The 72089-nt window shown below is 46.9% G+C and overlaps 1 protein-coding gene across 1 annotated transcript; it reads left to right on the forward strand.

The window, feature by feature from the left end:
- The first annotated feature begins 13370 nt into the window (after positions 1–13370).
- Positions 13371–41303, forward strand: LOC142817352 (uncharacterized). Its single transcript, XM_075894380.1, has 4 exons — positions 13371–13514; positions 16860–17037; positions 38087–38228; positions 41120–41303. The coding sequence occupies exons 1-4, from the start codon at positions 13427–13429 to the stop codon at positions 41213–41215; spliced, it is 504 nt and encodes a 167-aa protein (XP_075750495.1). The 5' UTR covers positions 13371–13426; the 3' UTR covers positions 41216–41303.
- Positions 41304–72089: the final 30786 nt, after the last annotated feature.

The following is a 72089-nucleotide window of genomic DNA, read 5'->3' on the forward strand; positions in this document are numbered from 1 at the left end:
AACTCAGTCATTAACAAAAAGGAAGTACCTCTTCATGGCATTCTTAAAGTAACCTATAGATACGCAGTTTTGCGCAATGTACTGGAATGTACATTTATAGAGGATAAGATTAAGTATGTAAGCTGTTTAGCACCCTATATTGTTCTACAAAAGGGAACTCTTGTCTTCGGAAGAGGTGGAGGAGGCAGCTGTTGCACTTTCCGCTACGATTCCTCATTCTTCTGTCATAGTGAACTCTAAACTGATCATGCCCAAAATTGTTATGAGTGTTAGTTGAAAGGCAGCTTTGAAAAAAAAAAAACGGTTGCATTTTCTTCGAGTTCACCTCGTATGTATATTGCGAGCCTAAGATAATATAGGTCAGTAATTTTTAAAAAAGCCACGTTTTAAGAATAGATTGGCCGCATGATCACAATATCCAAGGTTTTCTACTGAGTGATTTGCTCGCTTCTGAAGATTTATGAGCATATTCAGGTTTGACTGGCATATGATTCCCCATATCAGGTAGTAACTATAGGTGAGATTGAATCGATGCGTGATACAAATGACGTATTAACCAAACGGGAACAAAGTTCCCGTTTAATCCTAAAGGAACCACAAGCCTGATCCTAAACAATCCACCAGTTGACTTCCAGATGCTGGAAGGAACCTTCATGACACGTTGCGTGAAACTAAGATTTTCATAAAAGAGAACTCCTAAAAGCTTAAAAACTGAAATTAGTTCTATTACAGCGTTATTAAACTTTATACAAATAGAACTGTCATCCGGTTTATTTACAGGCCTAAAAACACCATATTTGGTTTTGCCGACATACAGCGGTAATTGGTTCGCAGGAAACCAAATATAAAATTGATTCAGCCAATTATTAGGTGCGGATTAGAGCTTACCTACACTCTTACTGAAAAAAAAAAAACTTAACTTTTGTTGTCCACGTACAAAACCGTATTTAGAGTAAGGTGTATAGTACCAATGCCGTTTATATAAATTATAAAAAAAAGCGGACCTAATAATATTCCTTGTGGGACCCCAACAGTTAGTTCTTTCATCTGTGAACAGAACCCGTTATAACTTGTGTATTGTAATGTCGAGGTAACGTAATTTTGAATTATGCTGAGAGCAACCCCGAATTCCATAGTACGTTATTTTTTAATATTATGACATAATTAATTGAATTAAAAGCTTTTTTGAGATGTTAAACCATAGATATCGATTATCAGAAACAGAAATCTCATGGTGATAAATTTAGAATATTGAGGCTTTCACATCGGTGGCAATGGCGCTCTAAACAAAAACGGCTTCATCCGGTGTTCATTAGGATGTCGATAGTCTCGTAAAAGCTTGCACTGCATGCTTGTAAATGCAATGACGAAAGCGACAAAAAATGACGTCAGGAAGCGCGGGCATTTTGTTGCTTTCGCGGTTTTCTGTCGGTGCAGATTATTGAAAAGATATTCGGTGTTTTGATTATAAATTGGGCGATTCGAGTACCGGATTTCATGCGACGTGATTGAAACCATTGGGCAAAATTTTCGAATATTCGCAAAACCACGTTTCAGAAAAATCAGGAATATTATGATCCCAGGACGAAAAAGCACTTTTGCTTGAGGAATTGTGCTGCATATATACGGGTACACTGTTTATAAAAGATCACGTAATTTACACCTGTGACACAAAAGTACACTATTACAAACATCACCTATATTCCGTCACCCTTTCTCTCTCCTGTTCATATGTCCATCTGTATGTATGTCGGTCCGTCCGTCCATCGTTACATCTAGTGAACACTCCGAGTACCACCATCTCGCATCTTCTCATTATATATTCATCATATAGAAGTACCGTCATCCAGCGGAAAATCCAAGGACTAAACGATAGGTGGCTACCTACTACTACTACATACATCTAGGACGCACGACCCAAAGCTTAAGGTACCTAACCCCTAAAACAGTATTGTAATTACCCGACAATTAATAAAGATCCTGCACAATTTCTTGAGAGTACAGACGCTCTATTTATTTTTATTAGTTTATTTACTATAGCCTTAAAGGTTCTGTGTAAGAATGTTGTAAGAGGAGAGAGAGAGATAGACTTTATTAGTTTCAGGCAGATTGCTGAGCCGGGCTGCCACCCAGGAGCTAACAGAGAGACTGTCTCCCGGCAGCTTCCTTGGTCTGCTGGATTACCCAAAGTTGTTTGTCCAGGCCCAGTCCGCCAACAGCAGCAGCGCAGTCCACCAACACACCTGAAGGTCTTCATTGGAGGCCGCGACCCAGAATTTCTGATTAAAGCTGGACATTCCCATAGGATATGGCCAGCAGTGGCTCTGGTGGTAGAGTACTGGCAAAGACTAGAACTATAGACGTCGGGATATATGTGATGCATGATGATGGGATTCGTGTATGTGCGTGTTTGTAGCTGCCGCCACTGAACGGACTGGGCCCGATTTAGCTTGGGGTGAAGCGGAGGGTACTCCCGCTTTTGCAGTCGATAGTGTTGAATTATGTCGTTAAATTTAGCGAGCCGATTGTCCCATTTCCACACCGACGCAGAAAAGTCCGTTTGGGTGGCCGCTTCGTCTCACGCGATTGGGAACGTAAGACCTCGATCCACGTTGTGCGCCACTCCATTCGGACTGTTTTCTGGGTTACCTAGTGGTGTGTGGTCAGGGAACCAAAGAATGTGCACGTATTTGTCCGCCTCGTGATTTAGCCTATACTAAAAATCCGCAATGCCTCGGGGGAGATTCTGCCAGTGGCGCAGTTTCGAACGGCTGTCTACGAGTCACTGATTACACATAATGCGTCAGTGTGGGCTATGGCCATCGCGATAGCCAATTCCTCTGCCGTTTCTACATTCCTTGTGACGACTGACGCGTTGCTTTTGCGTTGTTGTGTGAGGTCTACGACACCAACCACGAAGCCGTGACGTTCCTGGTAGCGTGCTGCGTCGACAAATAGTAAGAAGGGACTATAAAATAGTTTTAGCAAGAGCACAAAAGAACAATTAGAAAAAAAAGTTATGTCCATAAATTTTTTAGTGACTTGGCCTACATGCGATAATAGGACAGCGCTTGATATCAATAAGAAACCTCACAATTGCTGTTGAAATTTGTGCGCGTTGGTACATATTGATGAGGAGAAAAAATACCGCTGAATGAACGGGAACATCAGAGCAGCACAAAAAATACAAGTGCTGACTTCCAACCTAACCTTGATTACCACACTCTATTACTTGTATCGCCGAAGAAAAAGCAACGCATGACATTTGTTGCACACACAATTATTTTCATAGCACTTGATCGCTTGTCCTGAGGGAAATAAAACTGTAGTTTCAAAATTAGTGCGTTATGTCTAATTTTGTTGTAACCAAGTTCATTCAGCGTTACCTTTTTTTCGACATATGTCTGCAATAACTCGTGAGGGGTTAATTTCAGGCTTATTCTACAGAATGAGTTCATGGCACTTGTGATACTTGCAGCAGATAAGATATGCAGATATTCTTCTGCGATAACAGGTAAATCACAGCACATGCGTCTTACTCATGACAGCGTACACAACTCACTGACTCAATGCTACATTGTTTTTTTAGTGTAACGTCAGGTGTGCGCAATAGCTCAAAACAACCACGTCATGTCGCGACAAGTCTGGTTCCAACGATAATATTGGCTCTTACCTCAGCTTTCTAGTCGAAAGTACGCTGGTATGACATAAACAAAGACGCTGGAAACGAAAGAACAGTATACAGTACTTAGCTGTTATTTGTGACGTTAAAATCCACGTTTGCTGTGCACCACTGAATACCAGACATAAAGCATTGATTGATGACTGACGATATGTGGGGTTTAACTTCACAGCACCAACATATGATAATGAGAGACGCCGTAGTGGAGGGCTCCGGAAATTTCGACCACCTGGGGTTCTCTAACGTGCACCCAAATCTAAGCACACAGGCATACAGCATTTTCGCCTGCATCGAAAATACAACCGCCACAGCCGGGATTCAATCCCCCGACCTGCGAGTCAGCAGCCGAGTATAACTTAGCCACTAGACCACCGCGGTGGAGCCTGACATGAAAAATAGACAACGATGAATATAGTGTGCACATACCTGAGCTTTTCGAGACTTAATTTGCATTTACACGAAACCAAATGACAAGATACCCACTAACTGTGAATGGAACAGAAATTCGTGCTGTTGCGCAACACAAATTTCTGGGTGTTTTCCTTGACCGGACCCTATCGTGGACAAAACACGTCACAGCCTTGAAGTCAAAGCTCAAGAGTTTTGTCCACGTTCTTCGGGTCATGACCAGAGCAAGATGGGGCCCTTCGGAGGCAGCTCTCCTGCAACTGTACCGATCTTTATTCGTAGGGTACTTAAGATACAGCATGCCCATGCTTTCACGCATGAAGCCCAGTTGTGCGAGTAGGCTAGAAAGCATCCAAGCTTAAGGGTTGTGCACATGTTTGGGCTTACCTCAATGCACATCAACCAAGGGAACTCTCGCCGAAGCTCGGGCTTGTCCAATCAAAGTATATGTGCTCTGCTAGCCTCTTCGAGTCCACCTTCGCCTGTTGACTCGACACAGGCAACATCCCCTATCAGCGCTCCCTGCCATCCACCGAGACTGCAGTTATTCTAGAGCTATATCGCGGCTCAAGAACCTCATACGGCCAAGATTTTCTCCCCCACGTGTTTCTGAGACACCTCCGTGGCTACTGCCTAGACCACTTGTCATACTTCAAACTCCTGGGATTATGAAGAAGTCCCTTGTACCATCGATTGGCCTAAAGCAACTTACACTGCTGTACATTTATACTATGTACGACGGTGTGGCGCACGTATATACTGATGGATCTACCACGTCCCGTACCTCCGCCGCAGCCTTTGTCATCCCGCAGATGAAGATAGCTCGACGTTTCAAAATAGATCACAAGACCACATCAACAGCCGCGGAACTTGTTGCCATTCGGGAGGTAATACGTTTCATGTCGACAGAACCCGCTCGTAAATGTACAATACTGTGCGATGCCAAAGCTGCTCTTCAAACCATCGATGGCTTCATGGGACAAGGTTCATATCATACTTTATCGATTGAAATTGCAGAGCTTCTTGGCATTGCTACAAAAAATGGACATCATGTAACACTTCAATGAATACCTGCTCATTGTGGCCTAATGGGCAATGAATAGGCGGACGCTGAAGCTAAGAGAGCTTTAAATAGTGCCCCGGAAATTTGCATCGCATTTTCTCGACAAGATACTGACATCCTACTTCGACGCGTAATGCGCAATTTCATCTTGGAGCACTGGCAGAAACAAGAACACCAGCACAAGCAGCTGCACAAATGGGACCCGGAAATGAAGTTTAGTATGCCTCACAAGTTAAAGCGAAGCATCTCATGCATTATCCACCGCATTCGCCTCGGTGTGGCTTACACGAGATGTTACACTCACTTCATTGGCTATAATGACACAGGTCCAAATTGTGGCCACTGTCAGTTGCCAGAAACGCTCGAACATATATTTTGCGACTGTCCAGCATATGCAAGCGAACGTCAGCAACTGATCTCTTCGCTTGGCCGATATATTAGTCGATCATTACCCAATGAGGTTGTGTTAGGTCCTTGGCCTGACGCCAGCAGCACACATGTGGTTATACGAGCCGCCATCGCTTTCTGAGAAGCCACTGGACTGGATTCACGTCTGTAGAGTCACCCTGCCTAATAAGAACATATCATCTCTCTCCCTTACCACCGTCATTCATCATTCTTTCACTCCCCAGTCACCCTTCCCCAGTGTAGAGTAGCAGGCCAGAGCTAACTATAACTCAGGCCGACCTCTCTACCTTTCTGTAAATAAATTCTCTCACTCTCTCTCTCTCTCTCTCTCTCTCTCTAATTTAGATATGCGTCACGAAGCTTGCATGCAAAAACCGGCGGCGATCTGGCTTTTATTGACAGTATTAGTCTAGAGATTGGTAACTATTGAGATACATACATAACTAATATACAGAGGGCCATAAGTACTGACGCTGAAAAGTTGATGACGTGCCTTATCTGGAAATATTTGTGTGACGAAACAACAAACTATAGCAGCCAATGGGGTTACAAACTTAGTTGTCTGTAGGAATGAGAACTCAATGCAATGTATATTTGAAGTTAGCACAAGGACAAGTTTCTCATTGCTCGCACAGAATCCTTTTTAATTATCTTATAGCATGTGTGGTTTTTTCCGGTATTTTGCCTCTCCGCCGCTTTGGAGAGGTGGCTAAGGTGCTCGGCTGCTAACCGAAGGTCACTGCTTTGATCCCGCTCGCGACGGTCGCATTTCGATCGAAGCAAAATGGTATAGGACCGTATTACGGGCGATGTCAGTGCGCGTTAGAGAACACTAGAGAGTCGAAACTTCCGGAGCCTCCCAGTACGACGTGTCTCATATTGATATCTTAATCTTGGGACGTATAACCTTCGATACTATTACTTCTGCATTATGCTGTTCATTATTACTGTTCTTGTGGTATTTATGATGTTTTGTACAAGGTTACAAATTTGGCTTCCATCACAGCAATGATACTATTCAACCAAGCTGCTTAAGTGTTTAGTAGTAATTCACAGCAAAGCAATCAAGAAGGTGACGCATTCAGGCCATAAAACTTATCAATTGTGACCCCAAGCCCGGAAGAAACTCTGCCGTAGTTGAAAAGATGTTCATCCCAGAATTGTATATAGATAACAATGTGAAATGCTGAAGGATCGCGTCAGTTATTTTATTATGTTATGCCTTAGTATTGAGGTAGCACTGGCAGATCATGTAGAAAAACTGATGATTTAGCTTTACACACACACACACACACACACACACACACACACACACACACACACACACACACACACACACACACACACACACACACACACACACACACACACACACACACACACACACACGCACACACACACACACACACGCACGCACACACATGTATATATATATATATATATATATATATATATATATATATATATATATATATATATATATATATATAATAAAATAGAGGTGTTGTACGTCGAGAAAGGTTCAGACGCAGCTTGGCAAAATGTGCTTTATCAGGCAGGTCTGGCTAATGGCGAGCGGCGTGTGCGAGCTACTACTACAGCCACCGATCATCATCGTCTTCTTCATTACCAGCAGAGCGTCCGTTATTCAGATTCATTACAATTACTCCCCGCGAAATAAGGAGCCATCCTGGCGACCTATGGGCAAGTAAACACGGGAGGGTCGTGGCAGGGCTTAAGTCTCCAGACGTGGACAATTTCCTGGCCACGACGACGTTGGTCAGAAGATGGTTCCAGTGGCTCAATGAGGTAATTCACTGGTGACGTTTTTTATAGCACCCGATATGGGCCGTGATACTTGGGGACCAACTTGGTAGAAAGGCCAGGTGTAGCAGAGGGAACATGCAGCCAGACGAGTGAATCTGGATCGTAGGAAGTAGTGTTATCTGATGCGTCATGGTGGTGCTTTTGGCATCCTTGCTTTTGGGTTGTGAATGATCTTGCCAGTTGGCGGCATTCTTCAGCGTATGTAGCGTGTATATATATTGTTACGGGAGAATAACTTTACTTTATAAAACGAGGAATAAACTCGGTGGTGGACAAGATGGCGCCCAGTTGGCTCACAGATCTGACAACATCGTCCTCCTCTTTGTCTTCTTCGTCGTTTTCATCCTACCGTTACATGATTTCCCCGGCGGCTGGAGCACCGACCCGGTGCTAATCAGGAGGCACTGGAGTAATACGGTTTGAGTCGCGTAACATGCACTACGTCAGTGTGAGGGTGAAGGATGGCGGGGTCCGTAGGGGTGATTTCGTATGTGACGTCAGTTACTTGGCGTAAGATACGGTAGGGACCTGAATAGCGTGGGAGTAACTTCTCCGAAAGTCCAACGCGGCGCGAGGGGAACCATAACAGAACGAGATCTCCGGGTGTGAAGTGGACGTCACGATGGCGGGCGTCGTATACGCTCTTCTGATTGTCCTGGGAGTCCAGTAAGCGTCGTCGAGCAACTTGGCGTGCCGCTTGGGCCTTCATTATTGCATCACGAGCGTACTGAGACTTGTCATTTAGTCCGGCCGGCAGGAGGGTGTCGAAAGGTAGCGCAGGGTCACGGCCGAACAACAGAAAAAAAGGAGAGAACCCAGCGGTGTCGTGTCTGGAAGAATTGTACGCGAATGTTACAAACGGTAACGTAGTGTCCCAGTCGCGGTGATCGGCGGAGACATACATGGAGAGCATGTCGGTGAGAGTGCGATTGAGGCGCTCCGTTAGACCATTTGTTTGTGGATGGTAAGCAGTCGAGAGCTTGTGTTTAGTGGCGCAGGAGCGGAGGAGGTCATCAACCACTTTGGAAAGGAAGTAGCTGCCTCGGTCGGTAAGGAGTTGTCGAGGGGCGCCATGATGTAAGATGACGTCCTCCAAAAGGAAATCGGCCACGTCAGTTGCACAGCTGGTTGGAAGGGCCCGTGTGATCGCGTATCGGGTAGCATAATCGGTTGCTACTGCAATCCACCGATTACCCGCAGCTGACGTAGGAAAAGGGCCAAGCAGGTCCACGCCAACACGGTAGAATGGGTCTTGTGGGATGTGCAGTGGCTGAAGACGTCCGGCCGGAGGGGCATTTGGTTTTTTCCGTCGTTGACAAGGGTCGCAGGCTGCAATATAACGGCAGACGTCGCGGTACATGCCAGGCCAGAAGAAGCGCCGGCGAACTCTGTCGTAGGTCCGTGACACGCCGAGGTGACCCGCTGTAGGTGCATCATGAAGCTGGGCGAGAACAGTGTGACGCAATTGAATGGGAACGACGAGTAGTCTTTCGGGGCCGTCAGGACGCATATTGCAACGGTACAATACACCATCATGTATTTCAAACATTCGAAGGGAAGGGTCGGGCCTCTCCGATGTGAGCCTTCGGATAATACCGTCCAAGAAAGTATCTCGTCGCTGCTCGATTCCAATGTCATGAAACGCGGATAGAGAGAAAACGTCGATAGGAAGGGTGGTTTTAGAGGAGTCGCCGTCTGGAGGGTCGACAGGATACCGGGACAAGCAGTCCGCATCTTGATGCAGGCGGCCGGTTTTATACAGGACTGAGTAATCAAATTCTTGAAGGCGCAGCGCCCAACGGCCAAGACGGCCTGAAGGGTCTTTGAGGGACGAAAGCCAGCACAAGGCGTGGTGATCTGTGATTACTGTGAATGGCCGGCCGTACAAATAGGGACGAAATTTACCGACTGCCCAAACAAGTGCCAAACATTCCCGTTCGGTTATTGAATATTTTCTTTCAGCAGGCGAAAGAAGGCGGCTGGCATAAGCAACAACACGGTCTCGTCCTTGTTGTTTCTGGGCGAGGACTGCACCGATGCCATAGCCACTTGCGTCTGTACGAACTTCTGTTGGAGATGAAATATCAAAGTGGGCGAGGATAGGCGGAGACGTAAGCAGACACACTAGATTTTGAAACGCATCTGCTTGCTCAGGGCCCCAAATGAAGCCAGCGTCTTTTTTGAGAAGTTGAGTGAGAGGGCGTGCTACGTCGGCGAAGTTTTTAACAAAGCGGCGGAAGTAAGAACAGAGGCCAACGAAACTGCGAACGTCTTTGGTACAGGTTGGTACAGGGAAATCTCTTACTGCGCGTATTTTATCTTGATCAGGGCGAACCCCCACGGAATCAACGAGGTGTCCGAGGACAGAAATTTCACGACGGCCGAAGTGGCACTTTGCCGAATTGAGTTGCAGGCCCGCCTTACGAAAGACAGATAAGATTTTCGATAGCCTTTCAAGGTGCGTCGCAAAAGAAGGCGAAAAAACGATAACGTCGTCCAGGTAGCACAGGCAGATGGACCACTTGAAGCCGTGCAACAGAGCGTCCATCATACGTTCGAATGTGGCGGGCGCATTACATAAACCGAATGGCATCACTTTAAACTCGTAAAGGCCGTCGGGAGTGATAAACGCCGTTTTCTCACGGTCCATGTCATCAACGGCAATCTGCCAGTACCCAGAGCGGAGGTCAATGGAGGAAAAATATTTTGCGCCGTGAAGGCAATCCAGGGCATCGTCTATGCGTGGTAAAGGGTAGACGTCCTTCTTCGTTATTTTGTTTAAATGGCGATAATCGACGCAAAATCTCCAGCTGTTGTCCTTCTTCTTTACAAGTACAACAGGGGACGCCCAGGGACTGCATGAAGGCTCGATGATATTCCGAGAAAGCATTTTGTCGACCTCCTGTTGGATGATGCGCCGCTCTGCATGGGAAACACGGTAGGGTCTCCGATGGATTGGACTCGTATCGCCTGTATCAATCCGGTGCTTAACAACGGACGTCTGGCCGAGTGGGCGGTCGCCAAGGTCGAAGATGTCCCAAAAAGATGCAAGCAGGGAACGCAGGTCGTTAGCTTGTTCTTTCGGCAAGTCGGGGGCAATCATCTTGGTTAACACACTTTGGTCTGATGGAGGAGTAGACGAAGTTTTTTCGGCACTCGGGATGCTGTCATAACTTAGAGTGCAAATATGGCACTCTGCCGCCGGCACGATCTCGGCTAGAGATATACCACGAGGGAGGACTTGTGTACATAGTGAAAAATTCACTAAGGGTAGGCAGGATGCATTGGCCGTAATAGTGATGACGGTGTGAGGAAACGCAACGTTGTGCGAAAGCAGGACGTCAACATTGGGGGACACAATATAAACACCGTCTGGGACAGGTGGAACAGGGGAGACGCCTATGTAAGCTACTGTTCGTTGAGGGAGACGCAGGTGTTCTGTAGAACAAAGCCGACTTGGAGGGCAACTTGGAGGATCAACAACATTAGGTAGAGCGAGTTGCACTATACCGGCAGAGCAGTCTATCAAGGCCGAATGTTCAGACAAAAAGTCTTGGCCCAAAATTATGTCATTAGGGCAGTGTTCTAAAACATAAAACAGAACTGATGTGTGGTGTCCGGCGACGCTGACGCGAGCTGAGCACACACCAATTACGGCGACTTTTCCACCATCGGCCGTTCGGACCACAGGAGTTGGGCCAGGAGTAAGGACTTTCTTCAGCCGTGCTCTAAGGTCAGCGTTCATGATAGACACGTGTGCGCCAGTGTCAATGAGGGCTGTAGTAGGTACACCGTCGACGTCAACATTGATAAGGTTCTGATGTGCGGGCAAGGTCAGTAGAGGATTTTGGGATCGGGTCGGTATTGCAGCATCACCTCCAAGAGCTGCTCCCGTCAGTTTTCCGGAGGTGAACGCCGGAACGAGCTTGGGGACGGCGATCGGCGAGATGGGGGCGAGCGGGAGAAACGGCGTTGTGGCGAAGGGGAGCGGCTGGATCGGGGGCGCGAGGAATTCTCAGGCGTTAGCGGCTCTGTTTTCGGTGATGAGCGTGAATTCCAGACAGGTGGGCGATGGGGCGGAGGGTGAGGCCACGGAGCAGAGCTGGACCAAGCACGGCAGTGACGCGAAATGTGGCCTATACGACCGCAATTGAAGCATATCGGCCGGTCGTCTGGGGTGCGCCATACCGCCGGGTCGCGATAATGTGGGCTGGCAGAAAAACGTCGGTTGGGCGGGACAGTCACGGGTGGATTTGGTGTGGCGTAGTCTGGACGATGAATGGAGCAGACGTTTAAGCCGGCGTTGGCCAGTTCTTGCCTCACGACGGTCTGTATGAGAGAGACGGTGGCGTGATAGCTTTCGGAGTTGGGGGAAGCTGACACGAGTGGAGCTGCGGCTTCTATTTCCCGACGGACAATACGGACAACGTCACCGGGACTTTCCGTAGAAGGCAGGCGAGGGTCTTCGCATGTGGACGTTGCAGCCGTGTTTGGAAGCCGGGCAAACTGGTGGAGAACACGGCGGCTCTTCGCTTCTTCAAAGCGCCGGCATTCAGAAATAATGTCGTGGACCGTAGATGAATTCTTGAACACAAGAAGGTGAAAGGCGTCATCTGCTATGCCCTTAATAATATGGCCAACCTTATCGGCTTCGGACATCTGCGAGTCTACCTTGCGGCACAAAGCGAGCACGTCCTGAATGTACGTGAGGTATGATTCGGTGCACGTCTGAACTCGACGTGCGAGCTCGTTTTGGGCGGCGCGTTGACTTCCCACAGGCCTGCCAAATAGCTCCCGGAGCTTTTGCTTGCATAACTCCCAGCTAGTCAGTTCTTCCTCGTGCGTCTCGTACCAGACCTTTGCGGTACCTCTGAGATAAAAAATCACGTTGGCCAGCATGAGCGTTGGATCCCATCGCATACGTACACCCACTCGTTCGTATGACTTCAGCCAGGCTTCTACGTCAATGCCATCAGTGCCAGAAAAGGTACCTGGATCTCTCGGGGGCTCCAAGATGAGGGTTGACGGTCCAGTTGGAGAAAGCACGGACGTAGTTGGAGAAGGCACGGTAGACGGGGAAGGGTCGGCATTGTTGACTGCAGTCGCCATGGGGGAGACCACTAGGCGCCCGCTACGAAGCTCCGTTTTGCGTGAAGTGAGTACCCCGCACCTCCCACCAATGATGTTACGGGAGAATAACTTTACTTTATAAAACGAGGAATAAACTCGGTGGTGGACAAGATGGCGCCCAGTTGGCTCACAGATCTGACAACATCGTCCTCCTCTTTGTCTTCTTCGTCGTTTTCATCCTACCGTTACAATATATATATATATATATATATATATATATATATATATATATATATATATATATATATATATATATATATATATATATATATATATATATATATATATATATATACAATATTAATTAGATCTAACAGACAGTAATGCCAAGGAATGTACAGGAAAATAACCTGCTCACGGCTGGTTATTTTTTCATCCACTTTTCTTTCTTCTTATTTACATTCCATTATATATATATATATATATATATATATATATATATATATATATATATATATATATATATATATATATATTGGACACATTTTGTCACAGGAACAGTGACAAGACTTGACTAACAGGTAGACACAAACACTATTCCATTGTAAGTGAATAATAAAGTTCTTTCTAGAGTCTATCGAATTTTCAACGGCGACAGCACACACGAGGCCGGATGCATTTTCAAGCCATTTTGTCGAGACACGTCACTGCAGATTGTAAACTTCGTGTTCTATTTGGTGATAGTTAAGTGAAAAATTATTCTCATGTGCCGGGAAAGTGCAAGAGACCGGAAAATGAACGAGTCAATACTCGCCGCTGCTCTTGCACGTGTAGCTTTTGTTGCCCATTAATATTCTACAGCACAGGTATAAATTAACCACTCAATACCAACTTTACTGAGAACTGAAAGTGTTTGCCTGTTTTCTCTGCTTTTAAGCAAAACAGTGCTTGCTGATAGAAAGCCGAATATGTTGTTCTTTGTGTTATCCATCGCGCTAGCGTGCTCGAACTTGGTCGCAGCTTCAGTACAGTCGCCTACGCTAACATCATGTTCCAGTGAGTATACTAGTATTGTAAGGTGTGTACATGCACCCCTCATCGTGATTTTCAGCTTTTAATTTTGTATAAATTGTTGTGACACTAGTAGGAGTGAGTGTTAGGTAACATGCCGTTCTACGTATATCTAAATTGCAGTATTAGATCAGTATCTATAAGTATAGGCTAAATTTAACTGAAAGTTAAACTTGCAAACAACCTCCAAGAGCAAGCTAGAGGACATAACTGACAACGACTAGAAGCGTCTTAATAAAATAACATTTATCACTGCGGTTAAAACTCGATAATTCGAAATAAGGTTGCACAAAGCTCATAAGCTGACAAATATTGCTATTTGTGCCTGAACGGCCAGAAAAATTGCTGGTCTCATTCATGCAGGATGGAAGTCTTCAGATAATGTGTGAGGGCTGTGGCCAGCATGTATAGAGTTTATGGCCTACGTAGTACCAGCCGAAAAAAAAGATTGTTCTACACTCGGCGTTATGGCTATGAGTGGCGGGGAAGGTTTGTAAGCACAGGTATTGAAATTGAACGAGTTGATTATTGCCACTGCAGCTAAGTTGGTAGATTACCAGACGTGTTAACTAGAGTGTGCAGGTAAGGTATCTGCCAGCCGCATGTTATTTTTTTCCCTTTTTTCTGTATATCTATATACCAATTAAATACAGCCAGAAAAATACAAATAGCCTCCACCCTATCAACCTTAACCTAACTGTTTGTTGATTTTCATTAAAGTTGTAACTAAAGAAAAACGAGACGTTAAACTTTAGCCTTTTCCGATTTTATGTAGGCGTGTTTCATCACGGCTGTTTAGATGTTAAAAGGATTTTAGAGAATTAAGAGCTTTATCTGTTCATTGGAAACGTGATGTTTTGTCGCAAGTGCAGTCAGTGAACAATACTTAAACTTTAAGTTTGTAATGACTGATGCACCGAGTTTACGAAGTGCGCCGGGCTCAGAAATATTTCACGAGATGAACATTAATCAGCAAAAAAATACTCGTACAAGATCTACAGTTTACTGACTGGTTGATTCTAAGCGCATTTCACGTGGGGAATCTGAGACGGTTTTTAACAAAACAGAAATCACGTCATAAAAAGCAACGTGCCATATCTGCTTATTGTACCCTTATGAGTTGTTGATGGAGAGGAAGACAGAGAGAGAGAGAAAGAATCTTGATTAAAAATAATCGGTCAATCACGTAATGCATATCCAGTCGCCCCCAACCTTTGGCTGTAATTTCTTGAGACATAGCAGCAGCAAGGATGTGACTGTTTGTGTTTTGCCAAACGCTCGGGTATAAGCTGCTGAGCAGGGCCTCTTAGAGTTCAAGAGTGTGTGAACCGTCGTTCTTACTCGGACGTGTCTCCATTATGCGAACCCGAAAACTCACAGCATATCTACGTAGTGACTGATGATGAATGGGGTGAAGCTCAGTCCGATCGTCTGTCTGTCTGTCTGTCTGTCTGTCTGTCTGTCTGTCTGTCTGTCTGTCTGTCTGTCTGTCTGTCTGTCTGTCTGTCTGTCTGTCTGTCTGTCTGTCTGTCTCCACGCCGTTTAGTTATCACTCACGTACTGCAACGGCGCAGTGCCATCAAGTGAACATCATGAAAAGTAAGGGGTGGCTACGGAGGAGTTACTGAGCTCCAACGTAAGGAGCTTCGCCCCGAAAACAAAGTTAGTTTCGCAGTGCCTAATATTCACAGGGTAGGATCGTTGGGGCCTACAGTTACTAGTTTCCTTTAGGCAATGTACGTGTAGATGAGCCATACTTGGCAGTCTACAAACGCTTTGTGAGCAGTGTGGCCCTACACTGGGACGTAGAAATAGTGACTAATTGTTGAGTACGTCTGCCTCGGTGATACAGTTGTTATGGTGCATGGCCTTGAAAGTCACGTGTTCAATCTTAGTGGTGGTGGTCGCATTTCGATGTCAGCGCACGTTAAGAAACACAAAACACTCCAAATATCTGGAGCACTCCACTAAGGCATCTCTCTTCATCAAACAGTGGTTTCTGGATGCAATACCCAGCATACCATTCCTAATTGACGGAGCAGTTTTACATTACCCTTGTGTATACAGGAAGCTTCTCAAGGAATGCTAGTTACGTAGGTGATTGTTCTGAACTATTATGTTTTTTATTCTACTTCAAGATTTTCGGTCAGACGTACTCTCATCATTGAAAGAAAAAGGTGATCAGTGGCAAGCATTTCAAATAAAATAGCGTTCATCGTGCAGCCATCACCATGGACAGGCATGGATATGCACACTGCTACCAAAATGGATATGAGCGCATGTTACTAGAACAAATAGAGTATGCTCATTATACCACTGCTAAGGCTTGTTGCCGTTCGCGCTTTATAAGACCCCAATTGGAGAAGAATACTTCATTGTTTCCCGAGTTTTCTTCATAACAGTAATGCAATGAATATTGTTCAAGGTGTATCAAACAGCGTTTGTATGTTTTGTAACGTGATCGTGATGTTGACGAAGGCAGTAGACTGTATGTCCAAGAAGAAATTGTTTAAGAGTCCGAACTTGTGGTCGGTAGATGGAAAGTTAGATTACAGTGATACGCGCTGGCACTAATACGCTAATATAGTGAACAGATCATCGTTCGGCGATCCACTGATCTGCGTTGAGGCGCGGCCGCCTTTACACGTGTCCATGTGGCAGTCAAAATTTGAGTATTACCAATATGCTCGAAAATGAACTCCGCTGTTCTAGTTTTCGTACTCAAGCCTACCAAATGTCAGACACTCTAGCATGCTTTGCGTTAGACATTATGAAGACGCGATGCTCTATATTGATATTGCTGTTTTTTCCTGCTTGAATGTCCGTTCAGGTGCTTAGTTACCGTCTGGGAAAACACATACATCTTTTGTCCTTGTCTCCAAGACACCTTTGTGTGAAATGAAGGGGTGAAAAGCATATGAATGACTAACTATTTGGTAGGAAGTAAGAAACAAACCTATCCGCCTTGCCCCGCCGCAGTGATCTAGTGGCTAAGGTACTCGGTTGCTGACCCGCAGGTCGCGGGATCGAATCACGGCTGCGGCGGCTGCATTTCCGATGGAGGCGGAAGTGTTGTAGGTCCTTGTGCTCAAATTTGGGCGCACGTTAAAGAACCCCAGGTGGTAGAAATTTCCGGAGCCCTCCACTACGGCGTCTCTCATAATCATAGCGTGGTTTTGGGACGTTAAACTCCACAAATCAAAATCATCAAACTTATCCGCCTTGAATAAAACTGTATTTTTTTATCGTAGAGGCGCATGAAACTTCATGTAGAAATGAACAGCTATATGTACCCTGATATGCACCACAATGTTCTCCCCTCCCATTCAGGTGCCCAGAGCGTCAAGCTTAGCGGCGTAAGCATAACGGACGCTCAGATTGGGAAAACTATGAAAGTGAATTTTTCTATGATCATCACCACGCAACTAGCATCGAGCCCAACCCTGAAGATAACGATTAAAACAAGCAGTGGTTCCACAGTTCCATGCATCAACAACGTTGGTTCATGGTAAATACCCTTTGATTGTTAATTATACAATATTATTATTATTCATATTATTGTTCACCTAGAGAATGCTCAGTTTTGAAATACTGTTAAAAAGACGACATTAGTGGATGCAATTTTCGCGCTGAACGCCGGCATTTTCAATGTGGTTGGACATGAATTCCACAAGATATGTTACAATACCTACTAAATATACAGGTAAAAAATATTTCATCTTAACTGAGTGCGCGAAAAAAATAAAGTACAAAAGTAAGACACCCGGGCAGTGTGCTGTGTCCTTGTGTCTTCCTTTTGTGCTTCAAATCTTTTCGCGCGCACAATTAAGAGGAACTATGACCTCGCCCAGCAGTTCGTGGTTCTTAAAAATATTATTCTCTCTCTTGTTGCCCCTTAGCTTACAGCATTGATAGAGGAGTGTGTAATCAGGATCTTAAAGATACAAGTTAGTCATTACTACCCCAATGACACACTGAAAGAGTACTCCCCATGAAGCGGCGTCAAGCTAGCAATGACTATTGTACTTGCACCAATGCGTTTAGGTAATTTCCTCTGTGCTTATGCAGATAATTCACTGATCCACGCTGAAGATATTTACAGCAAGTCTTCTACCAAAGTTACATCTTACGTACACATTTATTTACGTTCTGCCAAGAGCCATTCCTCACATATAGTGCGACTTTTAAAGACGATAGTCTAAAAATTTTGGTCTGTTTGTCTGTACATTTGGCTGTTTGTCCACCCTAACAATATCTCAAACGGCAGCAAAAAGCCAATCCCATTCGCAGCGCCCACCAATTTTACTCAAGGTTTAGCGTTCATAGTTGTGCGATTGTAAAATTAAAAAAAAGCAATTATTGCGCATATCTGAGGCGCCATAATAACTCCTCGAAGTTTTGTATGACTGCCTAAATAATAGAAGAGGCACACTCAAGTAACTCTAAGGAATGTAGAGGTTATCGCGCTGCGCTGACAGTGCAACGCGATGCTCAAAAAGGTGTTTCTAGCGCTTTGCTACGACGTCATGGTGGTGGCACCTGCCCGTCGTTTTGCGTTTTTCACCCTGTCACCTCCGAGACTGGTGCGCATCTTTCCCCGCGGGCTGCACGCCTTCGTTTTCGAAGATAACTGCCAGATGGCGGTTTTTTCTGACGTGCCTCGATGCGCTCGTTCACCTCCGCTACACGCTAGAGGCACTCTAACGCAGCACCTCCAGAATACCCTTTACCGAATTTCTTGAGCAGAACATCAAATAAACGTTTTGTTCACTCTCTCCAGACGCAAGACTATCGTCTTTCGACTTCATTTGCGGTTTAACATGCAGATTTGGAACCAATTTTTTAGGGGCGAAGCTCCTTATAGCGGCGCCTGTTCATCCCTCGTAGTCTGTAACAAGTATAACATTTTGACCTCCAAGGTGGTGCCGGTGAGAGACTTCTTCTGTGCGGTTCCGCGCTGGCAACCGTGGAGTGCGGACGCTCGTCTCTCGGCTCCTTCGACTACGGTGCGTTCCGCCGTGCCCGCTCCCCAGCTGTGAATCTACGACGTTGCCGCATTCCTCGTCGCAAGCAGCCAACGACTTCGCTGCTGTGCGTTTGCTTTTTGCCGCTGCCCACGTTTCTGCAGCTCTGAACCGGTTCCCAGGCAGCCGCCCCTGTTGGGGCCATAGCTGTCCAGGCGTGTTTTCCTACCATGAGCCAGGAACGCCTATCCACCAGCCCGTCCAAGGTACATTTTCTCAACCTGAGCGCCAAGGGCGTTCGGCCTATTACCCGCTCTGTTTCGATGGAGTATTTCACTGCCTCCACGACAGTTTCCAACGAACATGAAACGCCGTGGTCGATGACGAACGCCGACGCGCGTCCCTCGGTAGCAGCGCAGACACCCGAGGCGAATACTGCGAGGCCGGCAACTGATCCTGCTGTCTCAAATTATTTCTCCCAACAACCTGAAGCCGACACTCCATCCGGAGAAAGGATGGAGGAGGACACTAGTCTTTGCGACAACATAGACAACGACGCGGGAGGTTGTTGGAAGACGGTCCAACACAGGCGACGCGCCCGCCATATGCACGCCGAGGCGCAACCCGCCGAAGATACATCGGACATTTCTTATGCCCCTCAGCAAACCACACGCAAGCGGAGCCAGAATCAGAATCCGCCTCCACTTCCTTTACACGATGAAAAGATAATTCTGCGACCCCACGGCGGACTTTGCCTCGATAGTTGGACGCGCCCAGAACTCGCCAACGCTTTATGGAGCGCGGCAGGCTTGAGCACCGAAGATCGTCAGAACATCATATTCCGCCTGCGGCCCCAGCAGAACTTGGCAGTCATAAGGACACCCAAGTCACATGTTGGCGACGCATTATACAAGGTGCGGGAACTGAGGCTTGGTCAGCGAGTGTATCCTATCACAACGTATTTTGCTGCCCCAGACAACTCATGCAAGGGCATCGTTCCCGGTCTTGTACCCGGCACGCCGTCGCCCACGCTAGTGGACGAGCTTTTGACACCTGGAACCCAGATTCTTCAAGCACGTATGATGGGACAGAACAAAGTTGCGTTAGTCACCTTTGAAGAATTGAAAGTGCCTCGCTATGTGCGATTCTACGGCGCCGAACTCCGCTGCTACCCTCATCGCCCTCGCCAACTGGTTTGCAAGATATGTCACCGACTCGGTCATTGGGCTGACCACTGTCCCACGCCACACGTGCTTATTTGTGCAACATGCGGGACTGACAACCCAGCCCCGTCGCATCCGTGCACACCTCAATGCAGGTCCTGCGACGGAAGCCATCCTACATCCGACCCAAACTGCCCATGGCGCGCTCGCTAGACACCGAACAAGGTGTGGGTGCGTAAAGCTCTGAAGAAAGAGCAGCGTGAACTGCAGCCCCCCAGCACATCAACTGCTTCCAAAGATATGGCAACGACTGGACACTCACAAGTCTCGACTCGGGGGACACTGCGAGCGCGTTCGAAGTCTCGCTCGGGATCCCGTCGCAAATCCCAGACCCGTTCCAAGTCTCGGTCCAGATCCCGCGGAGCATAGATGCAGCCGCCCGAGAAACGCCCTCCTGACCAAACTGCACCACCCTCACAACAACCCTACAAGAAGGCCCTGCTTACCAACGCCTCTGCCAAGGTGGCCCAGGCCCCCACGGAGACGCAGAGAATCTCGGCGCAAAAAACATCCACACAGGCACCTCGGGAGGTAAGTCGAGCGGCGGATCTCCCACAGCTCGTTATAGCCCATACTTCACTTTCTACTCCGTCCCCGCTCACTACCTCATCCTCTGCTCTCGATCCCCTGGTAGAAATCGCCCGTTTACGCCGCGACATGGAGGCACGCTGTGAGCACTTGCAAAAACAAATGGACGCGCTGGTGGCAGACGTGGGTACAAGTATGCAGGCGGCCCTCGACCGAATCGAAGGGCAGATGGAAGAACTTCGTATAGGAGTTACGGAGCAAGTGAAATTATGTATAGAACGTACTCTCGCGCGAGATAATAACATACAAACTCCTGAGCGTAGCAGTTACAGCGCCAGCCTGCCACCCGACCACATCTCTCGGCCGCAACATTCAAACGTGGGTAACTCTAACGGGGGTAACCGACGCGCGCATCCCTATACATGCCCCTCTGCTTCCTCTCGTGATGATGATGGCACCGCGTAACCCGCCACAGCTAGTGGTGTGGCAGTGGAATTGTAGGAGATTCCGTCAAAAACGAGGTTCCTTGCAACAGTAAGTTGCCACACCCACAAACCCTCCGGATGTCATCCTCTTGCAGGAACTCAATTGCACCCCTTCATTATCCGGTTACAGCCCACTCTCGGGTGTCTCACCTCTTGTGGGAGCCCTAGTCTCGAAACGCGTTACATGTCGCATGCATACGACGAGTAGCGACATTCCTCATCAAATATTGGAAGTTATTACGCAAGAAAAACGCGGCGACAGTTTGTTTATCCTCAATGTATACAGTTCCCCTCGTTCGCGTACACACTGTTTTTACCGTCTGTTAAAAAATTTTGGCAGCCTTGGACGGGTTTGTGTGGTATGTGGTGACTTCAACGCTCCACATGTCGCATGGTGTTACGTTAAATCGCAAGCCAAGGGAACCCGCTTATGGAATTCCATCTGTAACATGCGATACACACTTCGCACCAACCCAGAGCACGCCACTCGTATAGGCAATAGTGTTTCTCGCGACACCTGTCCTGACTTTACCTTTGTCCGCAATACTGGCCCAGTCGTAGCGCACGGGCCTTTAGAAGAGCACCTTGGCAGTGACCACTATATTGTCGCAACCATCCTGTCGTTACGCAGGCCAGAGCGAAATGTGCGCATTACAGATTGGACAAAATTCAGGGAACGCCGCCAAGACCCGCCTGAGGGCCAGCGCTACGAACGATGGCTTGAGTCTCTCGCTGACGATCTTGAGGCCACCACGCGTACAGTGCGTACCGCATTTACTTCATCTTTGGAACGCCCGGAGAGGGTTGACGCGGCGATGGAAGCGACAACGCCTCAACAGAAAACTTCGGAAACGTATAGAAGAAATTACACGGGAATCCGAGGAGTACGCAGCGTCCCTCAACAGTAATAACTGGCGACAGTTTTGCAACCGCCTCTCAGGCACATTAAGCACAGCTAAAACGTGGTCGATTCTACGTTCGCTCACAGACCCCAACACATCAAAGAGAAAAACATTTCAGCAGCTGCACATCTTGATGCACGAGTACCGGGATGATCCTGACTTGCTCCTCACGGAACTAGAACATCAATTCAATCCCATAGGCCCGCCACCACAATACCCTGATTACCCGTATGTGGATGAGGAGAATGAATTGCTGGATGCCGGCATAACCCCGGACGAGGTGCGGGTGGTCCTACAAAACCTACGACGAAACACGGCTCCAGGAGCGGACCAAATCCGAATTTCCACCCTTCGTAACTTGAGCGACGCGGATATCAACCACATTACCCATATCTTTAATGAATACTGGCGCGAAGGCACACTTCCCCAAGTGTGGCGACATGCTGACATTACGCTTATCCCCAAACCGGGTAAACCTATAAAAGTTGAAAATCTACGGCCCGTCTCTCTAACATCATGCTTTGGTAAGCTAATGGAGCACGTACTCTTGCGGCGCCTGCAACCTTTCCTGGAAGAACACTCTCTCTTTGCTAACACTCAATTCGGATATCGAGCTCATCTGTCGGCCCAAGATGTTTTTTTTACAATTACGGGAGGAAGTCTTAGGAGCACCGTCGCGCGCCCAAACGAGAGCACTTGTCGCCTTAGATCTCAAAGGGGCGTTCGATAATGTTGCACATGAACTTATCCTTCGCAATGTTGCAGAGTCGCATTGTGGGGCTCATATGTACAACTATATCCGCGCATTTCTTCGAGATCGCGCAGCTACCATCGGAATCGGGCCGCATCGATCAGGTACAATCCGCCTTGTAGGGCGTGGGACACCACTGTGCTCCGTTGTTTCCCCCACCCTATTCAATATCGCGCTTGCAGGGCTCCCCCGGCTTCTCGATCAGATCCCCGATGACGCTCACGCTATTTATGCGGATGGAACGGGGTTTATTGGCACAAGTAGTGCTTGCACAGCGGGAACCGGGCGGCACCGGGCGATGCGGGAACCGGGCGGCAGGAACCGACGCAGGATACACAACGCTCGGGGCAACAGCTCGCGCTCGGCTCCTCTTCCTAAAGGCGTGACCCACTGCAGCACATATTCTTCTTCCTCTCTACAATACCCCGGCGACGAAGACGAGCCATCCTGGCAAGTCAAGGTGATGATATTAGGAGTGGGTCGTGATATGGCTTGAGACGACTCACGTGGACAGTCTCACGACCAAGGCGTCGCCTGTCTGTAGATGGCGTAACCGGCTCGATCACGTATGTGACAGGAGATCGACGTTCGACGACGCGATAAGGACCGTGAAACTTGGGGGCAAACTTAGCGGACAGACCTGGGGAGTGGAAGGGCAGTCGAAGCCAGACAAGCGAGCCCACGGCAAAAGTCTCGACTTGCTGGTCGTGGTCGTGGCGGTCTTTTTCGAATGCTTGCTTGTCTGAGGTGAATGATCGGGCCAACTGACGACACTCTTCAGCGTGGTGCAAAATTTCAGAAAGAGGGCTGAACTCTGAGACGTCGGGACGATACGGCAAAATGGTGTCAAGGGTGGAGCATGGCTCACGCCCATATAGAAGAAAGAAAGGCGAGAAGCCTGTGGTTGACTGCGTCGCGGTGTTGTACGCATAGGTCACAAATGGAGAATGACATCCCAGTTTGATTGGTCGGAATTGACATACATGGCGAGCATGTCTCCTAGCGTTCGGTTGAAGCGCTCAGTTAGACCGTTGGTCTGCGGGTGGTAGGCTGTAGAGGTGCGGTGCCCTACACGGGCACCGCACCTTTTTTGACGGAAATGGCAGCGATGGAGAAGTTGGTGTCCGAATGCAGGTCTGCGGTGGATCTCACTGGTAATCGTGAGAGGGCGTCCGCATCAGAGTGTTTTCGTCCTGAGCGGTAGACGACACGAATGTCGAATTCTTGTAGTCGAAGAGCCCAACGTCCAAGGCGACCTGAAGGATCTTTTAGCGACGCCAACCAACAAAGTGCATGGTGATCGGTCACAACGTCGAAACTCTGTCCGTACAAATAAGGACGAAACTTGCTTAACGCCCAAACGATTGCGAGTCATTCTTTTTCAGTTACGGAGTAGTTCATCTCCGCTTTCGTGAGTGCGCGGCTTGCGTATGCGACGACGTACTCTGGAATACCTGGCTTTCGTTGCGCGAGTACTGCTCCCAGACCAACGCCACTGGCATCTGTGTGCACTTCAGTAGGGGCACTTGGGTCGTAGTGGCGTAAAATCGGTGGGGACGTAAGTAGATGGCGCAGTGTAAGGAAAGCTTCGTCACGTGCCGGGGTCCAGTTAAAAAGATTAGCTGGACCGTTCAGTAGTTGTTTAAGTGGGGCTATTATTGTTGCAAAGTTGTGGACGAAACGACGAAAATACGAGCACAAGCCGATGAAGCTCCTCAGTTCTTTGAGTGAAGTCGGCTTCGGAAAGTCTGCTACGGCTCGAAGTTTGTCTGGGTCGGGGGAAATTCCATCCTTTGTCACAACGTGACCAAGTATCGTAAGTTGGCGAGCCCCAAAGCGGCACTTCTTTAGGTTAAGCTGGAGGTTTGCCTTGGTAAGACACTGAAGAATGGTGCGCAGACGGTCGACATGGGTAGGGAAATCAGGAGAAAATACAATAACATCATCGAGGTAACATAAGCATATCTGCCATTTTAGGCCGCGTAAAATGCTGTCCATCATTCGCTCAAACGTTGCAGGTGCATTGTACAGACCGAATGGCATAACCATGAATTCGTATAGGCCATCCGGCGTAACGAATGCTGTTTTGGGACGGTCACACTCTGCCATCGGAACCTGCCAGTAACCTGAACGTAAGTCCAGCGAAGAAAAGAATTCGGCACCTTGTAGGCAATCGATAGCGTCGTCGATGCGGGGAAGAGGGTATACATCTTTCCGGGTAATTTTGTTCAGTCGCCGGTAGTCGACACAAAATCTAATCGAACCGTCTTTTTTCTTCACTAGCCCCACAGGTGAACACCAGGGGCTAGAAGATGGTTTGATGACGCCGCGCTGAAGCATATCATCCACCTGTTCTGCAATAACACATCGTTCCTTGGGTGATACGCGGTAGGGGCGTTGCCGCAAAGGAGGGTGCGTTCCAGTGTAGATTGTGTGAGCGACGGTGTTAGTTTGACTCAGTGCCTTTTGAGGAAGGTCAAATGAATCTCGGAATTCATGGAGAAGGGTCATTAGCTGGTCCCGTTGAGCCGGAGGAAGCTTGCTGTCGATGGAACGATTGAAGATATCCGAGGAGTAGTCATCCGGCGTGAAAAGAGGAGTAACGGCGTTCAGTTGAAGTTGCTGGCCAGGGTCGTGGGATTCAATAGGCACAATAACGTTGTCATCAACAGAATGAACATAGCCCAGTGTTTCGTGAGCTCTTAAGGTGAGAGGGCATGAGCTAGGATTGCAAACGACAATTCCGGAGTATCCTGGTGAGGTGGCAGAACGGCGTATGGCAGAGACGTACCGTGGCGGCAACTTAAAACGTCAGATGGCGAGAACACAACGGTAGAGCCGGATAATTCAGTGCGATTGATGGGGACAACGATGGCACTAAGAGGAGGAACATCAACGTCGGAAGCAACAAGAAGCTTGCCCAGGTGAGTGCACTCATTGTCGGTAGATGGCGCATCTGAAAACACAGATAATTCCACCTGCGCGCGAGCGCAGTCAATTATGGCGTGGTGGCGTGACAAAAAATCCCTTCCAAGTATTATGTCGTGGGCACAAGTGGGCAACACGAGAAACTCGATGTGGTACAGGACGTCTTGAATGTTTACTCTCGCCGTACATGCTCCGACTGGTCGAAGTGGTTGCGCACTCGCGGTATTCAGCAAAACGTCGGAAGGCGGCGTCGTTACTTTTCGTATCGAACGGCAGAGTTTCTGACTCATCACAGATACGGCGGCACCCGTATCAACAAGCGCAAGAGTTCGTATACCTTCAACAAACACTTCCAGAACGTTTGTGGGGGACGGGCGAGGACTTGTACAATGCGCCGATTTCGCAGCTCGTGCCTCCGGAGCTGCGGCAGTCAGTTTTCCGTCTCTACAGGGTTCGGTCGGCGACGCAGAGGGGACGGAGAACGGTAGCGGCGTGGTGAGGATGAGCGACGGGGACCGAATGATCGGTAGTCGGCAGCAGGGTGGTGGTCTAGTTCGGTTGGTGACGGGTCGCGTTCCACTGATTGTCGGTCGCATTGACGTGGCAGTTCTCGTTGCGCGTTGTACGGGGCCGGTAAAGAGTAGTCAGGGTACCTCGGAGGTGCAGCCGGACCCGTTGCGAAGCGCCGGAAACAGAAGCGCGCCACGTGACCTGGATATCCGCATAACAGATAGGGCGATTGTCAACTATGCGCCAAGGGTTTCCGTTATAGCGCTGCTGTGTTGCTGTAAATGGCGTCGTTGATACTCGTACAGGCTGGGGAGTCGGCCCAAGCGGAGGTCGTGGTGGAGTAGCAGCAACAGCAGCATAAGTCAATGGCGCGGTAACGGGTGCTGTCTGAGAGACGGACGGCAATGCCTCAGAGACCTGCGCCTGTATTACCTGCCTGATGGCGGGCGCGAGACGCTCAGAAGAGGGTTCCGTTGCCGGTACATACGACAGGCACGAAAGTTGTCGGGCCACCTCCTCGCGCACATATCGTTTGATTTCGGACATTATTGCGCTGTGGTCTCCACCCAGGCTCAATGCCGCGAGAGTTTCATCGGTAGCCGCTGGACGCCGTGTCATGACTCGTTGTTTGCGCAACTCCTCGAAGCTCTGGAAAAGAGTGGCGAGTTCGGACACGGTACGTGGGCCCTTGGCCAGCAGCATCTGGAAGGCGTCGTCGTCTATCCCCTTCAAAATATGTTTGATCTTGTCTGCCTCAATCATTGAAGGGTCAAGACGCTTGCACAAGTCGAGCACATCCTCGATGTAGCTTGTGAAGCCTTCTCCTTGAAGCTGTGCGCGTCCCCGTAGGCGCTGTTCGGCACGGAGCTTGCGTACCTCGGGGCGACCGAACACATCGACAATGCGTAGCTTAAAGGCACCCCAAGTGGCAAATTCCGACTGGTGGTTCTTAAACCAGAGACTAGCCACCTCTTTCAGGTAGAAGGGTACATATTGCAGCTTCGAAGGGTCGTCCCACTTGTTGCTTGCGCCTACCTTTTCAAATGTCGACAGCCAATCTTCGACGTCTTGCTCATCAGTACCGTCGAAAAAAGGTGGATCGCGAACGCGTAGCGCAGTGGGAACGATGACCATCGGAGGCTGGGTCGTACCTTGCTGGATGGTTTCTTCAGCCATGTCTGGGATGGCAGGTAGTTTCCGGTTGCGGAGTTCCAGGTTGAGTTACCCAGCACCTCCACTACTCTGGAACGGGGTTTATTGGCACAAGTAGTGCTTGCACAGCAGGTCTATTGATTCGGGAACCGGGCGGCAGGAACCGACGCAGGATACACAACGCTCGGGGCGACAGCTCGCGCTCGGCTCCTCTTCCTAAAGGCGTGACCCACTGCGGCACATATTCTTCTTCCTCTCTACACGGACGACATCACTATCTGGTGTACACGCGGTTGCGACGATGCTATCCAAGAGGGACTGCAGCAAGCAGTCGACACTGTCTCTGAGTATGCGAGAAAAGGGGGCTTAAATTGTGCTCCGAAATAGTCGGGGCTCATAATCATTCGTTCCCGCAGCCCCTCACCTATGCCGCCCATCACTGTACACGTGGATGGTATACCCATACCACAGGTCAGCCGTGCTCGCATCCTAGGCCTACACGTCCAGGCGGATGGCAGGTCTAACTATACTGTTTCCCTTCTATCCCGACAAACTGAGCAAATTCTGGCCATGATCAGCCGGGTCTCTAACAGGCGCTCGGGTCTTCGAGAAGAGGCCCTGCAGCACTTGGTGGAGGCATGCATCATCAGCCGTCTTATATACCATCTTCCCTTTCAGCGGTTGACCCAAGCGCAACAACTTCACGTTGATGCCCTCATTCGTAAAGCGACAAAGCTAGCCCAAGGCCTACCGCACTATACTTCCACATACCGTCTCCTTAATTTAGGAACGCATAACACACGCAAAGAGTAAGGTAAAAACACAGTATATTATAGTGATGGGCGACTTTAATGCAAAGGTAGGGAAGAAGTGGGCTGGAGACCAGGCAGTAGGAGATTATGGCATCGGCACTAGAAACGCCAGAGGAGAGCTACTAGTAGAATTCGCAGAACGCAATAATTTACGGATTTTGAATACCTTCTACCGAAAACGAGAAAACCGCAAGTGGACATGGAGAAGCCCTAATGGTGAAAATAAGAACGAAATAGACTTTATAATGAATGCACACCCAGGAATCGTGCAGGATGTGGAAGTGGTTGGCAAGGTACGATGCAGTGACCATAGAATGCTACGGTCTCGAATTCGCCTAGACTTGAAGAAGGAACGACAGAAACTGATACGCAAGAAGCCAATCAATAAGCTAGCACTGAGAGGGAAAGTACAGGAATTCAGAGTATCGCTGCAGAACAGGTACTCGGCCCTTAGTGAAGAAACCAACCTTAGCATAGATACAATGAATGATAATCTGACGAGTATCATTACGGAGTGTGCAGTGGAAGTTGGAGGCAGGGTAGTTAGACAGGACACTGGCAAGCTTTCCCAGGAAACGGAGAACCTAATTAAGAAGCGTCAAATCATGAAAGTGTCATGTAAAACAGACGAAATAGAACTGGCAGAGCTTTCGAAGTTGATTAATAGACGTAAAGTATGCGATGTAAGAAGGTATAACATGGAGAGAATTGAACACGCTCTGCAAAACGGAGGAAGCTTCAAAGCAGTGAAGAGGAAACTTGGGATAGGCAAAAATCGGATGTATGCACTAAGGGACAAAGAAGGCAAAATAACTACCAATATAGATAGGATAGTCAAAATAGCGGAGGAGGTTTACAGAAATCTGTACAGTAGCCGACACAACCACGACCTTAATACGATAAGAACTAGCAGTAAGCCGGATGACACCCACCACCAGTAATGATAGAAGAAGTCAGAAAAGCTTTGGAGAGCATGCAAAGAGGCAAAGCTGCTGGTGAGGATCAGGTAACATCAGATCTGCTGAAAGATGGAGGACAGATTGTGTTAGAAAAACTAGCCACCCTGTTTACGAGGTGTCTCCTGACGAGAAGGGTACCAGAGTCTTGGAAGAACGCTAACATCATCTTAATACATAAGAAAGGAGATGACAAGGACTTGAAGAATTACAGGCCGATCAGCTTGCTCTCTGTAGTGCACAAGCTATTTACAAAGGTAATTGCTAACAGAGTAAAGAAAACATTAGAATTCAATCAACCAAAGGAACAAGCAGGATTTCGAACAGGCTACTCAACAATTGACCACATTCATACTATCAATCAGGTAATAGAGAAATGCTCAGAGTATAACCTACCACTATACATAGCCTTCATAGATTACGAGAAGGCGTTTGATTCAGTAGAAATATCAGCCGTCATGCAGACACTGCGGAATCAGGGCGTAGATGAAGTATATATAAACATTCTGGAAGAAATCTACAGGGGATCAACTGCTACCATAGTGCTTCATAAAGAAAGCAACAGAATACCAATCAAGAAGCGTGTAAGGCCGGGGGACACAATCTCCCCAATGCTATTTAGCGCGTGCTTACAGGAGGTTTTCAGAAGCCTAGAATGGGAACAGTTAGGGATAAGAGTTAATTGAGAATACCTTAGTAACCCGCGCTTCGCCGATGACATTGCATTGCTGAGTAACTCAGGGGACAAATTGCAACTCAAGATTACGGAGTTACACAAGGAGAGCAGAAAGGTGGGTCTTAAAATTAATCTGCAGAAAACGAAAGTAATGTACAACAACCTCGGAAAGAAACAGCGCTTCGAGATAGGTAATAGTGCACTTGAAGTTGTAAAAGACTATGTCTACTTAGGGCAGGTAATAACCGCAGAGCCTAACCACGAGATTGAAGTAACTAGAAGAATAAGAATGGGGTGGAGCACATTCGGCAAGCACTCTCAAATTATGACAGGTTGATTGCCATTATCCCTTAAGAGGAAGGTATATAACAGCTGTATCTTGCCGGTACTTAGCTACGGAGCAGAAACCTGGAGACTCACAAAGAGGGTTCAGCTTAAATTGAGGACGGCGCAGCGAGCAATGGAAAGAAAAATGGTAGGTGTAACCTTGAGAGACAAGAAGAGAGCGGAGTGGATTAGGGGACAAACGGGGGTTAAGGATATCATAGTTGAAATAAAGAAGAGGAAATGGACATGGGCCGGGCATGTAGCGCATAGACAGGATAACCGCTGGTCATTAAGAGTAACTAACTGGATTCCTAGAGAAGGAAAGCGGGTTAGGGGGAGACAGAAGGTTGGGTGGGCAGATGAAATTAAGAAGTTTGCGGGTATAAATTCGCAGCAGCAAGCACAGGACCGGGTTAACTGGCGGAGCATGGGAGAGGCCTTTGTGCTGCAGTGGACGTAGCCAGGCTGATGATGATGATGATGATGATGAACACACTAGGAGAACTACTAGAGGCGCATTGGGTCAGTCACCGCCAGCGTCTCTTGCTCACACGTACTGGCCGCTATCTCCTTGTACGGTTAGGGCACTCTGTCCCACCACTTGAACCTGAAGCCCGCCCAACGACCTTATCACCCGCCCTACGTAAGGTACTGAATATTCATCCCTTGCCGCGTAATATGCACCCAGTGCATGACAAAGGACGGCGTAAAGCTCCTGTGCGATACCTTAACCGCATGCTCGAAAACATCCCAGAATCCCAGGCTCTATACACAGACACGGCGCGCACTCAAGAGGGCTATACATCCGTAGTGTTGGATGGCACTGAATCACTGAAGGACTCTGCTGCAATGCACGGCACTAATGTCACGTACGGAGCAATTCTCGGCGTTGCTCTCTTCATTCGATGGGAACACGGGGTACCCCACAGGGAGCAGTGTTATCACCGCTCCTTTTCAACATTGCTATGATGCGCCTTCCAAGCGAATTGGCCAGGGTGGAAGGCACACAATACGCAGTATATGCCGACGATATTACAATCTGGACCACTGAAGGGAGCCTTGGTGAAATGCAGGAACGCCTTCAGCAGGCCGCATCCATAGTCGAGGCGTATGCCAACGATTGTGGACTCCAATGTGCTCCAAACAAATCAGAGCTTCTGCACGTTAGAGCGAAGCCAAGAGATAAGTCAGCCATACACATCTCCCTGTCTGGGGTTCCCATCAGAGAGGTGGAGGAGCTCCGGATTCTGGGCCTGTTCATTCACCACAGACTCAGACCGGACTCCACTAGAGCGAAACTCAAGAGAATAGGCGAACAGGTAGGGCGTATGATCCACCGCGTTTCCGACAAGCGGGGTCGTCTGCGGGGCAGGGACGCGCTTCGGCTCGCGCATGCCTTCGTGACTAGCGGGATCCTCTACGCCGTCCCATACCTTTGCACTAACAAGCAAGAAGACGAAAGAATAGATGCCATCTTTCGTAAGGCTACTAAACGAGCTCTGGATCTCCCGGTGGCCACTTCCAACGGCAAACTGAGGGCGTTAGGTGTGCTCAACTCCTACCAGGAGTTGCGGGAGGCCCACCTTATGAATCAATATACGTGGCTCGTGCAGACGGCTCCCGGGCGCCGCCTGCTAAACCGCTTACATATACAGCACACTTGCACTGCAGAGGAGGCGGAGCGTATTCCGGAACTGTGGCGGCATATGCTCTCGGTCGCTCCACTCCCCAGTAACATGGATAAGCACACGCACGAAAGCAGAAGACAGGCGCGGGCTCGGTCGCTTGAGAGGCAACGCGGCTCCCGACCTGGTGTATTCTACGTAGATATAGCAGGGCCTTCGCCCACGAGATTTTACACGGCCTCTGTAGTTCACCGGGAAAAGCATGTCAATGGGCTCTTGTTCCGAGCACAAAATCCAGAGCACGCTGAGGAAGTCGCGATAGCGCTTGCTGCTGCGGACCCCAACTCGAAAGTTATCATCACGGACTCCCGGAAAGCATGCACTCATTACTTGGTAGGAGAGATATCCCCCCTAGCCAGCCAAATTCTAAAACGGGCTCTCGCTGATCCAGCCCCGAAACGCATCGTATGGTCTCCTGGCCATCAGGGCTTACGAGGTAATGAGGCCGCTGACGCGGCCGCCCGAGCGCTTACCCACCGGGCTCCTCACCTTGGCTCTTATGACTCGGAGGCCAATACACCGCTGCTGCGGTTCAAAGAAATTCTTACCTATTATCGCGACACTCACCGCCTTTACCCGGCTCCTGCAAAGGGGCTGAGTAAGGCGGAAGAGCGAACTCTAAGGCGCCTACAGACAGGTACTCCACTCTGTCCTGCAATCCTAAAACATTTCGATGCGAACACAGATGGGCGGTGCCCACACTGTTGGGAGACGTGTGATATCTTCCACATGGTATGGACATGTTCGAAAAATCCCCACCTACCCCCTTCCTCTACCCCTTCCCGAGAGGTATGGGAGACTGCACTCCTCAACTGCTCATCACTAGCGTCTCAACGGGCTCTGGTGAGACGGGCGCGAGTAGGGGCCTCGTCATGCGGTGTCCCGGACTAAGGACGCCGACCATGTAGCGGGGTCATGCTTTGGCCCCGTACCTCTCTCTTTTATAATAAATGTTTTTCATCATCATCGCCATTCGACACGCCGTTCATGTCCCAGGGGAAGTGTATATACTGACGGACTCGCAACAGGCATGCCGGGCGTTCCTATCAGGACATGGCATTCCGAGAGTGGCACAACAAATTCTCAAACAGATCCTGAAAAATGATTCAGTCACACCTTCCCGCATCCACTTAATGTGGACCCCTGGTCATGCCTCGCTGCCGGGCAATGAACGCGCACATGCAGTAGCCCGCGATATTTCCCTCCGGGCGGCCCGGCGTGGTGAAATGACCAGTTCAGGGTGGGGGGATCCCTTGCTGAATTACGGAGAGATTCTCCGTCATTGTAGAAGCGTTCGCTGCACTCACCGTGCGCCACCACCATCCTTCTCGAGGGAGAAAGCAGTGGCACTACGCCAGTTGCAAACCGACACTTTTCCTAATCCTGTCTCCGTGAACAAATTCTGGCCACACTGTTATGCTGACAATTGTCCGGGCTGCGGCAGGTCACCCTCCATCTTCCACGTCACTATCGAGTGCACGGCAAACCTTTTCCCTTCATTACCACCCCTCCTCTGCCCGCTGCACAAAAAAGAGCTGTGGGATGACGCCCTCCGCGACGGACCTCCCGAGGTTCTGCGAGCCATCATACAACGGGCTCGACACGTCGCCGGAGTCGTCCTAGGGACCCCGGACTAGGGGTCCCTCCCATGCTTTTTGTTCTACCTACATAATAAAGATGTTTTGTCTCTTCTTCTGTGCGTTGTTGAACAATAAAAAATAGTGCTCAATGTACATGTCAATGGCTGATAAGGGGGAATGAGAGACAGGAGCATTCGGCTTTTAGTTAACGCGCAGGCTGCGATCACCATTAGTAGCCATTGGCATGTACATTAAGCACTATCTGACTAAAAAGTTGGCTACGTCATACTCGTTGGTCGTAACCTCCTTGATTTTCGAAAGGTTTAGCGAGCGTTCGGCCGCAGTGCCATGAATACAGTGAACTAGTATATACCATAAACTCGAGGTGGTTAAAGGTGGGAAGTGGACCCGAAGCGCAAGCCGTAAGAAAGTGTGCGTGTGCCACCTCTCGTTTAGTCCTTGGAATGTCCGCTGGATGGCGGTGCTTCTATATGGGGAATATATGATGAAAATATGCGAGATGGTGGTGATTGGAGTGTTGAATAGATGGACGAACGGACGCACAGACGGATGCATGGATGGACGCATGAACGGACGCAGGGGCGGCTGCATGGACGAACGCAGGGAAGGACGCACGAACAGACGCACGCACGGACGGGCTGATGGACGCATGGACGGTCACACTGACGGACGCATGGACGGACGGAAGCAATAACGAATGGACGGACGAATTCTTCGCCCCACTCTCCATCATTCACTCCGTGGATATGCTGCCATTTTTTTGCTCTTGCTTTGTCCGTTCTGACCACATGACATGCGCATACAATTCGATGACATTCGCACACTCGTCTTTTTAACCTACAAATGCTGTTAACTGGTGTAGTCTGGAAATATGCTTCTAGAGCTCTAATTTCTGCGTTGAAAAATTTTTCCGTCTACATATACACTGTACGGGATTACAGTATAGTGTCAGTAATTTAGACCACTGCATGCAATGACGGGTTTTAGTGTTTACAGGCTCATGTCCTGGAAGGCTTCCGGTTTGCCCACCGACGTAGAATACTTGCACTACCAGGAAATCATAGCCTTGAGGAGTAGCCCACATAGACCAACTTCTCTGTGTCTTTTGACAAATAGCTCCAATAAATACTCTTTTACCCTACGCATAAGCTTATAACAGGTACACTGGAAACCTATGCGCCTTTAGTATATTCAAAAACGCAAAAAGAGAGTTTCTTTACAACGAAGTAACGTAAAAAATACGGTTCATGCTTCAGTTGTTAGAGAAGGATAAATGAAGTGACCGGGCGTTTGTTGTTGTAGACCACTTGCTGTCTCGGCAATACGCACTTTCATAAGACGCCCCATGCCGTGGCGCAGCCAGATAAGGGTGAGAGGGTGCTGATGGGGCTACCGCCTCCCCCCTTCCCCTTTCTTGATTGTTTTCCATACTTTCGCGCAACGCCGACCAATGCAGCCACTTGCACAGGAAATTAAACGGGCTTCTCCAGATTTTTTTGCCCAGCCAAAAAGACACTTCGGTACGGACATTGTTAATATGGGCTAGCTGCCTTCACCACGCATCGTGGCACAGTGCATGACCGTCATAAATATCCTGCAAAGGGAGGCGTAGAGCCACGAATTGCCATTATACGAACCAGCAGTGCGCAGAATAACGGCCTGCACTCTGCTACGCTAAGCCGTGATACCATGAATGCTTAATCATTGTTGACAAGCCAGACGCTCGGGGTTACGTTATAGAGAGCATAGTGTGAATACACCGTTGTGACAAAGACATATTGAACATCAAAATATCATTTTCCATCTTCCAGCAAACTGCGCAGCAGACGGGACACAAGGATGAACGAAACTAGAAAGACGAGTGCACAGTTGCGTTCCTTCCTTGTGTCCCGCCTGCAGCGCACAACGCGCCTGTATGACGTTAGCGGGGGATTCACGTGCTTTCGAGGCACGGCGCCGTACAGAAACTACCATCATGGTAAAACTCGACAGAGAAGCAGTTCAGTTGGTTATCTTGTATGTAGTGGCTACCGACGCTGTTCTGACAAGCATGGGGTACCGCTTTTAAGGCTCATTTGAAAATCACAACGCTTTGTTTCTTAGAACTGTGGCTGCTTTCCTCCGGGGCAGTGCCACGCAATGGTGAGGTACTGGTCTGTGCCTCTATGTGAGCACTCACCCGTGAAAAGGGTGTTAGCTTTCAAAACTATCCTAACGATCCCAAGCTGGGGAAGCAGTGGATAGTCAAACTCGAAAAGGGAAAGCACCCGACGCCTTCATCGACTGTGTGAAGCAAGCACTTCGCTGACAATGAGTTCTGCTATATCCGCCGTACGCGCCATTCTTCTGTAAAGCTTGTGACCATGTTTGAGTGCCTCGCCAGTGTTTCAGTCATTTATTGCAAGGAGGCTACAAGCATAGGCGAATTATACCAGGTGCAGTGCCGTCACGAAACCTACCGCTAGGCCTCTGGACAGAGAGCCGAAGACGTGGCCCCCAAAGGGCGCAGGATATCTGAAACTATGTCTCTACATATACGTAGTTCACTGATCACGACAGGCGTGTTCATAGCACACTGCTTGACATAAACTCATAATGGAAACCTGCTGTTGCTGTGGAGTGCACATGCTCAAAGGGCGTTTCGCAAGCTGTATCTACGTACTTGTAGATGCTGAAGAAAGGTATGCTTATTGAAACGTTGAAAGAAACATTCGAACAGTTTGTATACCATGATGAGAATTGCAGATGACGAGCAAAAACACTCGTCGGCCATCTGCGAAATTTCTTGGCCTTGTCGATTGGGCCGCAACAAAAACAAGCTCATAACTGCACTGAAAAGCATTCGTTGGTATTTACCCTCACGAGGCTGTTCGTTCGACTAAGTCCCCGCCAGAACCAGCGAATCCGCGCATAGGAGCAGCGGCTGCTGTAGCACTGTTGAAAGCGGGGACCCCGCGCTGACGTCACGCGTGAGACGGTGCCACTCCAAGATATCGAGGATAAAATTGGTTCCAAATCTGCATGTACACCGCAAGTGTAGCCTAAAGATGATAGTATTGCGCCGTGAGAGTGAACAAAACGTTTATTTGATGTTCTGCACAAGAAAATCGGTGAAGAGTATTCTGGAGATGCTGCGTCAGAGTGCCGCGAGCTTCTAGCGGAGGTGAATGAGCACATTGAGGCACGTTAGAGTTACTGTATATGCTACCTTAAGGTAGCAGAGTTGCGCCACTGTTTTCCGGACGCCGTTCGCTCCGCCTACAGAAATTCAGTGCCCCTATTTGCCGAGCGCTACCACGTGGTCATAAGTGGTTAATAGGCACTGTGGAGAAGCCAACGCTAGGATGATTCCGGGCAGATCAAGCGTTGTTGACATCGGCTGTTGTTTCACATCAGCTGTCGTGAGCCGCGGTTGTAATAGGAGCGCAGTAGGAAGCCGTGCGTAATATGGGCGTCGCATGGGCACTCTCGATCGCTGTTCAGCTCGATTCAGTTGAAGGCGATACAACTACACCTGGCTCCCTCACGCAGTTTCCGAATGAGTCTGACATGATGACAAAATTTCTTCCCTAACTGGTTTGACTGCATTCAAAAGTGCAAAATTAATTTTATTGTTGCGAATGGGGAAACAGCGGAAAAAGCGAAGCTAGTGTAACCAACCATAAATATGTATCTCACTGGTTCAACGAGCTACGCACTTTGCTTTATTATTACATACCAAGAATGTAAGCATCAAATCAAGGCTTCTAGGTGTGACCAGAGCAACCGAGTTTCTCTCATACTTTAGAAAAATTAAAGAAAGCGAAAAAATAAATAAAGCAACGCTTGTACCAGAATCCTTGAATATTGAGGCACTATGTATTACTCTGAAGCGCGAGCGTTGCTTCTACGTGGGTGGTGAGTGGCTTTCCCGCAAGACATTTTAACCCAAGATGGCGTACCTTGGCGCAACTCTGCTACCTAAAGGTAGCATATATAGTAATTCTAAGGCACGTTAGACGCAAGCGCCATATGGCAGTTATCTTCGAAAAAGAGGGCGTGCATCCCGTGGAGAAAGATGCGCGCCAGTCTCGGAGGTGATAAGCTGTAGAACGCAAAGCGACGGGCAGGTGCCACCACCGTGACGTCGTAGCAAAGCGTCGGAAACACCTTCTTGAGCATCGCGTTGCACTGTCAGCGCAGCGCGATAAACGCTACATTCCTTAGAGTTACTTGTGTGTGCCTCTTCTAGTATAAATGCAGACATACAAAACTTCGAAGTGTTGTTATGGCGCCTCAGTTATGCGCAAAAATTGCTTTTTAATTGATAATCGAACAACTATGAACGCTAAACCTTGAGCAATATTGGTGGGTGCTGCGAATGGGGTTGGCCGTTCGGTGCCGTTTGAGGTATCGTTAGGGTAGACAAACAGACAAATGTGCAGACAGACAGACCAAAATTTTTTCGTCGAAGGTCCCCAAGAAAGACTATCGTCTTTAATGAAGCGGAGGTTGCGCTCGATGTCTCTGTTGGGGAGCGTAACTTAGCTATTGGGCATGTCCGGCTTATCCAGGGGGTGTGGTATCTGCTCACAATGCTGGCTTTGTTTTTTTTTGTCTTAATATGTCTCTCTTTCACTATTCTTACTATCTGTCTTTTAGCGTTTATTTCTATTCAGTTATTCCTTCCTAAACCTTTCATTGCTACGTTATACTCTCTCTGATTCTTCTTTTCCTCCTCCTCACACTCACTTCCCTTTCTCGCTCTCGTATTGCATCGTACTGTGCAAACTATGCAGTGATCTAGTAACTGGCCTGGATAGCCGAGTGGTAAAGATGGCTCACGCTCATTTCAAAGGCTACACTATGACGATTATTAGATTTTTATTGCTATTGATGGTGCATAAACTGGGCACCTCAGTATCTCTTTTGCGCTTGGAAACCTGCTTGCAGGCTTGGCGCGCTGAAGTAGCAAGCATGTAAGTTGTTGGCAACTATGCCTAAGAAACACTGGCACAGTCTTTATGATTTTATATGAGCCCACTCACCCTTTCATTTAAAAAAATGGCTTTATTCAGCACGTACAAGCTATGCGGAGGTACAACTAGCCTTGAACAAGAGTTTGGTATGCCGTGGAATAACCAGTGTCCCATAAACCCCATCACTGTTCAGCAGTCGATAACAGCAAATCTTGACCCGTTGATACAGCTACTTATCGGGGTAAGTACATTGCGGTTTTTTTCTCTGCTACGTCAAAGTTATCAATGAACGCTTAATTGTTATTTTGATATTATTATTCTTACTGAATGAATGAAAAAAATGGCAGATCCCATGTACTGTAGCAATCGATAATATGCGAAGCACGAATGAGAAATGTTGATATGCCACTTCAAAATAAGCAAGACGTTACGAGGTGGAGGTAAATGATGCCGCACATGAGTTCCGTGTCATAATTACCATGTTTGGATGTGTTGTTTACCTTCGTCATCTATTCACGTCACGTGATACCAAATTTAGTATATGTGGAGCTGGTGAAACGGCCACGATCGCGCTATGAGCGTGGTATGTTGTCATCTTCTTACATGAGATGCGTGTCAGGATTATCATGTTTGCACCAGTCATATATTTTGTCATTCATTGACGTCACGTACCACCAAATTTCGTATATGTTGGGCTAGCAAAACAGCCGCTAGCGCATTATGAAGGGCCCAATATACTCCATTTTAACGTTGACACGCGCGCACGCTGGGCACAGCGACGCTACGTTTGCAAAACGCGAGCACTCTGTAGTCTGATGCCAGGTGCGACCAGCGTCCGTCGGTGCGGCCCCACAATAACCAGCGCGAAATGCGACATGCTGCATTTCGCACCAATGCATTACCCAGACAACACTACATCTCCCTCTTTTCGTGACGGAGGGACGCCGGACGCGCTGAAAGGCGCATTCGTCAAAGCAACGCAGTGCGGCGCGTGCCTGCAAGTATAAGGCAGGACCGGCGCCTGGCGTGGCAACGCCGGCGTGATGCGACGAAATCAGAGCCAGCGAGCACGCGCACCGCGTCACGTCGAAATGCATTGGCGCCTTGACGGTGGCATGTAGTAATGTTCTCATATGACAAGCCTCTCATGATTATCATGTTTGCACCAGTAACATACCTCCGTCATCCATTGGCGTCACGTAATACCAAATTTGGCATATGTGAAGCTAGCGAAACGGCCACGAGCGCATCATGAGTGTTGCATGTGGTCATGTTGTTACATGACATGCATGTCGTGATTATCATGTTTGGAAGCATCATTTACTTATGTCGTCCGCTCGCGTCGCCTAATACCGAGTTTGGTACATCTGAAGCTAACGAAACAGCCGCGAGCGCATCATGAGCGTAGCATGTAGTCATGCTGTTACATGACACGCATCCTATGATTATCATGTTTGCAGTAGTCACATACCTTCGTCATCCACTCACGTATTGTATTATTAAAGTTGGTACATGTGACGCTTGCGAAACGGCCGTGAGTGCATAGTGTAGTCATGTTGTTACATGACAAGCATGTCATGATTTTCATGTTTGGTTCGGTCGCTTGCGCTTGTGGTGGCTCATGAAAGGTTGTGCAGCCGGGCAGTCGGTTTTTACTAGCAGAAGCTGAGTGCATCGACCTTTCGAAGCGAGGGATGGTTTGGGAATGCCTAATTGTTATTTAGTGCTTATTATTCTTAATTTATAAATGAAGAAGAAGCGTTGTCTTGAACGAGTGGTGGGACGCTGATGTGCGATCCAGTGGCTACATATACGGGGTGGCCAGTAAAAGGTTGTGCTGTTCGACCACTTGGTTTTTACTAGTACATGCTGTCTGCGTCGGCCTTCGGTGGTGACAGAAGAGGGAGGGAGGAAAAAAACAGTTGCAACGAGCCGCAAGCATGCGGCACAATACGCGAGGCAGGAGCATGCGCACTGGGGGTGTAGACAACGCCGACGCACGCCTCGTGACAGTGTGCGACTAAGAGATGCTTCGCATTTGAAAGACGGATTATTCTCCGACAAGATGCCATCACCCTTTCTAGTCAATAAGGTACACAAATAAAGTCAATGTCTCGCATTCTATAAAGTCTATGTGCGGAAGGGACCTGAGCGTCAATGCCTTAGTCAATGCGTGTCTGAAATTTTCTCTAACAAAGCTAAAGTACAAGTGGCAACCACCTCCTCCACAACGTTTTCTACGTTCATGTTATTTTACAACTTTGCCTATCTTCGTTTATGTTCTTTCTACTGGATTCACTATTTGCACCTGTTAACCGCATCCCCTTGGTATACATACTTAGTTGTACGATTTATTGCACACAGTATGACCTGCCTACATGAATGTTTCGTTTCTCGTGTATCACCAATCCCATTGCGCACACAGCATATTGATTGCATAAAACACCGAGACCAGCACAATTTTGGCTAAGAATGTTGTCGATTAAACATTTATAGTGAAGGAATGAGTCCACCAAAGCTGCCTAAGCAGGTCTTCGTTAAGTATGAAGCAGTGGGTCTGCAAAGGAAACAGAACACATGCAATTAAAATTAGGCAATCAGGTGGGCGACGCATTCAAAAGTCATCCCAAAAAGCTCTAGTAATTCCTGGAGAATTTAGTGGCATATGAAACTTTCAGAATGTAACAGAGCATAAAAATGTCGTAGATATATAAGCTAAAATAGCGTTGTTATGCAAACCACAAGGACGCATTTCTGACTCAAAGCTTGGCGGACTCATCTTAATAATGGCAAGAGGCAAACATCGTAGTGTAACTTGATCGCTGTTAACGTTATGGAATCCATATCAAAATTAATCACAGGTGCTTCCAAAACTCCAATTCGGTAATCATATTAGGCTTTCAATGAATCAAATTGGAGATTATGACATAATTTTAAAGAATATTATATATTCAACAAGTGAATTGAAATCCCGTTGTAAGCATGAAGGTTTCCAATCTTGAGAAAAAAATAAAATAAAACCAAACATACAGAGGAATGAAATTTTGGTTTATGACATTGTTGTACATTCAGGTCACACTCTAGTGTTGCATTTTTACCTGGCTGTACTAACCTGTCAATTATATTTTACAGACGGCGCCAACAACACTCACTATTCAGATTGCAATACTGAACGGAGGAGTTACGGTTGGATGTCAGTCCTTTAAAGTGAATATAGCTGCTGCTTGATTTTCATCAAAAAGAACTGAAATGAAGTTGCACCGCTTGGTTGAATTAGATTTTGAAGCTGACCTTTTGTCTTGCAATAAAATTCAACAATCAACTTTTTGAATATTCCATTCACGACATTGTAGATGTTAGTGTAAATCAGTGAAAATTAGCAATAGAATAAATCTTCAGTGTGTCCCAGCATACACAGTCGTTACGGGGCAAATAAAGGATGGCTCGTTGAATGAGAACTGAAATATATAGGCTCAATTACTATAGGACAGAAGTAGTCTAAGAATAGCATTTGCTGTGCCTAAATATGCTGAATGCTATAAATCATTGCCTCCTAGGTTATGTACGAAGCGTATCATACGAAATAAGCTTCAAGAATATGCCAAGTTACCGAAATTATATTAGGAATTATCTAAAAGAAAAAAAAAGATACCTGGTTGTTTTAATCCTGTAATGCAAATGACACGCAAGTGAACTTCTGACATTCCCTCGAGCATTGCTCGTAAAAAGTCTCCTCACGTTGATCAAAGATATCAAGAAATCGGAAATTTACACTGTTTTATTTATTTATTTTGCGCATAAAATATTTAGCTGCAAATTCGGATCAGCCAGTGCTTTTTGGGAAGGTCGCGCAAAATTACAAGATGACAGCGGAGATTATGGTCGGATCCAGGGAGCGTTCGTTGGAGGAGAGCACAGAAAGGAAACACTTGAGCGTGCCGATGTGTTCTAGGAACGTCTTATTTTTTTGTTGCCCATGGCGGCCGAAGGAAGCTACGCGCTGAGGCGACAAATATATAGTTTTGTGGTGCATCAATCTGAATGACGGGTGCTTAAGGTTCAGAAGGCCAGCATTCGCGTTCAAGCGATAGCCCACAGCTGGACACGATTTGTCAACACTCGGACACACTAGTCAATATTAGACGCTGATGACCAACAGATTTAGCCGACTCTAGACACCATTACAGAACGCAAGTCACGAGTTGACCACCTCGCTAAAGTTTCATTTGAGAAAGCAGAGTACATGCTCTGGCGTGAACGTCATTTTCTACCGCTCACGTTATCACAGGCCTCTGCCAACTAAAAAGTGACCATGGCAACATGTGACTTGTGCAATTAATTTCTTGCCACTCGCGACATAGCTTACCATTTATATGATGTCATTCATTGCGCTATGTTTGCCAAATACGCATACACATTTCGGTATGGTGGACAACCTTAGTCGAAATTTTGCCAACTAGTTGTGGTTCATTGTTAGTGAATACAGTGCCCATCAAAGGATGCAAGGAACATCAAGGTGTTTTTATATGTCATGCATTTCGAGGTATCAGAGCTGTTTAAGTGAATACAGTGACATATTTTGATTTATGCCATTCACGTTGTGTTTTATATGACGTGTATACTTTTCTCATTTAGCACATTAGCTGCGGCGGACAATGGCTGCAACCAACAATACCGCCAAAAAGACTTTTGTGTAAGATAGCCAGAGATGACGCTGTAAAGCGAAACTCTTCGCGGAGTTTCTTCATGATTTGTACAAATTTGGTTGTGAAACTCTTTTGCAAATGCTTCGTTGGGTAATCGGCAGAAAAGAGTGAGAGAGTCTTAGGAGTTTTATTGATGAAAACTTGTTACTTGCTCATTTTGTGTCGTGCCACACCTTTCGCTAGTGGAACATTTGCAGGATGCAGTAAAACAGCCTGAAGAAGCCGATGTCACTGGAGGTCGTGCGTTCGGGGAGCGTAATTCAACCATGCTGTTAGGAAAAGAGAATAGATTATCCACGCAGTTTGCGAGCCTTAGTCAACCTATAATCAATCTGTACAAAAACGTCAGGTCTGCGCAGAAGGCGCAGCACAGTCACAGCGAAAGCTAGAAGAGCGGCCTTTCAGAGCCTTTTCTCAACACTCATTGGGTAACTTCTGCAAGCGCACTTGCTTGATAACCGCTGCGAAATAATAATGAAAATTTTGGTTATTAGGCTGACATTCGCTATGCCATTTTTCGTCACACTTTTGAGAAGTTTGGTATCCTCTAATCACTTGCATAAAATTTTGTGACAATAGTTCATGTAGTGGCTGACGACAATGATTGCAGTGGGTTGCATGGTTGCGATGATTGCATTTATGCCTGCCGTGGATATGCGCCACTGTTAATAGGTGAGCAAGAAGCTTTTGAAATGGGTTGGAGCATAGGACGATCCACACGTTACGCTATTCGCATTGTGCGACGAGTGGTTGTTCTTTCGCTGCTATAAAACACTTTATTAGTCGAATTAACCCGATGGATTTCCCGGCATCAAGCCTGCCTAAGGCAAGTTTGTTTACAAGCCCTAAGCACCAGCGTGGCTTAGTGTTATATTACTGGACTGGCACCCAGTGGGTCCGGATTCAAGCGCCACTGTGTCATTGGTACTAAACGTTTTTTTCTAATGTCGTGCGATGCGATTACAGACACCAGTGGCGGCAGACAACTATGGCTCCTCGCGCGACTTAAGTTTTGATATCATAACAGCTTTCGCTGTCAAAAATTTGCGCCATTTTCGGTCATTACAAAATTAGCAAAAGGACGTGTCCACCGCACACCTTGAGCCCACAAGAAAACAAACGGTGTTGTTACAAAAACTTTCGACTGTGAGATACCCTCAAAGTTCCCTCTTTTAGTGCTTGCATTGCGCAAGCTACCGAGGAAAATATAACTTCTGTTCAGCAAGAAATAGACACTACCACATAGTACGGGTGGGCGATGGTGACACCATCAATACTTCCTGTCCCAAAATCTAGAACACCTAGAACAGTGGGAGACTCATTGATTGATATGTGGGGTTTAACGTCCCAAAACCACTATATGATTATGAGAGACGCCGTAGTGGAGGGCTCCGGAAATTTAGACCACCTGGGGTTCTTTAACGTGCACCCAAATCTGAGCACACAGGCCTCAGTGGGAGACTCAGCTGACAAACTTGACCATCAGAGACTAGCAGCGTGAGGTGAGCCGGACCAAAATCTCAGATCCGGATTGTGGCATCCTAAACTTGACACTAAATTTCCATTGAACAACTCCGTCGTCAGCTCCCTTTTGAGTAAAGATAATTGCTGTCTAAGAGGGAAGTAACGCCTGCGAGTGTTGTAAACTCTCCTGTGGCGCTGCGGAAAAAAACTGCTGTGATGTACCCACTACATTTACGTAAAGCAATAAGTGCACTTACGTACCTGCACACTTCTTCCATGCTAAGGTTGCTCATGATGACGTTTAGTCACAGCTGAGTCTTTCGTAATGGGATTGAGAGCAATTAACAGGGTGTTTTGCCTCGTGTTGTTGTATGCTTCTGTTGAACACCTAACTATGTGACTATGCATCCGACATATTGACGCAAGGTAGGCTGGCAACTATAGTAGCCAGCCTCTGAAGAGGACAACGAAGTAGTTCTGTGTGCGCGTGCTCTGGTGTTCGCGTTTCTGGCCCTTGATTTACGAAAGTAAACGCCCTATTTTGTACCTGCGTGCCTGTGTCTTTGTGACATTTTCTGGTGGAAGTGCAGGGTACGGTAGATGTTACGGTCCCCTGAGAGCACCCCTGACGCAAGTCCATCGAGTATCTCAGCCGAGCTTACCCCTGTGCACGTACGTTCCAGCCGTCGTCTCCAGGGACTCGAGCCACAGCACGGTTTGCTGCCTGAACGTCAGAGGACTATGAATCAAACATCGCCTAACGTCACCGCACCAGCACCAGCGCACCTGGTTATCAACCAGCTCAAGACGCCGAAGACATTTCACAGAGCTGCTTTTGAAGATGCCGACGACTGGCTCGAGCATTTCAACCGGGTCGCCGTCATCAACGATTGGACCCCAGAGCGTAAGCTACGCTATGTGTACTGCTTCCTGGAGGACTCCGCGAAAACGTGGTTTGAGAACCATGAAGCAGTGCTTACGTCATGGGATGAGTTTCAACGGCAGTTCCTCAAGGCATTTGCCCGAGAGGACAGGAAACAGACAGCGGAGCGTGCTATAGAGGCAAGGGTTCAAGGCCCTTACGAAAGGGTGACGACCTACGTAGAGGACATGGATCGGCTTTTCAAACGTGCGGAGCCCTCTATGTCCGAATCCAAGAAAGTTCGCCACCTAATGCGTGGTGTTAAAGAAGAGATTTTTGCCGACCTGATTCGAAACCCGCCTGCGACACTTGCGGTGTTCCATGAGGAAGCCACTGCCATGGAGAGGGCCCTTCAACAGCGTGCCAGGCAGTATAACCGTGGTGTAAACCCAAGTGAGGTCACTTCTGTCACTCTCGGCAATGACATCAGCGCGTTGCGAGAGCTTATCAGAGCTCTCATTAAGGAAGAGCTACAAAAGATGCAGGTGACTGCTTCACCTGCAGAGCAGCTCTCCATTGTGGAGATAGTACGCGCCGAGCTACGGCAAGCCGTTCACGCTCCCCAACCATCCGAGGCGCCACAACAGAGGCACTGCGTCGAGATGAGCTACGCGGAAGCAGTGCGACGTCCTCCATCGTGCAGTTCAACCAGCGTATTTTACCCCAATGAGCGACACGCTCAGCAAATGGAGGTAGGCTTCCCGCCCTCGCAGCTCACCGTTGATCGCCGAAATAAGACCGAGAAAGAGTGACATCTGGCGTACACCCGACCTCAGGCCCCTTTGTTTCCATTGCGGGGAAGCCGGACACGTCTACCGAACATGTCCATACCGTCGCGTGGGTCTGCGTGGATTTTCGCCTAATGCCCCTCGTCCACGACTTCGCGAGCGATCACAGGAAATAGAGAGTTTCATCTCGAATCGTCGCAGTATCGAACATAGGTCACAAGAGCCTCGCTCGTCGTCGCCTGCTCGCTACAGGTCACCGAGCCCAGCCTATTCACGCGGCGCTTCAAGACGCCGTTCACCCAGTCCTGCAAGTCGGGAAAACTGAGTTCAGCGACCTCCGGAGGTGAGGCCGCTGACGCTGACTCTACGGAAGATCCTCCACTACGACGACAGCGACAGCAGCAAAAAGATGTACAGACGCAGTCAAACGTGATGCGAAGAGTGGGGACATCAAACATTGCGGTAACTGTGGACGACGAAGAAGTAATGGCGCTAATTGACACTGGAGCAGACACTTCCGTTATGAGCATGGGTCTTGCCTGCAGGCTGAAGAAGGTTTCTACCCAGTGGGCTGGGTCGCAGATACGTACGGCAGGAGGCCATCTTCTTACTCCGGTGGGGCGGTGCACAGCGCGAGTAAGTATTCACGAATTTACGTATCTCGGAGATTTTGTAATACTGCCGAGTTGTTTGAGAGACCTAATTCTCGGACTGGACTTTCTGCGTGATAATGGAGCCATGATTGATTAGCAACAGTCGCAAGTGACGTTTTCTTTGGCACACGCTTTAGCGCGCAATCCTCCCGGCAGTTACGTCAATGCTTTGAGAATTGTTGACGATGACGTCACGTTACCGCCGAAGAGTAGCGTGTTCAGCTTGGTAGCCTGCGACGTTTTTGACGAATTAAACGACTATGAAGGTATTGCAGAGGCAAATATCCCACTGCTGCTCAAACGAAACATATGCATAGCCTGATGCCTTGTTCGGTTAGAGAATAAACGCTCTCGAGTTCTGCTGACCAACTTTAACAATGAGTTTCAGCACGTTGCTAGAGGGACTACTGTCGCTTTCCTCAGTGAAATCGCCGACTTTTTCGATATCGGCACATTGGATACGACTTCACCGCATGCAAAAGCTTGTGCTGACCTGGGAAGCCGCATGCACGTTAATCCAGACTTGCCAGATTCACGAAAAGAGCGGCTGCTAAACCTTGTGAGGGAATTCTCGGACTGCTTCTCCACAGCATCGAAAGTTCAGCGTACCACCATTACAAAACACCGCATTGTTACCGAAGAGTCGGCGCCGCCTCTTCGCCAACATCCATACCGTGTGTACTTGAAGGAAAGAGAGGGGATTAAGCGTCAAATTCAAGAAATGCTGAATGATGACGTCATCCAACTCTCGACAAGTCCGTGGGCGTCACCTGTTGTCTTAGTAAAGAAAAAAGACAACAGGCTACGCTTCTGCGTCGACTATCGACGGCTTAACAAAGTCACGAAACGCGACGTTTACCCCCTGCCACGGATTGATGACGCCTTAGACCGTCTACGCCACGCCGAGTTCTTTACATCACTAGATCTCAAGTCAGGGTACTGGCAAATTGAAGTTGACGAGGGCGACCGTGAGAAAACCGCGTTCGTGACGCCTGACGGGCTCTACGAATTTAAAGTGCTGTCTTTCTGTCTCTGTTCCGCTCCCGCCACGTTTCAACGCATGATGGATACTGTACTAGCTGGACTAAAGTGGCAGACGTGTCTTGTATACTTGGATGATGTCGTTGTATTTTCAACCACATTTGAGGAGCATCTTTCAAGGCTAAAAAGTGTCCTCGCTGCAATAAGGAGAGCGAACCTTACTATCAAGCCCGAAAAGTGCTACTTCGGCTATCAGGAACTCAAGATTCTCGGCCACGTGGTTAGCCCGGGAGGTGTTCGACCAGATCCGGAGAAGTTGGCTGCCGTTGCCGATTTCCCTCGTCCTGGAGACAAAAAGGCTGTTCAGCGATTCCTCGGACTCTGTGCGTACTACCGCCGTTTTGTCGAAGGATTTTCGAAAATTGCGGAACCTCTTACAAGACTGACACGGCCAGATGTACCTTTCGTATGGACGGAAGAAGAACAACAAGCCTTCGTAGGGCTGCGCAATCGACTGCAGACAGCTCCAGTGCTGGCACATTTCGACGACACTGCCGACACCGAGATCCCCACAGACGCCAGCAACGTAGGAATCGGAGCCATTCTAGTTCAATGGCAGAACGGCGCAGAGCGTGTGATCGCTTACGCGAGCCGCAGTCTCACAAAAGCAGAGGCTAATTACTCTACCACCGAAAAAGAGTGCCTAGCAGTCGTTTGGGCCATTAGCAAGTTTTGAACCTACCTATACGGCCGGCCATTTCGAGCGGTCAGTGACCACCATTCGCTCTGTTGGCTTGCCAATCTACGGGATTCATCAGGCCGCCTCGCCCGCTGAAGCCTCCGCCTTCAAGAGTACAACATAACGGTGGTCTACCAATCAGGACATGAGCATACAGATGCTGGCTGCCTGTCTCGTGCTCCTATTTCCCCGACGTCATCTGACACTGAACAAGATTTACCGTTTCTTGGCATCGTCGATGTGGTGCGGATGGCTGAGCTTCAACGTGAGGACACTGAGCTACTTCCTGTCATCCAGCATCTTCAAGGAGAAGACGTTATCGTCCCACGCCGACTCTCGCGTGGTTTAACTACGTATTGCCTGCGGAACAATGTTCTCTACAAGAGAAATCTTGAGAGCAGCCGGGAAACTTTCCTCCTCGCCGTTCCAATGGCACTGCGTGAGGAAGTTTTGCAGGCGTGCCACGACGATCCTTCGGCCGGTCACTTAGGCTTTGCTAGGACATTAGCGCGCATCCGACGGAAGTACTACTGGCCACAGCTGTATTCGTCCGTTCAGCGCTATGTCCGCACCTGCCGTGACTGTCAGAGGCGTAAAGTTCCACCCGCAAAGCCCGCCGGTTTCCTCCAACCTTTAGATCCACCTTGAGCACCATTTCAGCATGTAGGAATGGATCTTCTTGGTCCCTTCCCTACGTCATCCTCAGAAAATAAGTGGATAATTGTCGCGACCGACTATCCGACTCGCTATGTAGAAACCAAAGCTGTGCCTAAGGGAACTGCAGTTGAAGTCGCCAGATTCTTTGTCCACGACATTGTTTTGCGCCATGGTGCACCTGGCGTTCTCATAACCGATCGCGGAGCAGCATTTACGGCAGAGTTATTGCAACAAGTCACCAAGCTGACGCACAACAACCACCGGAAAATAACAGCTTATCATCCCCAAATGAACGGCTTGACGGAGAGGTTAAACAAAATATTGGCCGACATGCTATCTATGTATGTTGATGTAGAGCACAAAACGTGGCACGAAATTTTGCCGTACGTCACGTTTGCTTATAACACCGCTGTGCAAGAGACCACAGACCTAACACCATTCGAGCTTGTTTATGGCCGTCGCGTCACAACACTGTTAGACGCTATGCTCCCCGTAGACCAGGACAACAGCGGAAATGACAGCGTTGAAGACTTCGTAAGAAAGCCGAGGGAGCCCGCCAGCTTGCACGGAACCGCATTCGCGCGCAGCAAGATATCGACGCTCGCCGTTACAACCAAGGCCGAAGGAGCATCCACTATCAACCAAGGGACTATGTATGGGTGTGGACACCAGTTCGACATCGTGGGCTTTCGGAGAAGCTTTTGGGGCGCTACTTTGACCTTTACGAAGTTGTGCGCTGCCTCAGTGACGTGAATTACGAGGTAGTTCCCCAAAGCTCCGACACCAGTTTAAACCGAAGACGTCCACGTCCAGAAGTAGTCCATGTAGTACGGATGAAACCGTACCACGCCCGCAAGTTATGAACCCTTCGAACTTTTCCCTTATTATCCACAACAGCGTGGGCTTTTTTTTTCATTGACGTGATCATTTTTTTTTTCTTTCATGGCCACCTCTAGCATCTCAGTCAATCGACCGGGACGGTCGCTCTTGAAAGGGGGGAATTGACGCAAGGTAGGCTGGCAACTATAGTAGCCAGCCTCTGAAGAGGACAACGAAGTAGTTCTGTGTGCGCGAGCTCTAGTGTTCGCGTTTCTGGCCCTTGGTTTAGAAAGTAAACGCCCTATTTTGTACCTGCGTGCCTGTGTCTTTGTGACAATATGACCCCTCTACAAGGCCTATTTCTGGACCAGTTTAGAGAACTGGCATAAAAACGACACAAAATGTTTGTGTTGCATTCCGGCTGTATCTCTGGGTCTATTTTTTGCGTCCACCGAGATTTCTTCCTCATGGACAACGTCTTCAATGCTGAGGTAGTATTTTTGGCGACAGAGGTTTCTTAGCGCTGTCACATTAAAACAAGTGCAAAGCAGCCATTAGGCGAGAGAACTAGTCCTTGGGTAACGGAACTACTGAGTTACATGAGACGCTGAGAGGGAAATAAGCTCAAAATTTCCAAAAATGGTGACGTAGCTCATCTAAAACTACTAAGAGGCCAATATTACAAACTACTAAGGATTGTGGTAGGCCATTTACCTATACTCTTGCAAATGGAAACACAATGAAGTAATGCTTTATAAATACAGATTGAACATGAACGCAGAATGCTCCTCTTATTGTGCATTTCTTTTTATCGACGTCATAGATAAACGTACTTATTCTGTCAGCATATTAGGCAACATTCGTTTCTTGTGAATTTTGCAAATTTCACTCTCTTAGAAATATTTAGTTAATCGCAGCTATTGTATATTTTCTAAATCGGACAATTTTTGACAGGCTATTTAACTGCTCAGTAGTGATTGACCCTGAAATGCTCCTAAAGTCAAAGCCGTTTGGCGGTAAAATGCATCATATGGGAACAAGGGGGGAATATTGCGAGTCAAAGTACGTATATAAATTATCATATGAAGGCAGAGGGAGTGCCGTAAAACGTACAATTCAACGTCTTTGCTTTTTTGTCTGCAGTGCAATCTAACAGTGCAACCACGTAGTGGTTCCACTTACAGATGGTAGAAGAAAAATGCCTTTACAGTGAAGCGAATCACGATTTTTTTTTCATGAGTACACTTTTAAAGTTCAATATATTAGTAAAAATTAGTGAGGCGTTTGTTTTGCGAATGATTGTTAATGCTATAAAAGGTAATAATTAAGCCGAAAGTGATGAAAAATCACGTACGAAACAAGCCGGGTGATGCTCAATGCCGTTTCGGCCCGAGTCGTCACAGCACATTTTAAACTCCACCCGCTAATCTGTTGCGCGGAACACAAATTTAGATCAACGTGTCTGAATAGTGCATAACTACTTGAATACCGAAATTCCATCCAGGAACTGTGAACATTCAATGGTGAATCCTTCTAGCTACTCGGCAACACTTAGCCTTTATTGTGCATTATTATTTTATAAGGCCGTTGCAAATAACCAGTGAAATACTGATACTTCAAAAAGCTGAAAGCATTGAACTGTACTCTTAAAAAACCTAGCGGTGGTCGAAATCTGAAAACAGAATAATTTGCTCATAGTTCTATCGTTTGCGTCAGAGTGCTCAAACTTGGTCACACTTCACTGCGGACGCCTACGCTGATGTCATGTTTTGTTGGATATTTTGTTGGAACTGGTTCAGAAGCACAAGTCATCAAGATCTCCAGCTTTCAAATTTGAATGGACGTTTGTGAGAAGGAATTGAGCTGCTTACAAGAAAATGGGGTACACTGCCCGTATGAAATCAGCGCGTTATGATATTGAAAACAAACACGAAAATAACGCTGAACATGTTTTGTTTATCGGTTTATGTGGATTATTGAAAGAGGAGTTGCTAAAGATTGCTTCAGGGTACACAGCTAATCGTCCGACTATAGATCGTACCACCCTGGCAGTAAAACAGAAGAAGCTCATCAGCGATTATTAATAACACAGAATTCAATAATTTGCAATTGAACCCATCTTCTTCATCGGTTACAAGAATAGGCAGAATTATGAGTAGAGTGCGCAAAAATATGAACTCTGCTGTCATTACAGTGTTGGTGATTAAAAACCGTGGGCCAATAATGAAGTTCAGAGCAAACGATAATACTTTTTTTAAAAAAGATACTCGGTTATATTACGAGTACAGCGAACCAAGGTATAAGCACATCACTCATTTAAGTGATGTGTTTAAAGTTATGCGTGACGTGTGATTGTTAGAGTGATGTTCGATTTTTGAATACTAACTAATACGTGTGCGCAACTGAGTTTATGCAAAAAAGAAATGATTTGAGTGTGCCATAAGCGTGCCCTAGTAAAGTCATTCTTTGAAATTTATAAAGAATTATGTTGGAATGTCCTGTCTGAAAGCTTCGCTCAAGAAATCTTGCCCGCATCGCATGTACGAAACTTTTGCTAGACAAGTAGAACGACTGAAGCAGTCATGGTTATCTGAGCGCCATCTAGCCGCCCTAGCGAAAAGGATTTCACAGAAGGTGAAGATTGATTTGAGGGGTAAAAATCAGGTTAAAAAGCAAAGTTAAAGCTACTTTTGCAAGTATCCCATAACTCCACGACATATTCCATCAGTTGAAAAAAGTGGCCTGAAGGTTCAGATGCTGCCCCGCCGCGGTGGTTTAGTGATTAAGGTACTCGGTTGATGACGCGTGGGTCGCGAGATGGAATCCCAGCTGCGGTGGCTGCATTTTCAATGAATGTGAAGATGCTGTAGAATCTTCTGCTCCGATGTGAGTGCACGTTAAACAACCCTAGATGGTCAAAATTTTCGGAGCCCCCCACTGCGGCATCTCTCATCATCATATGGTGGTTTTTGGACATGAAACCCCACAAATATATCTGGACAATGACATTGATTTGTTTAACGTAAGTGATATATAAAGATTTTGATTAGATTACGAGGAGATATCCATAACAGGAACACACGTGCACATGAGGCCGGATGCTGTCAATGACATTTTGGCCCATTTCATCGCAGCATAGTGTAAACTGCATGTGTTATTCTCAGGGATATCCCTAAAAAATAGATCACACGTGCCATAGAAGCACATGAAGTTGGTCTTTCGAAAATGTAAAACAAGAAACGAAAGTGGCTTACTTTAGTACTGTCCACCCTTCTCGTGCGTAAAGCATTCAAATCCTATTAATCCTCGATCATTCGGGTATATAAAAGCATCTGCTTTATGAATGCAATGCATAGCAATTGAAACGTTTACACTAGCACTAAGCAGATTAGTATTTGCTTTTAGAAAATGAATATGCTCCTCATAGTGTTGTTCATCGCGTTAGGATGCTTGGTCTTGGTAACGTCTTCTGTACAGACGCCGACTCTAACGTGATGTTCTAGTGAGTATAGAGTTGGATGTTTCTCACAATGTTATGTAATCGTGACCTTCAGCTATTTCTTTTCATTGCAAAGTAATGAAGTGGAAACTTGCTGGTGTTTACATAACACGACACTCTCCGCATTAATGAGAGTATGAGATCATCTTATTACAGTATTGATATAGAAGAAGCAAGCGAGATTTGATACGCAACAAAAGTGCCAACAGACAAAAAGAGGAATAGAACGCCAGGCAGGACAGCAGTAATATTTTTTTAGCAAGTACAAACAGACCATTGTACTTACCAAACCCAAAGTGAAATGACTACAGTCAGCGGACAGATTCGGCAAAGCATTCCGTCTTGGTGTTTATTCCCGTAAGTGTTCGCCTCACTTGCAATTGAACGATGCACGTTGCGAATGTCGCATCTTCAGCGTAATACTATGATCCTTAAGGCGTTGGTGCTGGTTAAAACTTGAATAAAGTTTAGGAACGACAGGTGGTGCACTGGGAGCAGACCATCATGGGCTGGTTCTAACGAAGGCCTTGGTTGAAGTCCTTCGTTCGAGACGCATGGGGCAATGGCCGCAGCCCGTGCGTGCTCGACTAAAGCTTGTTAGGCCCATAGGTAGTGGCAGCCGAGCAGGGTCGCCTCCTGAGTTGGCTTTGCACAAGAAGGGAAATTTGATAAGACCTTTCTCGCCAAAAAACCGGGGTATTTGAAGTATTGCACCTGCGGTGTTTTTTAGTAAAAGTCTTACTGCTGTAGCAACACAAGCCCCATCTGCTTTATTTGTTGTCTCTCTCACTGTGCGGAATAGTGCTGCGTTTTATTTTTTATTGTTGTATGAAACTCATGCAGTTCCGTCATGGTAAATTGCTTAACAAACTGCAAGTGTGAATTACAACAATACAGCACTATCATATATAGCCTAGAAGGAGACAGATAACTTTATAAAATTATGGCCACACCGGTGGATGAGAGAACTTGTCATAGCTGTTTCAATTCTCAAGAAGACACAAAAAAGTAAATATTCTGTTCTTTACTTGACGCAGCTTAACTTGTAGTAAAAACATTGTGTATAGGGTTTTTCAGCCTTTACCTCTCTGTAATGAATGAGGGCTGTTAGATGCACAATTTGTTAAGTTGGTGGGGCTCTAGGTTATCTCACAGGACGAAGAGTTATTTGCAGCGAAGCAATGTCTGAAAGTTGAAATTTACCACGTTGTTCTATTTTTAAGTGTTTTACTTGGCGTACCTAAATAAAGTACAAAGAAAGATATAACTTAATGGTCGTTCTAAAACATAACCTGGCATAGAAGCTGAGTTGTGCATTTGAGTGAAACAGACACAAAGATAAAAACTGCCTGTCCGCAGTGGTTATCCGTCCTTTATAGACAGTGGCTTCTGTTAACCAACATGTTTTGCTGCGCTGTCCACGATCCACACATGCAAACTAGACACTCGTAAGCAAAGGGGTCCGTCATTGCGCCATTCATTCACTGTCTAGTTTCAAAAAGTGATTAAGCAATAGGAGCAGCTTTAAAAGCCCCCATCTGTATGTGATGAATCTTAATGAGGAAATGGTTCATAACCTGATCCTTATCCTAGTATGTTATGGATATTTATTCAGGACATATTTTTCACAACCATTTAGTGCAAAGTGAAAAGCAGACTGGCGCATTTTTAATGACTGCATTTTTTATTACTAGTGCGTTCTCAAACTATGGTGGATAATAAGAAGCTGCCTAGGCTTTTACATGCGCCACGTTTGCCCAAACTCTCACTCAGGTGTACAGGACGTCAAGGTGAGCGACGTAAGCATAACCGATGCCCATAATGGGAAAACAATGAGATTGAATTTTACGCTCACCATTAGCGCACAGCTAGCATCAAACCCGATGCTGAAGATAACAATGAAAAAGAGCAATGGCTTGACAAATCCGTGCCTGAACAATGTAGGTTCATGGTAAGTACTCCTTTGTTGTTTGTTTACTTGGACCGTTCTAAGTTAATAAACTGTTACAGTGGTGATATTGAGATTATTTGGTTAGCGAACCAGATGAAATTGGTCACCTCAACATAATGACTTGAAGTGTGTGTAGAAATAGGGGTGTAAGACTTACTGAATTCGTGTCTCAGCACTATTTTATGACACAGCGGCGCAGACAATGGGAAGATGAATATGCAAGACACATCGCTCAGTATTGTCTTCATTTCCTTGTCTGCGCTGTTTAGTCATAAGGTAGTGTTAAGACACAAATTCAATGATTCCTACATGGCATCATTTTACTTCCACCCCAATGTTCATAAACAAACTTGCCCTCCTAATCACCGTCGTGTACTACCTTACAATTATGACGCTGAACTTCAGAAACGAAACGCTGTATATATAGTATAAAATGTAAACGTTATGTTTAGTGGTAGTGAAGGCAAGAATACCATACGATATAAGGAAGACGATGTCAACGTCACTAAGACAAGGGCCCGAATAGGTAAATCATCAAAATACGTTTAATGCACCTTCCACAATAAAAAATGACGTCTTCGTATTCTTGTTATAAAGCAAATCAATTGACTAATAAATGAAACAATTTACTGCTGCGTAATGAGACAGATATGATCTCGACCAAAAGCTGCATATCCCTTCTAAAAGGTGTAAATGCCCTCATCATACCTTGAACATGTATTTAGTCCTAATCTTGAGCGTTAAAGTCGTAAGTCATATGCGTGATTGTAAGAAGATTTAGCATGTCAAGATAAAAAATTCCCCCACCTCTCCGAAGTGAATCGTGAGGGAATTAGAATGCATTTTTTTGCGCTGAGAGAGGGTACCACTGTCGTCAGACATTCGCCTTCGCTGAATTCTGCCATCGCCTTGAGAGGCACCCAGTCAGCAAACGGTCGAGAGTGACTCTAGAAACACTTGCGGTTGATCTAGATGGTGCATGTGTGGATTAAATGGTCAACTTAGCGCCAAATTCACAACCACACAGGAGAATCTGTGTGGTTATGAATGCGGCGCTAAGTTGAATATTCAATCGAGTCGATAGTGAGGTGCACCTGTCATTGTACCTGATGGTCGTAATGTCAGCGTCTTATGATTACAAACGCTACACAAACGCTGGCAATACAAACGCAACAAACGCGTTTCAAACGAACTGCTTTGAGAAGGAAGAAGGTCACGCTCAAGTAAAAAAATTGCCCGCAGCTTCCCTCGGGGGAACACTGAGGAGGCTGCGGAGCATATAATTGGTTAACGGGGTGTTAAAGTGCGACTTACTTGGGTCGATGGCTAAATTGGTTAACGTGGTTGTGAAATGGGGTGTTAAATTGCGACTTACTTGGGTCGATGGCTAAATTGGTTAACGTGGTTGTAGGAGGGGGTGTTAAATGAGTGAACACGTACACACGTATGCGAAAGGGCGGCGCTGGTCGAAGGGACGTCGATCATTGTGTTTGTGGATTTGTTGGAATTCATTTCACCGCGACCTTGGACGTCGACCCGCCATACGAACCAACGGACGAGCGGCAACTGAGCGAGCGAGCGCCGACCTTGAGTATATATACAGCGCGACGGCGCATGCACTGTCAGCTGTCGAATGTTCGAGAAGGGGGAGAAGCGCAACGGCGCATGCGCGCGCGTCAGCTGCCGATGTTCTCGAAGCGCGACGGCGCATGCGCGCGCGTCAGCTGCCGATGTTCTCGAAGCGTGACGGCGCATGCGCGCTACATTATACAGCTAGCGAATGTTCGTGAAGAGGAGAAGCGCACGCGGTGTGTAGAGGAGGAAGGGTGCACAGATGGTGGAGGAGTGAAGCGTGCGCGGTGTGTAGAGGAGGATGGGATGCACAAATGGTGGAAGAAGGAGGAGGAAGCTTGTGGACGGCGCCGCACTACAAGCCTCGAGTATTAGATGCTCCGCATCTAAAAAGGTGGGGGCTCCTGCTGCTAGGGGCGAGCATAAGCGCACACGTCCGCAGCTGTTGCTGACAGCTGCCGACGCCGAAGCGTGACATGGTGGAGATTGTGATGCTAGGGACGCGTGCACCCGCAGCTGTTGCTATGGGAGAAGGTGGTGGATGGATCCCAATGGACGCCTGACATAGCCCGACTAATAAAGGCATTCACATTAAAAAAAAAAAAAACCAGCAGATGACATTCACTACGGTAATCATTGTTGTTTGAAACAGCGAATATTAGCCAGCACAAGCTCGAGCTTACAGTTAGCCAACACCGACCAGTAGTTAGCTAACCAGCAGTTAGCGGGAGCTAACAAGCTGTAGCCAACACTTGCCGAGAGTTACCCAATATTTAGAGACAATAAACACCGGCAATGGGAACTACTGGTGCCAAGATGTCTTTAAAGCCTAACACAAGTAACAGTACTTAACAACGGGCGTCATGTCATAATATTAGTCAGCAACAGAAAATCTAGATGAACGACACGGACAGGCAACGCTATCTACTGCAGGTCAAGAGTCATATAAGTTAGCGAGAAACACTACTGCAGCCAACAGTTAGCAAACATTATAAAGTGCTAACCCGCGATAACCACGACTGCTTCCCACTATAGACATGCATAGGGCCACACACGCTAACAGCGAACTCCCTACAATTCAATATAATGCGAATCTATACATCACTAAGCACCATCAGACAGAAGCATCAGACGTTTGCTTAACTGGTGTTAGTATTGTGTGAGTAATTGTGGTACGTGTCATGGCTTGCAAGACATCACTTTGTGCGTTATAATGCATATTGGGATACAACATCGAACAAACGGGCTGCAAAAAACGTTTTGCTGTTCATGAAAGACGTAACAATTACAAGCGCATCTTTTTCATGTATGCATGCACATTCGGATGTGCAGCTTGGCGAAATTCTTCGAGAAAAACCGTTTACGTTATTTGCGTTTTCGTATCATTCTGTAGCCGACATTACTGACGTCTGACTAATGACCTGAATGAATAGAAGAAAGGTTGAAGGCTTGTTGCGTTATTTATTTGACAGAAACTTGATGAAAATCGCCAGAAAATCAGGGCAAAGAAGGTAGTGAGGATCATAATTGTCCTGAAGTGTAGCGTAGAAATTGTGATTATGTGCGCGACGAAAGTAGAGTGAACAAAAAGACAACTTGACGCCGGCAGAAACCGAAGGTTGCCGCTTCGGTCTCTGGCAGCATCAGTTGTTCGGCTCGCAATTGCTACAGCATGCTCAAAGCACTCTATCAACGCTCCTTGTACATTATTTCATTTTATTGTCATCTAGATTGCATTGAAGCGATATCATGACCTGGCATCGATGTTGCTCACGCACTTATGCACATGATGCACATTCTCGCATGTATCGAGGTAAAGTACTTCCACGGCACAGGGATGACATCTTGCCATCACATGACGTACGTGACTAGCGTAACATAAACCCTGTGTCAAGAAGTAATATGCGAGGTCGTCACATATTGATGTCAAATGTGCAAATTGCGGTATAGATTATGTCAGCGAGATGAATATAACAGCACCAAGAGTACTAGAATAGATAGATAGATGGATAGATAGACAGACAGACAGACGGAGATAGATAGATAGATAGAAACAATTGTCTGTCTCCACAATAATTTGTGGCATTTAAGAGAACCACTGGGGTATTAATAACATGTCTCCTAGAATAGCTGTGCCATCGTGCAGGCAAGTAGTACAAAACATCGAGAACAACTGTTTGAGATTAGCCGCTTGAAGCGGCAGAATAATAGTAGCATAATGAAATTTATACGGCTGCTACTATGTAGAAAACTACAACATACTAAAAACTCAAGGCTTTACGCTATTCTAGAACTTGAAAAGTAGTCTCTTAATCGATTAATGCAGGTGTGGTGTGTGGACGCAAATATTCATTAAGGGGAATACTGAGGTTGCGAGGAAATTTGTCTATACACAAAACATTTTAGCGACTGTATAAAGCGTTTCAGACATGCAAATCTCTTGGGGATCTTTGACTGGGGCTTTCCTAGCTAGGCAGCACGCTTAAGGACATCCTTAGGCTGGTGGGCGCCCATCATAGCAAGCCAGCCACCGAAGAAGGTGTTGGCCTTCGATGTAGTTCCTGAGGGGGCAAATTCTGAAGATGTCGTTGACGTGACGTCTTCAATAATCGTAATCGAAAAAGAATACCGTGTCCAGCCCTTCAGAGGCCGGAATTATGTAGTTGCCATGAACAGCGAAGCCGCCCTGGCTCAAGTCGTGGACGCGTCACACCTCGCCATCCGAGAAAAGCACGCCGCTTTCGTACTTCTATGACCTTGTAGATGAAGGAGAGGCAAGATGGCGGCGCTTGAGACCATGCTGTGGTCTTAGCTTTTATTCTGGAAATGAGAGTAGACGGATTTCCAGCTGCCACGTCCAGCCAGGCCAGGAGCTCAGCGCTTCTCGAATTTCTTGTAGCTCCCACCACATGAGCCACGCGGCTTGCTTCGTTTTCGGCGCGGTCAGCTGGCCAAATCTTGCGGGGCGCTACATAGGCTCCCCCACTTCCTAGCGCTTCGAGCGATGGAAAAGGTATGTACAAAAGAAAGAGCGGGACAGATATCTACATGAAAGACAGCCGATAAGATGTCCGTTTGGGAAGTTCAGGTTGTCAACGTGAAAGGGCACAGGGTCGAGATGATTTTTCTGGTGGTCAGCACTGGGAGAAACATAGTGGCGGAGGAAGAAGGCGCCGGGACGTGTTTATAGCCGCGATGGCTTGGCGGATGCATTCTTGAGTGCTCCAAAATAACGCGAGTGAATGCGGGTCTGAAAGGTGCCCACAAAACTGACAGTTTGGCTCCTAACGCTGGCAGCGGGTTAATGGTGCTCTTGAAAGTCGGTGGTGGTACAATAACACCCTCTGCGTTTTATTGTGGCTGACGTATTGACACGAGTATACGATTTGACTGACGCGGAAACGCCGTTCTCCAAGGATCATGCGAACGATGGTCCTCTAGGTCGTGGAAGTACCTTGCGCAGACTGTGTTCTGCGGTCGCGTTTGGTGCCTTTTTCACGCGGAGCAGCCATATTTACACATCGTTAAATCAATGCAGTCTGCTTTGTGTTCCTTCTTTTAGTTCGGCGGCACTGAGTTGGTTTCTTATGCGGCATTAGGACAGCAGCGTTCCCAGGGAGGCTTTGTTTTCTTTTCGTTGCCAATACGCTGCCAGCTACTGGTCCTGTGATCCTTGTTGCGCCTCGTACAAGAAGAGGAATCTCCCGCGCGAGCTTTGGCATATTATTTCCTAGACACTCACCTTTGATATTTAATGCCTAATGTGCATCTTAATCAGGGCCCACAATCAGTAGCACTTCCTTCATTTTATGCAACAGCTGTCGCGTTTTTTCGTGATATCCAGTCGACTTGCTCTGGGGTAGATGAGTTGGACAATCCTATCTTTGACACCATAGTCACTTTGTTGCTCCCGTTAGTTCCTCGGGCACATCGCACCCGCTGTATCTGTGTGCCTACTGACAGCATGATTTCTGCCTAAACACGTCCAGAACTTCATGTGGTGGCTGGGGTGGGGTGATCTCACCGTTAATCGCCTCGAAAGGTAGAGAATGGTGCAGTCAGAAACATGCCCTACGGGAAACGAATAAGCATGTTTTGAGACAATGCGTCGTCGCTCGTGCTTTTTGGAGGGCCGTGCATGTTGGTTTTCGCGGCCTTGGGGTAAGTCGCTTTGTTTCTTCGGGGCATTGATCTGGAGGCCACTTCACTTTCCTTCTAATTGTTGCTGGTGCCTACCGTCCTTGGCGCAATCGCTGTGAAGTGGTTGCAGCAGGTCATCGCCGTCGCGCTCTCTTTCCGATTTTGAGCGACTGTACAAAGAACTACTATCTGTTTTGTCGGAGGAACTCTTCTTTCTCGGGGAAGAGGAATTCCTTCGACACTAGTCTTGCCTTTTTTGTGTTCGTCTGCGAGAGAAGTGTAAAGTTTGTGCTCAGGCCTGCCTGGTTTTGGTAGGGTAATGGTTGTTTAATACTCGCACCAATATCATGTAAATAATATGGAAATAACTAACACATAGCTCTTTACGTTTCATTTGTGTGTTGCTCGTTTACCATGTAGTGTAAATATGTAATAATATCTTTTAGTAACAATTTTTGGTTTGTCTGTATATGTTGTGTTCCGTGTACATGTGTAGACATTCCTTTTTGTCACATTTTGTGGTGTGTCTGTGGATGTTGTGTTCTATCGCGATGCTCTGTTGGATTGAACTTGATGTTCACTGTTCGTTAGAATGAATTTATCTAACACAATAAATATAGGCACCTCTTCCTAACAATTTCCCACAATGAGCATTTTGACCGGCGCATTTAATGAGGAGAGTTAATGAAAACTATTGCCATTCAAAGGCTGGCTATCGACCTTTATTACCAAGAAAACGATTTCCTCTTTTCTGGACTGTTGCACGAAAGTACAAAAGTGGACGTCACAGCCTCAGCAGTGCATTTTTTTGGGGGGGGGGGGGGCACGCGCACTAACAACAGCCCAGAGAAGACTATGTGGTGCCTAGGGATCCTTGAGTGAAAAGTCTATAAATGGACAACGTCCGTTTGTCGGAAGTGTGACTGGAGATATGCCAAAATCGATGGGTTACCTTAAAAAGAAGGACTATATGTACATTTCATTAAAAATTTTTAAAGTGTACAGTTCGACAATATTCCAGAACACTTAGCCGTCATCTGTGTGACTACGCGGTGGTAATTATTTGGCATTTATTGGCATAAAAAATGAGTGAGTAGCACAGTGCTTTCTGTTTCAACGCGAAATCTGCTTGCAGTCTCGGCGGGTTAATGTTAGGGAAAGCTTAGCCGTGACACACCTTGTAAAAAATAGGTGCTCCAGCATTCGCACTTTAATCAAAAGTGCCTCACACGCTCGCATTTTCGTTTCACTTCAGCACGTACAAACTCTGTGGAGGAACGACAAGCGTTGAACAACAGCTGGGTGTGTTGTGGAATAACCAGTGTCCCATCAACCCAATTACGGTGCAACAATCAATAACAGTCCAACTTGACCCACTGATACAACTCGTGATCGGGGTAAGTACGCAACAGGTAATAAAACGAGTTCGCTTAAGCTTTGAAACATCAATACAAAGTGCATGTGACACCTAAGTAACGAAAGTCGCTGACTGAACAGTTAAGTTTTTATGATATACACAGACAGTTGGTAGAACTGTCTCAGAAACTCACTTATCATTGTGGGAGCGCACTCTACACCTTAATGAAGAAACGCGAGCAGGGCGCTACAACAGGTTTGGTTACATACCTTTCTTGGTTTTAATAGGTGCGGAGCCCTTAGAAGCCGTCTATGTTATAAAGTGCACTTTGAACTTGTAAACGCACAACAGAGAGAAGAGAAATACAGCAGTATCCAAAGAGGTCTACTCTATATCTGGCTTAATGGGGCCGAAGGGTTGGTCTCCCCTGACGAAACCAACTTTGCGTAAACAACGCTCGGTAGAGCGACTGCCCGTCGCATCAGCAGATGCGATAGACACTTCCCGTCAAACGGTACAAGCAGCGCCAATGGAGTGACGAGAGCATCTCGACCGCTTCAAAAAAGACAAACGTTGATCACAGGGTCTCGCAAAGGCCCTGTAAAAGAAGTAATTATTTCTTTTTATACATAAGTTACTCTCTTTTTGTACACACAGTAATATTTTACTCTCAATATGAAAACACAAAGTATACAATGCAACGTCAGAGTACTGCTTAGAAATCTCGATGATGTCCAAAAACTCTACACAAATATTCGCCCAAAGTGCTGTGTGTACAAGAAAAACACTTAGAAGAACACCAACTTTTTGCGTCAATATGATATATTTCGAAAGGACAAAGATGGTGCTTTGACGTCATCCAACGGTGTAGATAATTTTTAATTGAGGAACAGCATCTACACATCTACCACTACAAGCAACCATTGCGGTAGTGGCTATTCTAAAGTTCTTATGAACAAACTGGTCACCATCTTCTCTCTCTACGTATCTCCACATCATAGTCTTGACAAGCATGAATTTCATTCCTTTATAGACGAACTACCAGAACCTTATCTGGTGCTTGTGGACCTGAATGCACATAACCGTCCATGGGGAGATTCTCGCTGCGATGCATGAGGTTGCCTTATTGAACATTTCCTTTTTTGTTCTGGTGCCTGCCCATTGAATAAGAAAAAGCCAATGTACTTTAGCTTCGCCAAGAAAACCTACTCATACATAAATCCCACCATTACGACCCAATTGCTTTTACCCCTAGTTCATTGGAATGTAAACAATAATCTTTTTGGATATGAACACCTTCCTGTAGTTTTGAGTATGCCAGTATCGAATCAATGTTTTCCACAGGTTCCCAAACGACGCACAGATATAACACATTGGGAATAGTTTCGTAAGATTACTCTCTTGAAATGAACTTACATAAGAAGCTTAAGTGTAAAGAAAACTGTAGAGTACTTTACAGCCTTTCTGACTGACGCTGCAACTCAACCCGTTCCACAGACATCTGGACTGTCTGGCAAACAACGTGTCCCATGATGGAACAATGAATGTCGAAATGGGCACAGGAAGCAAAATGTGGCGACACTAGGGAACCTTCATGTACGTGCTTCTCTGTTAAAAAAAACAAAGACGCGCGCGCATGAAGGCTCCATAAGCCACGCACGCTCATTGCGCATTCGCGCTGGTAATGCTGAGAACACAATTGCAGTTCTCCCGAGATACCCATCGCCAGCGAGAAATGGTAGATATAAATAGCTTGCCGTTTGAACCTTGCAGAAGGTGCTCCTTCGTGGCTCAGTGGCTTCGTGGCTTAACGCCACGCGCACTCACAATTCAGAGGTCCGAGGTTCAATTTCGCGTGCCGAAGTCTCTTTCAGGACTATTTTTTCTTGCATTTTCATATATATAGCTGTGTATACATATATGGTGAATGACGACGATGCCAACGTCAGCGGCAAAATCCAGTCGAGAGAGTCTATATAATTGCTATAGCAATAACAAAAATCAATGCATATACACGGAGTGCATGATGATGAGTGGTGTGAAGTATCCGACAGTCCGTCCTTGCTTCCGTCCATCTGGTCGTTTTTGCTTCCGTACGTCTATCTGTGCATCTGTCCGTCTGTCCATGCGTCTGTCCCTGCATCTGTTGGTCCATCTGTCCATGGATAAGTTGGTGCATGTGTCCGTCCATCCTTCCGTGCATCTCTCTGTCTGTCCATCCGTCCGTGCGTCGGTCTATCTGTCCGTTCATGTAGTGACCACTTTAAGTACCACCATTTCGCAACTTTTCATCATATATTGATCAAATAGTAGTTCCGTCATCCAGCGGACATTTTAAGCACTAAACGAGAGGTGGCACGGCCGGACTAGCGAAGCGGCACGCACGCGGTCTCTTAAGGCCTGCGCTTTGTATCTAGTATCCCCCATTATCCGCCGCTAGTTCATGACGATGCGGCCTAACTCTTGCTAAAGCTTGCCAAAGCCAATGAAATTACACCCAACAAGTTTGTGGCAACCTTTAGTGCTCAAAGTGCGTCCTTGTGTTGCTAGTTTTTTTTTCAGTAAGCATCAAATTCAAGCCAAAATTTATGAAAGATTAAGTCATGGATACTCGTCTCTGTAGCTTATTTCATAGGAAACAATTATTATTTTTTATTTATGATGGACGAGCGCGTGTTCCCTCCTGAATTCAAAAGAGTGCTCGCATGCCACTGCTCTGGTTCGGCCGCGGAGGTGACTACCAATTACCAACTACTACTACTACTTTTACTACTACTACTACTACTACGACGACAGTGACGACGATGAATACTACTACTACTACTACTACTACTACTACTACTACTACTACTACTACTACTACTACTACTACTACTGCATACATCGGAGTCGCGCGACCCACGGCTTGAGGAGCTTCGTCTCTAAAACACACGGCAGTGTGTTCAGAAATGACGGTGAACCATTTAGCGTACTTGGTACTCTACTATGGGAGAGCACAGAACCACCCCGTGGGCCTTAAAACGGCAAAATCATGCTTAATATATGGTTAAAAACGTCAATAAAATTTAAACAAAAATTTTTTTCTTAGACATAAAATAACGAAGATGACAAGACAGACTTAATTTGCATGAACATGGATTTGAAATGACGTGGAAAGAACGTGTACATTAGACGGTTCACAAAACACAGCCACACAAAAATGTCGGAAAGGGAAAGATACACATATGAATATTGCAAGGTAAAACAAGGCGCACAAGTAAAACACGAATATGTAGATTTTGCGTATTTACTTGTTGGCATGTCATTTCTGCCGTCGCATCTACACATCAGCATACCAATACCATGCCAGCCGAAAGGCAAGTTTCACTCTCCTTCACAGACTGGCACAACAGGGCAAGACCAGTGCCAAAGGAATTCCTCTTCACCGAGGAAGAAGAGCTTCTCCGACCTAACAGACAGCAGCGCCGAGTACAATTGCTCTAGGATTGGGAACAGCACGCGGCGGCGCCGGCCCACTGCAGAAAGAACCAGCAACAATGAGAAGATAAGCGAAGCGGCCTCAAGGACAACGCCGAGAAGAAACGAAGTGATTTACTCTGAGGCAGCGAAATTCAGCATGTACAGCTCACCCGACAACACGAGCAATGACACAATGCCTCAGAAAATGGTGATTTATTTTCCCGAAGAGAGCAGTTCAGCCATGTTGCTAACTGGATCATTCTCCGCCTTTCGAGGTAGTCGAGGGTGGGAAGCACACCACATTCTAGGCGCCACATGAAGTCTCGGAAGTGTTCAGGCAGAAAAAAAAAATGGCAGATCCCACGTACAGTAGGAATCGATGATATGCGAAGCACGAATAAGAAAAGTGGATATGTCACTTTAAAGCACTGTGCCGTGATGGCGAAACAAACTACCACCACTACGATGGGTGGGTGACATGAAGTGGAAATGACTTAAGATCAACACAACGTTCAAGGTAGAGGAAAATGATGAGGTACATGATGTCTCAAATGAGCGCTCAAAGAAAGGGCGCGCGGCCGAATTCTGGCGACCAAGCGCCAAAGGTGCCTCAAGGTCAACGATAGAGAAGAAAAAAAAAACAAGCATCCAAAGACTCCTGGGCGCGCCGTCTCTCCCCCCTCCCTCGGAAGCGTTGTTTCGCTTACCAACCTCCTCACATTAGCGGCCAAGCAAGCCCTCGAATGTTCTCGAAGGAAAGAGGCGTGGTGATGCAGAGTTGCGTCACGTGTCGCGGACGGCCCTCGAAACGTCTCGCTCTTTCCCCAGCCTTGGCTGTGCATCGTGCCGACGAAACGATTAGAATTTTCTGGAATCTAGCGCAAAAGGTATTTAAGCGAGCAGCTGAGAAGGGAGATCAGGAGAAGAAGGAAGTTTGCGCCAGGGTGCGTAGGGTGTTCCGCCTAGTCGGTGAAGGCTTCTGTCCTTAGTGACAAGGCAGGTAATGAAAAGGATTTCCACCTGAGGGGTGAAGACTCGTGCTACAAGCAGAAGAGTGAGTTTACCGCCAGCGAGCGAAGACGCGTTGCAATAGCGGCGCGTGAGAAGCCGGCGTGTTACCGGCGAAGAAGTTTGGTGCTTGGAGAGCGGCCAATTGAAGACATGAGGTTTCCTGAAAGAGAAACTTTGGGGGCAGTGGAACGACAACAGCGCTGGACTTTGAGTGAGTAATTCTTGGAAGAGTATCATTTAGACTTTGTTCCAAGGACTTTGGGCTCAATAAGTTTTCGAACTCTTTAGTCGTTAGGTGTTAATAAGGGCTGCAGCGTGAGCACGAAGGTGCTAGAAGAAATAGAAAAAAGGCGAGAAGGTGCTAGATTCCTTCTAGCACCTTCGTGCTCGCGCTGCAGCCCCTATTACCATGAATTCAAACCAACTAGCCCAAATTGCCGTTCTTCTTTAGGTGTCTTGGTTGTTCGATGCATGTGATTGCATTGTAGCGCGTATGGTTGTTTGTGTCCGTTGTTTCGAGTGTGACTGATTGAACTGTATAGAACGTTGTTTGATTGGTGACACATCGTATTCAACTATTGTCGAGTGTGCATATTTGTGCATTGTTTTATCTGCCATATTTGAGAATATAATTTTGTTTTGTTTATCAACTCTCCGCTCTGATTTGTTGTTTAGACCACAGCCGGCATCCGCTGGCGCGCCAAATAGGACCGCTTCTAAAATGTCCGCGCTTTCGTGATGCAGTTCGGGTGGCCGACACTTCGGCCCCTGAAATTAGCCCGGCGATCGTCTCCCTTATTAACGGGACCTGTGACACATGACTTCCGTGTCATGATTATCATGTTTGGATGTCTTGTTTACCTCCATCTATTCACGTCACGTGATACGAAATTTAGTATATGTGAAGCTAGCGAAATGGCCGCGAGCACGCTATTTGCGTGCACGCGTTGTCATGTTCTTACATGACACGCGTGTCAGGATTATCACTGCACGTGTCATATATTTCGACATCCATTTACGTCACGTAACACCAAATTTGGTATATGTGTAGCTAGCATAACGACCGCGAGCGCGTCATGGAGGGCTCAATGTACTCATGTGTAGCGCTGACATGCGCGCACGCTGGGCATAGCGACGCTACGTTAGCAAAACGCGACAACTTTATAGTCCGACGGCAGGCGTGACCAGCGCAACCAACGTTCGTCGCCGCTGTACGACGACAACCAGTGGGAAATTCGGGCCGATGCGTTAGCTAGACAACCCTAAGTCTCCCTCTTTTCGTGACTGAGGGACGCCGGACGCACTAAAGCGCGCATGCGTCAAAGCACTGCAGCGTGGCACACGCCTGCGAGTATATGGCAAAACTGGCGCCTGTCATTACAATGCCAGCGTGACGCGACGAAATGAACGCCGGTGAGCACGTGGAACGCCTGACGTCGAAATGTATTGGCACCTTTACTGTGGCATGTAGTCATGCTCTCACATGACATGCATCTTATGATTATGATGTTTGCACCATTATCGTACCTTCGTAATCCATTAACGTCCCGTAATACAAAGTTTGTATATGTGAAGCGAGCGAAGCGGCCGCGAGTGCATCATGAGCGTGGCATGTAGTCATGTTGTTACATGACACGCATCTAATGATTATCATGTTTGCACCCTTCACATAACTTCGTCATACATTCGCGTACCGTAATACCAAATTTGGTATATGTGACGCTAGCGAAACGGCCACGAGCGCATCATGAGCGCGGCATGCAGTCTTGTTGTTACATGACACGCATGTCATGATTTTAATCTTAGAGTCGGCCGCTTGTGTTCGCTTTGCAATCATCTCACACCATACCAGTTTTGCGACATGCTATTTGAACGAAATCATCACAAGAGCTGCAGCATTATGAAATGTAAATCATGACATTCATGACATACATGTCATGATTTTTATGTCATGACTAGTCGAATATGTTATTCATCAGTCATGTTATGCCATATCAAATTTGGTATCGATACCATTATTGTAACGGCTAGGAGAGCTGAAAGTTGTAGGCTGCTAGATAGATAGATACGCTCAAAGACGACGAAGTTCGCCAAGAAATGCTTCGCATTAAAAAAAAAGCCGTTAACGAGCTCCTGGACACCTGACCAGAGCGACACGGTGGGCTGGGGAACCAACGAAAACAATAAAGTAGCAGCTGTCTCAGCTGTATGATTGTTCAACCCATCTGTGCCAGGTCATGTCGAATGGACATGACGAAAAAATGCAACAGTTGTTGCATAAAACGAAGGAAGTGTTATGGACTGTGACCCCCTTTAAAGGTGCACCTTAGGCATGAAATGCCGAAAGTGAGTACCTAAAAAGAAATATCCAAGCGTTCGTCCGGGAAATTCTTAGGCGCAAAAGGAAGCGATGTGCCTGCAGCCGACAGCATATGGACAGTGAAAGCAAAGCAAAGCCTCCCTGAGAACGCTGCTGTCCCATCGCCGCACAACAGACCAACTCAGTGCCACCTGACGAAAAAAATTGGCAAATTCGACGTACTGTCTGAATCAATGATATGAGAAGCATGAAGAAGGAAGGTTGATATGTCACTTTAAAATAAGCACAACGCTGCGAGGCTGAGTTGAACTACGACGCACATGATTTCCATATCATGATTATCATGTTTAGACGTGTCGTGTACCTTCTTTATCTATTCACGTCTCTTGATACAAAATTTGGTATATGCGGAGCTAGCGAAGCGGCCGCGATTCCATTATGAGCGTGGTAGATTGTCATGTTCTTACATGACTCACATCTGATGATTATCACGTTTGCACCAGTCACATACCTTCGTCGTTCATTCAGGTCCCGTAATATCAAATTTGGTATATATATGGGAAGCAAGTGAAAGGGCGGCGAGTGCATCATGAAGAGCGCAATATACTCCGACGTATCTTAGACGCGCGTGCACGTGGGGCGCAGCGATGCTATGCTAGCAAAACGCGAGCACTTTATAGTCTGACGCCAAGCGCTACCTGCACGACCAGCGTTCGTTGGCGCAGCCCGGCAGCAACCAGCGCGAAATGCAAGATGCTGCATGTTGCGCCGACGACGTTACCCAGACAGCACCACGTCTGCCTCTTTTCGTGATGGAGGGACGCCGGGCGCGCTCAAACGCTCATGCGTCAAGGCAACGCAGCCCAGCGCGCGCCTGCGATATATGGCAGGCAGATTGGCGCCTGGCGTAGCATCGCTGGCATGACCCGATGAAATTAATTCAGGACGCACGCGCGCCGGGTCACGTCAAAGTGTATTGGCGCCTTACAAGTGTGGCATGTAGTCATGCTGTTACATGACACGCATGCTATTATTATCATGTTTTGACATGTCACTTACGTATGTCGTTCATTTTGGCCACGCAATAGCGAATTGGGTACGTGTGAAGCTATAGCGAAACGGCCGCGAGTGCATCATGAGCGTAGCATGTAGTCATGTTATTACATGATACGCATCTCATTATTATCTTGTTTGCTCCAGCCACATACCTTCATCATCCATTCATGTCCCGTAATATCAAATTTGGTATATGTGAAGCTAGCGAAATGGCCGCAAGCACATCATGAGCGTGGCTTGTAGTCCTGTTTTTACATAATGCGCATCTCATAATTTTTATGTTACGGTCTGTCGCTTGTGTTCACCATGCAGTCATGTCACACTACACCTGTTTTGCAACATGTCCTATGTACGAAACCACCGCAACAGCAGCAGTACCATGAATTTAAATATTGCCATTCTTGAAATACCTGTCATGATTTTCGTGTTATGAGTAGTCACTTATGCTCGTTGTACAGTCATGTTATGCCATACCAATTTCGGCATCGATACCATTATCGAAACGACCAGATGAACTAAAAATTGTAGGTGGCTAGATAGATAGATAGATAGATACGCTAAGAGTCGCTGATGTAGGTTTGTTTAGAAAAAGTAGGTAACGTTCAGAGTATTAGGTACTCTACTGTGGGATAGTCGGTGATACGTGGGTGTTCAGAAAAAATGTTTAACGATTTTGAGTACTTCGTACTCAACTATGGGAGGGCACTGAGGAGTCCCGCTAAAAGTATTGGGGGGATTAGAAAAAAGTGAGTAATGATTTAGAGTACAGGGTACTGTACTATGGGAGAGCTTAAAGCCGTCCCCGAAAATTCACAATGGAGAAGAACCAAAGAAACGGCAAAAAATCACGGAGTCGACTTCTGACCATGATTTGCTACTGATAAAACGAATTATTAGGACATTAAATTCATTACTTACTCTTTTCAGGAGTATTAATAGTGCAAGTTTTTTGGGCAACCTTTTGCAAAGTGTGTTCTTTAAATCAAATGAATTGTGATCTATAAAAATTGAACAAAAATGTTTTCCGCCGAAAGCATATGAACCATAATTTCTGGTTCATAAGTATAACTATTAGTATTAAAAATTTTGCATATCCCACGTATTCTCATTGCCAATTAGAAAGAAGACAATGAGAAACCCACGCCTAAGAAGCGAGCCACAATTCCACGTGAACAAATGCCTACGATGGCAAAGTCTGAAGTTAAAGAAATGCTCACAGCACTCAGCGACTGCGTGGGGCAGATGAACGAAAGACTTACGCAATTTCAGTCAGGTATTGTAGCTATGGATCAGCGCACCAGCCAGCGAATTCTCCAAATTGAAGCATACCTGAACGATACGGTGGTTCCAGCTCTGGCTCCCACGGCCCCTAAACCTATTGTTAAGCGCATAAAGTCTAACAGTCTTACTGAAATTAATAATGAATCCCAGCCGAAGCATGACGGCAGCATAAACTAACAAATTTAAAATGTGACAATGAAATTACCTGCTGGGGCTACTCACAAAAAAGGCACCCCTGCAGCAATTTATTTGATCTCACCCCGAAAAACCACAGGTTATCATACTCCAAGAAACGCTCATCCTCAACGTCACTTTGCCCGGACATTTTTCGGAGGTAAAGAATGTCGATTGCGGGAGGGGTATCGTACTCTAGTTTATAGAAGTCCTACATACGTCAGCCCCAATCTGAAGATCACAGGTAGCAAATTGAACACATCTTGACGAAAATCATTCCAGAATTTTGGATTTACAATCGGGAAAGCATATTTATTCTCAATTTCTACAGCAGTCCGAAGGAAATAAAGCAAAGATTCATGTCCCTATTTACCAAAGCCGTCAAAATAGTTCGAGATTCTTCGCTAATTGTTGCTGGGGATTTCCAAGCTCCCTACCACACATAGGGTTACCACTACAACAAAAAAAGACAAGAGGCTATGGCTAGAAGCGACAGACCTTCAGTTAACGCTCATCACAGACCTATCAGTGCCGAGTAGATGCAACCCATCGACATGTCGAGACACAACTCCGGACCTCACTTTAGTTCGCAACGCTACGGAGCCCAAATGGA

Source organism: Rhipicephalus microplus, chromosome 5, assembly GCF_043290135.1.
Source record: "Rhipicephalus microplus isolate Deutch F79 chromosome 5, USDA_Rmic, whole genome shotgun sequence".
In the NCBI taxonomy this organism is placed as follows: domain Eukaryota; kingdom Metazoa; phylum Arthropoda; class Arachnida; order Ixodida; family Ixodidae; genus Rhipicephalus; species Rhipicephalus microplus.

Bases quoted from the DNA above. Each gene is read 5' to 3' on its own strand.
- LOC142817352 (XM_075894380.1), top strand. From the start codon at position 13,427: ATGTTGTTCTTTGTGTTATCCATCGCGCTAGCGTGCTCGAACTTGGTC. The intron at 17,038-38,086 runs GTAAATACCCTT...GGCTTTATTCAG, and splicing joins ATCAACAACGTTGGTTCATG to CACGTACAAGCTATGCGGAG. The intron at 38,229-41,119 runs GTAAGTACATTG...TATATTTTACAG, and splicing joins TGATACAGCTACTTATCGGG to ACGGCGCCAACAACACTCAC.